Source organism: Motacilla alba, chromosome 1A, assembly GCF_015832195.1.
Source record: "Motacilla alba alba isolate MOTALB_02 chromosome 1A, Motacilla_alba_V1.0_pri, whole genome shotgun sequence".
NCBI lineage: Eukaryota > Metazoa > Chordata > Aves > Passeriformes > Motacillidae > Motacilla > Motacilla alba.
Window position 1 is genome coordinate 13,801,144 of NC_052031.1, and position 72,089 is coordinate 13,873,232.

The window sequence follows — 72,089 nt, forward strand, 5'->3', positions numbered from 1 at the left end:
CAAGATACAAGGCTTGAAAAATGGATTAAGGTTAGACTGGGGCACATTAACAGACCACTGCTTTGTAATCACAGGGGCCTGGCAACACTTTGTTTTGGTTGAACAGACTCAATGTTTTCACAGCAGATTACAGGATAGACTTGAACCTGCTCAGCTGAGGCAGAAATGGCAGGGAGGCACCCCCACCAGAGGGAGATTAGTTGCCATGGTCTGAATGACCTTTCTGTGACTTACAGATATATCTCCACCCAAAGCCATTTCACCCAGAGATTATCCTCTTAAATTGCTGGGGTATGTCATCCTTCTGACACATCCAACAACGAGCTGCAATTCCTTATGCTTAAAAGAGGGTGGCATCTTTTGGAATAGGGAAAACTTCCTTGAGAGGGAAGAGCACAGCAGCCTTGTTCTTTACCAGGAAGCTGAGGAAAGCATGTCCCAAAGGCTGAAGAAAACAGCTCATTTCTTCTCCTGTTTGCAGGAAAGGGAATTAAGCTTGAGGCTGAAGATCTTCCCTTTACCTTACAAGAGATAAGGTTCAGAGTCCATGCAGTTTGTTTGACAAATGTATTACTTACACTAATATATTGATGATAAGAGTACTCAGACATCATAAAACAAGTTTCCTACAAGAGATGACGTGGAAGCTTTAAATAGCTACATTAATAACCAAAATTAATGACAAAGAAGTAAAAATGTCCAGCCCTCAGAGCCTTCCAAGCATCCTTTATCTACCCACCTGAATTTCTTAAGTACTGTAATTATATGAAGATTCTGAAGCCATTTTCAGCAATTTATAATTACCTGGCTATATGCAGTGTGATTACTTGACATGAGCATTGGATCAACTACCAAGAATCAGATCCTCAGATCTAACAAGTTATCAATGAAGCATAAATACATATACTAAAAATTAGAGTAGGCTCTTGTAAATTTATGTAGTGATCCTGTGAAATATCTTGGATTGATTTCTATATAAACTAAACTGCGGGGGGAAAAAAGGAGTTATACAACCCAAATTTACTGAGTTGTTTTTTTTTTCTCAATGGTAAACAAACAATAAATTTGCCCTTGAACTGAGAAGAGTTGTGTAAGAGGGAAGTAAAAACCTTGCTAGAGGCATGATGGCTCCTTATCTGTCCTTAAAAGACCTCTACTCCAGCCAGAAGCAGGAGAGAATATTGCCATTCTGGTGCCAGGAAACCTCACCATAACTTGAAAATTCTAGAAATTCTGTTCAAAAAGCAATTAGGAGTACTCATGCAAAGACTAGTAAGGAAATTATATGGAACAAAATATGTTACTTGAGAAGACTCCTGCTGACTTCACTCCCATATCTTCTGGATTGCTCTGGATTGTATTACACCAGACATCAGGCTACCTTTCAACAAAATATGGTGCCACAGTAAAATACTTTTTGGAAATACTCTATTGCTAAGTGCTTTTCAGCCCTTTTGATTAATTAAAACCAAATGTTGTTCTGTGAAGGGTGTTTTAAAATCATTACCAAGATCAGCTGTGCTGTCAGTACAACAGGAAAACCCCCCAAGAACATAACATCCATGGTTAGCAACTGTGATTTCAGTAAGCATGACTTTACAAAGCATCTTTAATCTCATTATTTCCTTATCACCTGGTAATTTAGAAGGCATGTGGTTCTCCACATAAAGCCCCTATTCATCAGGTTTAAGAGGATGATCTCTCACTCAGATGTTTACAAATTTGATGGAGATGGGCACCTACAGGACCCTGATGGGACTCAGGCAGAGATTCAATCACCATCACACCAAAGCACCCTCACAGTCCCTGCCTCAAGCAGCTCAGCTCAGTTACAATTTTAATTGTTACAGTAGGATTGGGGGGCATAAATAAGGCACTTGTACAAAGGCTGCCAGGAGTGAGGAAATCAGCACTGCTGGAGCTCCCGGGTTCTAACTCCGTGCAAAGGAGGCAGAGGAGCCTGCCTGGCACTTGGGCTGTGTGTGCTCTCTGTAAATCATGGAACAGAACCCTTCCATTCAAGCATTATTGTGGGCTACAAGAGCCCCTTTCTACAGCAAGGGCTGAAGGGAGCAGCAACAAATGGTGATAGGATTACAGGAGGTGCCTTACCCACCCTTACTGACACATTCCCGCTGGGACTCTGCCTGCTGCAACTTAGCCATGCAGGAATTAAAGTGTAACTTCTAGTCACAAAAATCCTGTCCAAAGGACTCTCTGAGCCCTCTCTCATCAGCTACAGAGCTGACATTATTTTTCACAGTGCTGCAGTGAACTGAAGGATGCAACACTGATGGTTAATTTGCCTTTAGACAAGCATTCTAGTGACTTCAAAGTCAAAATAATGAAACTTTATTTGAGAAAGGATTAGGTCATATATAGAGGATAATTTCTCATCTCAAATTCAAAACCAAGTGCTTCACTTTTCAACACAGACAAAAATGATGAAATACAGATGTACTCACACAGACACACACACACAAAAAAGGGAAAAAACCCCCAAAAACCAAACCAAATCCCCAAAACCACACACACACGCCCTAAACAAGAAAAAGAGCTCAGTTTGCTTTCTCTTCTCTAGAATTGAGCTGGTTGTAAATTTAAGCCCAGCTGTCTGTGAGGCAGCTGAGCAGCTCTCCTTAAAGGAATGCAATGCCAGCACAGCCCTGCTCTGGCCTGTGTTTGGCAACAAAGAGCACAGGATGGCATCTGATGCCCAACAGCAGAACTTTAAGACACAGTCAGATGGCTATGATTTTCACTGCCAGAACTAAACTTTATTTCCATGTGTATTACATACTGGTATTTGATGCCAAGTACATTAAAATTACTTTAACAGAGGATTTAAGTGAGGAATATTTATTCTTCACTAAACAAGAAGGAATGTAAAAACCTATAAGAAAAGAACTGTTTAAGCTTTGTTTTGATTTTGGCAAATCAAACAGTTAAGTACTCTTCTGTTCTCTCCTCAGATCTTTCAAAGTACCAAAAAAGTATCTTTTTTTTTTATAATCATGCAGCCGAAGGAAAAAAATAGTCTTACAAAATCCATTTCTTACACTAAATATGGTTACAAATCAGAGTATTAAACACAAAATTCCCAATTCCTATTTTTAAGTACAAATACTGTATTATATTATGAAATGGGGATAATTAAAATATATCAATGACTACAAATCTAGTAATTTAAAGCAAACAAACATGCTGTTTGCTTTCATGTGGAAGAATTAGGATATTGTATGGTTCAAGCACTGCAGTAATTTCTGTCAACTCCTTGATGCCCAGAATGTCAAACTGCCAAACACAAAGAGACAAGTGTTCAGGTCTGAATAGCACCAGGTGTTTTTCTTTTTTCCCCTCCCCTTTTAAAGTTATTAACATTTAATAAAATGAGTGACATTACAACTTTCTGAAAGTGACATGCACAAGTAGAGAATTTGCTTTGAGTTTCCAACTAATAAGCTGAAAAGTTTTAGACAATACTGAACAATTATAATGTATTTCATGGTACACATGAAAACAGTGCTTCCACAGTATATCCTCAGTTCTCAAGTACAAAAATATCAGTTATGGGTAGTCAATAGTTATCAAAATTTTTATTGGTACAGAATGAAAGCAGCATTTACTTTATTGTTTTTTAAACCATACATCATAAAATTCCCTAGTACACACGTGGAGGAGTGAAATAGGCTCTGTACTATTTACCTGCTACTGATCCTAAGGCCAGATTCAAAATCTTTATGGGCCAAAACCAAACCATATAATTAATAGCTAAGGGAAGGCAGTTCCTTAGCGTGAAAGGTCAGCATTTAGAGTTTTACTAAAACACTATTCTTGAAACAATACATCACTTAAATGTATAATTACATACACTACAAGTGAAAAACAGGTTTTTATTAACAAGAACTATTGAGACTGGGCATAAACCTCTTAACCACAAACCCTGGAAACATTATGGATGCCTCGATGCGGCCCTTTTTGGTGAGAGAGTAACAACAATGAAGTATGGCTTTTCAGTCTTCCTTTAAAAGCACGTTTTATAAAATTTTGTAGGCTTAAATTAGCTTAGGCTTTAACATTTTCCAGTAACATCATCTACTAATTAGAAGCATTAATTACATCAGTACATTAAGCAATTGGCTGATAGCTGATTGCCAGCAGAACAGGAACTGTTTGCTTTTTGCTGTTGTTTTTTGTCTTTAAGTAAGGGAGGTACTTTTCTAGTGAGAGCCATCCTACAGTACTATCAAATATTTCAGAGGTTACTACATAGCTTCTCAAATAAAATCCTCAACAGTTTCATTTTCCAGCAGATACTTACATCAAGCATATGCAGAGAGCAAATACAATCAAGTGCAGACAATTCAAAAGTATCTCTCAAAACGCATTGTTTTACAGTTATCCTCTGCAAAATAAAAGCCCCATCTCACCCCAAAGGGATGGGGCAAGAAGGGGAAACAGGTCTGCCATTCATGTAGGAGTTTGGCTAGCATACTTTTATTAAAGTTGTAACAAAAATAGTTAAACATTTTTACAATTTAACATCCAATCTGATAAAAGGCAAAGCAATGAAAAAAATACAAAAAAGTAAAAAAGTGCACTACCCAGTCCAGTATTTTGCTTTAAATTCATGTCACTTACAGTATATGAAAAATAAACCCAGAAGTGTAATTACTTTAAAATACACCGCTTCCGTTTTTCAGTATTTTACACATATATTCTATAGTGGAAGAGGAGATCTCTTAAAAACTTTACTCTTAAAATATTGAGGTGCATATACCAAGTGGGATAGACTTGGCAAGTTAAGTTGCAGTAGAGAATCCTTTCAAATTTGGCATTTCACTTACACACCTTACTGTGCCAGCAAGGTCAGTAAAACCTAAACCTTCTAGAAAGAACAGTAATTTTGTTTAATGCAGATTTACTAATACAGACAACTACAAGAAATGGTGAGGTCAGCAACTCTATGGGATCTTAAGGAGATACGAGTCCTGATTTAGTTGTCAAATGGAACAATGTCACAACAAACTTTTAAGGCCATGTTTTATTTGCTGATTAATGGACAAAAGGCAATGGATTCCCCCCCACTGAATATTTTCTTGAAATTCTGTGCTCATAAAAATTATGAAAAGTTGGAAAGACTTAATTATTGAAACTTTAAATATATTTTACACAATCTGTTTGTACAAAAATACAAGTTAAATATAAACATAAAGCAATCATGATAATTTTATGTAAATCCATTTTGTGATATTCTGTTATATATAAAAAAGTTTCGCAGCTCTGTCTCATTTGTGGAAAGATCAATACCAGATTGAATCACTACTGGCAAAGGGCCCTAAAAAGCACACTTCAGCATTAAATATGTTTTACAAGGTAAGTACCATTTCCTGATTTCATCTTCTAAAGACTGGCAAATATACGGCAGTATGTCCATAAACCAACAAATAATTTGGCTACAATGTCATAAAACACAAACACACAAATTTGTACAATAAACCAGCAGCTATGCAGTACGAACTAGTTACACACACATACACAGACATGGAATGGAACTTAGTGAGATGCCGTCTGTAATTCACTGTTCTTCAGCCTGGCATTTTGTCTGACTTCATCAAATGAATAGGACTTTGTTACCTTTCCATTCTTAAATACAGTGTGAAGCAGGTCCTGCAAGAAACACCACTGTGTTAGCAAGAGCGATTTGGCAAACACGGGTTACACAAACTCTAAAGCAAGCACAAAAAATCCAGCCTGATAAAGCTGGAAATTTAGACTGTCAAGATACTAAATCTTTACAACTTTTTCTGACACCTTTCACTAATGTTTACAGGGAAGAAAGGGCTTGGGTCATCCTGTGCACAGACAGCAGCTTTGTGCTGACCAGTCCCTTGAGTGTGGTATCTACACCTGGCCAAAGCAAAATACACACTAAATATACCTTGCTAGAGCAGTTTGTAAGAAACATGACACACAACCAGTCAAATACAATTCAATTATAGAGGTTTAAATGAAGTATTTTTTTCCTCTAGAAAAAAAAAAAATCCTTCTTCACGGTGCCTTTTATTCATATATTTTGTAAAACAGCATATCAGGACAGGCATCAGGACAGGCTTGCACACAGCACACTGGAAGGGCAATGAGCCCAGCTGGCAAGAAAAGTCAGCACAGCATTCCTGTCCTGACTGACTGAGCACTCCCTGCATTTGCTGACCTACTGCAAGGACCTGTGGCTTTAGAGAAATGGGCCCACAAAAAGGTACATTTCCCTGTCATTTCCAGGGAGCCTCAGAACTGGTACCACACCAATGACCCTCCCTAATTTCCTGGGACCAAAAACTTTTAATCAATAATTTCACCTGACAAAAATGAAGGGACTAATATTGCCTAATTTCAGATCCAAAGTCTTGTAGCTTATGTTGAAGATATTTCTCACCATTAGGTACTTCCCTCTACATATATATGAATGTTCATAATTAACATAAGTACAGGATTATGTGCATAGAAAATGTTTCAAATTTATATAAGATCTTTGTGTCCAGGGCATAATATCTTCAGTGTGTGTAACTCAAGATTTTTTATCTTGAAATTTCTCAGAGATCTAAGTTTTAGGCTTACAGTTATGTACCCTCTGCCCAGTAGTACAAAAACAGCTGCTGTATATCAGAAAATTTTCAACTTCTAAAAGCAGAAGTGCAATTTGACAACTTATTTTCAGTCCTCAACTTGGGAAGAGACTCAGCATGCAGTTTAATGATTCCTTGTTCGATGCTGAAACACAAGACATCAAGAAAGCCTGAGATTGGCATAAAGTTTGTGCTTATTTCATGGAAATGGCATTCCATTTTGCAATTGCAAAGAATTCACAGGGAAACTGAATTCCTGGTTTAAATGTACATCTTTAAGAACTGTGGAATAACTCTGTGTACAGAGCATTAACTCCTGAATGAACTATTTTAAAAATATATCTCAGTGGGGAAGCGGAAACACATTTCAGTTACAGCTGTAACTAAAGTTACACTCTTGCTAAAGCAGTTACAGCTGTTCCACCTCCAGCTAGGGTCACTACTCAAATTGTGCAATATTGGCCAAACAAAACTACCTGGCCAGTATATACTCTGCAACACTGAGACTTTAGTTTTGAGAAAAAGGGGTAATGTTCTCGTGTTTCTGAAGAGAAAAACGAGAAAGATTTGCAATTGTAAAGCCTGAACATTCTACTGTCACTCTAACATTCTGCTGCTACCAAGTTTGGTACTGAGGCCATTTTTGAGACAATAAGATGGGAGTTGAACAAAATGACAGATCAAAAATAAATTCTGAAATTAAGTTATAACCTGCCTTTTTTGTCTATTTTTGCATGAAGAATGATGCAATAGATTTTGAAAATTCATACCTGTCCATACTCTTCAAGATCTCCCTTGCCCTCCTCAAGTGTCACATACTCTCCAGCCGGTGTCCTGTGCAATGACAGCCGTCCTTTCTTGGACCTTTTGTTGGGATCGGCTACAGGATCTTTGAAGACATTTATCTAAAATGAAGAGGATTTTTTTAGGAGGAAAGGGCCTTGTGGGACCTAAAGCAGATGGTGGTAACGTAACAGGAAATGTCAAATAGGTTTTCAAATGGGGAGGCCTCTCCAGAAAGCAGAGGGGTAGAAGCTGTACAGAGACATACCCCAAGGCCGTTGGTCACCACGTAACTACATTTGAAGGAACAGTTTAAGAGGTCTCTGGTTAGTTTCTGCAACAAAGCTCCACCAGATCCAAAGGCAATGTTCTCAATACTCCATTTATTCTTCTTCATTCCCTCCACAATCTAATAAAGAAAAGAAAATTATGATGGAGCATGCTTTTAGGCGACGCTATTTTCCTATAAAAATATACTACTTAAGCAAGATGCTTTTACAGACAATTAAGCCAACTAACATTCAGTTTCCAGGAGATGTATGCAATAATTTGATCAATACTTGGGACCCTGTTTGCATTTCTATTTACAGCTCCAGTGTGGAACTGGAAAGCTTTTGCTGTAACACAATTTCCAGGCCAGCACGTATACTTTCCAAACACAGGTGGCACAGTGCTGCAATGCCCAGAGAAACAGAGCTCTACAGAAAATCAAAGACTTCATGGGAGTACTTCAGAGCCTTCCAATTTCTCAGAATTATGGAAAGATCTGGCAGCAGAGTCTGTATCCTGAGACAGCGCAGCCATCCTGCTCTACTCCAGAAAGTTATTACCCTCCCTAAACAATGACTTGAACAGAGCAATTCTCCCAAAATCTCATTGAACTTGCTGATCTTACTCCAGACAAAGATGGGAAATGAAAATACATAAAACTGCTCACAGAGTTTGCTTTGCCACCTTCTCCAGCAGGTACAGATCAATGTGAACTGTGCAGCTACCAGGAGTGGAGGTAAAAGTGACTGTATCATTTCCCTCCACCCTGATTCTACCCTGACCAATGTGACATCCTCTAGCCTGGAGCAATGGGTGCTCATTTAGTCATGCTCATAAAGGGCCAAGATTTGTTTCCCTGACCTGTTGCTCTTATGACAGCCTGAAATGATGGCTACAGCCCCTCCTGACAGAACAGGAGGTCAAACTCTCTTCTAACATTTTTACTATCAAAAGCAGGTGAGAAAACCAAAGTGGGTGAGATGGCAAAGTACCATCCATCCAGAAAAACAGGAAGGCAAGAAGCAGAATGGAAAAACAATCTATGGGGAAAAAAGCAGAGTTTCAAAAATCAGCATAGTCAGAAATCTGGTAATATTTTGGGCAATCTTAGTGCCCTGCATCAAGAAGAAATGCCAGAGTAACACTGAACAGGACTGTTTCAGGAGCTACTGATGTCAAGCTGCTTTTTTAAGGGACAGCTAAAGCTTGTAAGAGGGGAGAAAAAAATGGAAAACACAATTCCAATTTCAGACTGTAACAAACTGGTAGAGTAAACAAAAGAGGACACTAGTAATGTAGTTTATGCACTTAGTCACAGGCAGACTATCTTCACGGATAGTCTCAGTCTGAATGCCTGACAGAGGCCAGTCAACAGGACACGTGGGCAGCAGAGCCATCACCTTCTCAGGCATGCTGGGAACACCTTCCCACTACACTCCTGTCAAAACTCCCCAGGAGAAATCTTATCAGTGAGTTTCCATCATTCCAGTGGTACCAACTTACTCAGCCTCACTCAGCAAGTCAAGCAAAAGTAAATCTCAAGCTCTACCACCATGACTTCTACCTGAGAGAACCCTTTGAAAGCTTTGTATCCTGAACAAATGCCCTCTTAAAAACGTGACAGTCCTGTGGATTTTAGCAGTAGATATCATACACTCTCAGTGAACAAGAGCAAAAGTTATCTTTATTTTCAGGCAATTAGACTCTCCTGGAAGCAGTCAGGAGAGGTACTCAGGGAAGATAAACAACTGAAATTAATTAAATTCTCCTTTAAGTACCTCAAAAGTAACTAAAGCTGACAAAGGAAGGGTAAGAAATGGTATTTTGCATACCTTCTACTTGAGAACAATGCCCAGTGGAGCCATAAGAAATGAGATTTAACTGGGCCTGGATACAGACTCTACTTATCTGTGCTGTCTTTTAAAGAGTAAATACAGGTAAACTCCACGTGGCCTCTGGTTCTGTGCAGACCCCGAGCAAGCCTGAAGCTATGGGAACTGCTGGCCAAGCACGAGCCAGTGTGCTCTGCTCACCTCACTGAGCAGCTGCAAAGGCCAGGAATGACACTGAACTCACCTGAACACACCTGCAAGGTAACAACTGCCTGCTGTAAACAACATCCTACACCAAGGCACGCCCTGCTGAGGCCTCAAGTTAATGGATGGCTGCAGGTTAACAGATGTTAGTGCAAGCACAGCAGAGCTGGGCCATGGCTGCTTAACCCTCGTGCCTGGGCGAGAAGAAAGGTGAACCCCCTTCCAGCTCGTGTTCCTGCTCTCATTTACAGATGGCTTGCTCATCTCACGCTACAGGCACAACTCCTCACTTACTCTGGGTGAAGAACTGGCTTCTGGCTTTCCACTCTCTCAAGGGACTTCCTTTCTCAGACTGAACTTTGTCTGGTGAGGAGGGCAAGGGAAATCCAGACTAAGCTGAAAGACCACAGCCGAGGCCCAGGTATTACTATTACTTCCTCAGGTATGGAGAAGAGATGGCAAACAGCAGTGGTTAAAGGGAAGAAGAAAAGGGAGAGATCTGAAACAACTGAAGCCTCTCCCAAAGGAAAACAATACAGAAGAATTTTTTGCTTCATACTTTCAAACCTATACAGGGAGAACAAACCAGGCGTCAAAGTTTTCACCATCTTCCTCTGGCCATTATGAGCATGATTAATACATGAACTGTGACTCCAGATTAGAGGATTAATCTTGTATAAAAATTTAAAGACATCTGGAAATTGAATGTTCAAAGAAAATCCTTTGAAAGTGTGGAGTTAGCAGATTGGAATGATTTTTAAAAGTGAAAATGCAAAGAAAGTCAAAAAAGTTTCCTTACCTGTTCTACCAGCATCCCCTATTAAAACAAAGAATTTTAAAATCCAGTTTATACTCTTGAGTTGTTTTCTATATTGTTGTTTCAGCTACTTTGGATAGCTAAACCAGACTATTGGTCATTACCCATTTTAGCCTTTCCTACTGTACCCATTACCTTTCATCTGATCTGTAACAATAAATCATGCCTAGAATTGAAAGCTGATACAGAATACTTGGAATAAAAATTTGCACAGACTACAAGAGGGGGGGGAAAAGATGGCCACAGTGATACATTTGTATTTGTTCATGTAAGCTCCTTTTGGAAAAGAATTAATTATACTTCAGTGTTGGTTTGGTTTTGGTGGGTTGTTTTATTTTGGGTTTTGGTTGTTGTTTTAGGGATTTTTTTAAATGTTATGCTATTATACAATCTTCTAAAAGTCAGCATGGTAAAACCTGGGGTTTGCTGATATAAAAGGATGAAGAGATTCAAGATATTTAAATAAAACTAAAATTAGGTTGCAAAATCATGGTCATTTTGCTCCAATCTAATTTGCTGCTGTCAAATGGAAAAGTGTCACTTTCCTTCCTGCCCATTTCTCCCAGCTCAAAACAAGTTTGTTTTCTTCTGTATAGTGCTGGCGAGTATTAGCCCCTTTCTGGGATACAATTTAATTCACTAAACCATAAAAGTGATCCCCTTTTGGCTGAGCTAGTTTGCTGCTACACATGGGTTCTAAATTCTTTTAACAGCTAGTGGTTCAATGACAGGAGGCACAGCAAGATTTGAGTCAGAAAGAAATGAGAAGATGCCACTGGGCAGCAGTGACCTGTCTGCTCTGTATGTCTTGGGGAACTGGATCTTCTGCTCTCTTTCATTACATGTTACAGGTAGGTGTTTCATAATCCATTACAGCTTCATAAAGCAAATATATAAACAGGCAGATCACCCGAACCAAGGATTGCTAATTCTCCTCTCATTCTCTCCCATTAGCTGTTGCAATTGTTTTACTGCTCTATTTAGAACTTGGAGAGTAGAGCATTTTTCACTCTAGTGCAGAGATTTTTAAATACTTGCTTTAATGTTTAATTAGAATTGATGCTCTATGACATCCTTGAATTTTGGTTAGTATAACTTAGAAAAAGCAACCAGAGTTCCTTACAAAAAAAAAATAGTCCAGTTTCTGTCCTCTCACAACTCATGAAAATCTAAACCATAACATACTTGCCTAACACAGGCATGAGCCCTGCTAGATTGCTGCTCAGAACTAGCAGAAATGTTTCTTCTGTGTGGGTTTTGCTGTCTTTAACAGAGTGTCTTCCCTGCTATCTAACGATTAGGCTCTGTTCCCAGCTACTGGAACCTCTCATGCTTGTGTTATGTTAAGCACATTAGCATAGCTGTACATTCTCAAAAAGCCACATGGGACAAAAAAATAGAATAGAATTTACTTTAAAGGCTGTTGGAGGGGGAAAAAAACTGCAGAGCATGACTGCACTACAGTTGGTCTATCAGATTACAATCTCAGTATTAACTGCTCTCTAGGGATCTGAGTGACAAATCTGAGCTCTGTCATTGAGGTTCACATTATGTGCCCATGTTAGACATGCAGATGGTTTCAGACTAACTAAAACCCCAAACTGATACCTCCCTTAATTTTGAGAAGCAGCAAAAGTCAGCTTTTTTGAGAAGAACCTAATGATGGGTCAAGTCTAGAAAGCTCAGACAAGTGTCAAAAATTAAAGTAAAATTAATCTTAATTCAACTTATTTCTGGTTTTGAACTCTAATACAGCTGAAGATGAAAGACAAACCAGACCAAGTCCAATCCTCTTCCCTTTGCCATCTGTAGTTGCTGCAGTCTACACCTTTACAGCCATATTGTATTACCTAGTACCTAGCTCTAGTCAATAGTGGTGAATTTATGACTTATTTCAAGCATGCAGAATTTACTAAATAATTTATGTCTCAGTAAAATGGCAATTTTGACTCAGATTATAGCCTAATCTTTTACACATACTTTCAGGCTTTTCAACGAATCCTTAGTCCACCAGTTGCTCGATCAAGGAACTTGCTTTCCTTACCCTAGGTTTTAAAAAATCTCCTTCAAAGCTACACCTTCAATACGTGAGGACAAGCAGACTTCAGAAGGTACATAACTAATGAGGCAAACCAGTTAATTACTACTGCTGCAGCACAGTGATCATGCAGTGTGCCTCAGAATCAATGAGATGACCAAACACTGCCAGATTTTGATCTCAATGAGACTTGACAAGCATGATGAAAGCAAACAAAAGGAGAGACAGTGGGAAGAGAAGGCTTGCAACAGGGGGATCAGAAAATGCCTTTTAGGGTTTTTTATGCATCTTAATAATTTCCTGTGGAGTATTAATGAATTTGTTTTATGCATAATGATATCACTGCCAGTGTCTGGAATGAAGGGCAGAGGTGGGGTCAGCGGTCTGCTGCAACATCTCACTAGTTGTAACAGAGTCCAGATTAAATATCAACCTTATCAGTGTCACCCTGACACATGAACAGGATCTCCTACCTCTTGCAACGTGTTGATATCCACACCATCCCCTTGAATAACTCTGAGATACGGTGGCAACAATTTATAGCCTTTTGAATTCTCTGTAATGGGAAACCTCTTCCCCAAGATCTCCAAGACCTATTGAAAAGGGAAAGAAGACAGTTCAAAATTAAAATAAAAACCTGCCATTCCAATAAAGAAACAATTTCCACATTTGAGTCATGCTTTTTCTAAAAAAATTAAATAAGTCCATAAATATACCCACATAAACATGCTGTAAATCTATCCACACACAAAAAAAAAAGCATGCCAGCCATTGTGGTGGAAGCCCTTAAAGCAGTCACAGACAATATGGTCTTCAAGAAGTTGCACCCAAGAGCTAATCAGAACCATGCTTCCACCCTTTCTCCCTTTGCTTGAAGTGACTTTTTGTTATTAAATGTGTCAGCTGAAGATCCTGCTCTTCTTTTGACCTCCCTTAAGATGGTGGATGAGGCTTTCAAGTTTTTTATGATTTTGTAAACCACAAATATTTTAAATGAAACACTTCAGCTAAGAGATTTTCTTATCAACTCTGAGAAAGATGACTCCGAGTTCCTATTTGTGATATGCCACTTATCCCAAAGGAAAAAAAAAAAGTGTTAAACCTGTCTAATTTGATAGAGTACCAATAACTTACATTGCTCCTACCTTCTGACTTGGACAGTGCTGACAGTTACTCAAATTCAGAGGTATCAACAGCTTTTATTATGAAACTGAAACAATCATTATGCTTTCTAAAGAGCAATAAGGCAAGAAGCATTTTTCAATGTGGAGTCAGTGCCACTGACTTAAATGCACATCTTATAAAAGAGAGAAGAGGGCTACACATGTATTTACAGCACAAAATCATGAATTACATTAACATGGGATGCCAAGAGAGCTAAACTTAGTAGTAAGAATTGTTATTGACCTGGCATTTACTAGCACTGAAATGGTTTCCCATTTCATTTGTTAAGTGATAAAAGTTTCTCTTTATGAAAGCATTCCAACATCACTACATCAGCAAAACTGGTAACTTGCAAAACCTTCAAGAACGATATGCAAGAATGGGATTGATGAAAAATATGAAACTATTTGGACTGCAAAAGAGTTTCCATACATATACTGAAGTGAAATAAACATTTACATTCTTTATAGGTCCAAATTAGCCAGCATCAAATATATACAATGCATACCAAGTTAGAGCCTTATATGTTTGCTAGCCAGTCATTACAAAAAAACAAACAATTGCCCTTCCAATCTTGTATACAAATGGCTTCAAGAAAGGATTACCTTTAGAACAGTGTCAAGGGGATTCCCAGAATCTGGTCTAATAATAAGTGGTGCCTCTGGACTTCGGGCTTCAATTATATGCCTTAGGTCATCACCCCATATTTTTTCACAAGCATTGTAAATGTCGTAGCTGTCACTAACCACAGATACAGGCACTGAAGAAAACTGTGTTACTATGTGTTCAAAAGCATCTTTTTCATGATCTTTCCCCCAAGCTGTTATGGTACTGCAAAAGCAATTGAAAAATTCATATTAGACTTGCATTTACATGTCATCCGCTATTTCCTACCAGCAACAGTTCAAGACAATGATAAGCAGTATGATTACATGACAGCAGAAACTATGTGCTTATCAGCTCTGTGCTGCACAGATTATAAATGCACTATATACTTAATAAACAGACTTAGTTCGGACAGTTAGGGAACTACAGATGCAAGAACATCTGCTCTGACAACTTCATGCTACAAAATGGAAAGTCGAGAACAAAGCACCTCACTATGAGCTAGAAAAACCTAAAGCACAAAACGGAGTTTATTTTCTTTTTTAATAGTGATATATGATGAATATTCTCACTTATACAAACAGTCCTCCAGAGGAACCTCAGAACATTACCCTTGGTACAAGGCCACAGGCGAGCACATAAACCAGAGCTGCTGAGAGCAGGAGTAAATTACTAATGCAGTTGATCTGCAGTAGCTGCTCAGACCAGCTGACATAAACAATTTTAGTAACTTGTGTGCAAAGACCTAAAAACGCTCTCGTGCACAACATAAGAGTCAGTGGGCATTGAATTTTTACCTTAAAATTCCAGCATTATCCGCTGTGTGGCCAAGTCCCAGATCATGGTAGCAGGCAGACAAACAAACTTTATTTCACAGAGGTTGGTGCAGTCTCAGAAGAGCCCTACTGACACGCCAGGGTCACAACACCACCTTGTACTGGAGGTTGTGGAATAGTAAAACAATTCTGCAAAAATGTGGGTCTCTTGTATGAGACCTTTTTTGTGAATGAACTTGGTGACTGCAGTCTGCATTTGGTGGTGCAAACTTTAGGAAGGGCAGTTTAAGCTCTCTGCTGTAATGCCACCACTTTAATGTGCTGTGCAAAAGACACTTGATCTTGACTCCATGTGCTTCTTTTCGCTTTCATTACAAAAAAAAATTTACAGTAGTTTTGATCATCAGAAATTTCAGACAAAAACTGTCACATCTATTGGTCAGGCAGGAGTTCTAGAGTGGCACTACAGCAATGGTACAGAAGTTCTATGATGCAGTGCTGCTTTAAAGATGACCACTACCCTGCAAGGGCTATTCATGTAAGCCTTTCTTGCAATCCTAAGTGAGTAACAACTATTTAAAATCAATAGTAAATATTTAACTGGGTTTTGTGCTCACTGTGAAACACACAGCCAACCTTGTTTTATATTCTCATTTCGGTGTGTAGACACGCAACTGAAATTCAAGGATTTGCATTCACTCCCAACCTTGTACAGGATATGGATTTGAAAAAAGGTAAGAGCTCTCTCTCTCAAATGTTTGAGATCAGTTTCCTTACACTTAAAAACTCATTCACCATTCTTAGTGATACAGCAAGGATTTACCAGTACAAGTTATACTGAAGGGAAGCTTGAGAGCAATTGAGTCTTCTGCAGGGAGAACATGAACAGTGAGAGTCCAGAACTGCAACTCACAGAGCTTGTCAATTTATGATTTTATACTTAAAACAAAATTTGAAGTTCATAATTTGAATCCTCAATACCTACAGACTATAAAACTTCAAGCTTATTCTAAAAACACACTGATAAGAAGGTTATAGCTAAAAACATTTAAAATACATTTATAGCTAAGAACAAACATGCTACTTATATGCCCCTAGAACATACAGAGACATCAGAAAAGAATTGCAGCTTCAACAGCTGGATCAGTCATGGCTAATACTGTATGTATTTCTGGATACAAAGAGGGGTAAGAAAAGAATTACATTTTGTTAAGCTATTCTTAGAAAGGCTTAGACTAGTATCTTACCTGTGTTCAGCAGCTGGAACAGAATATCCTGGAACTGGATCTTTTGTACCATAGTACTTTTTAATTAATGCAATTCCTGCTACAGTGTCTGTTCCTTTGAAGTTCACCAAGTGAGCTGAAGCTCCTATTCCTGCAGTCTGAAGAAGATGCAACTGTCAGTCTCCATGCCAAATACAGAAGCCTCCAGTCACCACCCAGCACTAGTTTGTAACAGCAAGACTCTGACTCAATTCCCACTTCACCACTATTCCCTTCATTCACTTACACTGGGAAGACAGAGAAAACTTCTCCCAGTCTTGTGCTCACAGTTCAGACATTGTACCCACTCCCCTGCCAGACCTCCCCCTCCACACTTAGTCCAAACACAGGGCTCTGTGCATTCACAATTTCAGGGCAGAACAGGGCCACAGAGGTTAACAGACACATCTACAACTCTTCACAGTTAGGAACAATCAGACTTTTCAAATTGCAAGACAAGCAGTTTTACCTCTTGTGAAGAAACTCCTCTGTAGCCAAAGTCATGCAGTTTATATTCCAGTCCTTCCAAGCTGCCTGAAGTCTCCAGCAAATATTTGGCCAAAATCTTTTTCTGCTCTCTAGAGTTTGTAGCCACTGTGATTGGGTACCATGACTGCACAAGAATAGTCTAAAACAAAATCCATCATAATATTAGGTGCATATTTGTTAAGAGCTTGACAATGCCCACTTGGCATTTAATCAGGAACGAAAAGGTCTATTTATTTTCATTCCCTGTTCAGAAAGTACTGGTGCCTCCAACAGCTTGCTTTAGGGCCTAAGTAATTAGCCTTTATAAGGTAGGCAAGGTATTGACCTTCTCAGGAGTTATCACTAGTAAACTACTGACACACAGCTCCCCCATCCTCCTTTTTTATGGATAAAAGTAATGCTGTGAATTTCCTGTACAATTATTATGATCCCTTGCCAGGTGGGGAGAAAAAGTCTGTATAAGATGACTACAGAAAAGAATTAAAGCAGAAAATGCAATTTGCTAGAAATTTCCCATAAAGCAATATAGAACTTAACCTTTAATTTAAGTGCACTAATATTTACCTAGAAAAAAACATGTTAAATTTTCAAAACTCACCTCAATCCAATTTGTGAGCCAGTAGCACTCTGGATCTGTGTTTTCTACTGTGAAAAGAACATTTCCCCTGGGAATTACAGAGCCCTCAGGAACAGCCTTTATTTCTATGGGAAGATGGCCATCATATTTCTGTGTAAGAAACAGTAATGTTCTTAGACAACAGGAAAGATGAGGACCTACAGCTCTTTTATTTAACTGCAATGGATAAAAGGCTATGAGTAAATAAAAGCTTTCTTCTTAATTTCTTTCAACTCTAAAAATTAACCCACCAGTCCAAATAAATGAAAAAACCCATACTTATCAAAAAAAGGACAAAAATCATGTAATTTAAAACCCAGTCTCTTTATCAAAACAAATGAATGGTTATCAGTGGTATTCCTTGAGCAAACTGAGCCAGGAAAGCTGAAACATTCTATAAAATATGTAAGTTCTACCCATGGAACAAGAACTATTTACTACTCATTTTCTTCCATGCTTTCACATGCAGTAAGCTAAAAAGGTTTAGCTACTATCCAGATGGTTTTGCTTAGTACAGATGTATGCTTTGTTCATTTATTACAGCAGGATCCACTTACTAACTATTTTAGAGAATATTTTCATTTCAATCACTGACTCAACATGAAGTCTTATATTGGAATGTCATTCTTTTGTCAGTCTTTTATCCTCAAAGGACTAAACATTTTGTAAAATATGCCCTTTGAAAAAGAGTAACCTGCAAATAGCAACTCTAGAAGACTAATTATAACTTTGTCAAAGAGCTCTGCAAGCTGCACTGGCAATACTGAAAATGTTTTGGATGAGGATATATTTTGACAGAAAGCTTCCCATGAGATATCCTGTTAAAGGCAACAAAAATTGCATCAATACAGAGAAATTACAGATTCATAAACAGCACCAAAACATATTCTCCAGCACTCAACAGACATCAGAAATCTCTTCTACCTTACAGTTTAAAGGTTTATGCAAAAATGTAATAAGCTGAAGCAAACTGTGTTTATATACCACACAGGGTCTAGTTGCCAGATTTGAAGATATATGGATTAACAAAAGACAACAAAGCCTTCAAAAAGGCTCAAAATAATTTATTAATGATTCAATGAAGGCAAAAGTATAGTTAAGTGAAAAAAAAAAAAAAAAGAAAAAAGATCTTGAAGTTGCTGTAGGTGTTGATTTTGCCCATGGAAAAAATTATATGATCATGCCATGGCTCTGTATTACAGCCCTTAGCAAAAATTTTGGATAGACTTGACTTGTACAATTCAGGACTCCCATCTGTCACTCATCACCAATTCCTGCCAACTTCCAGCCTCTACACCAGCCCATTGTTCTCCAGGAAATCCTTTTCTTTCTTCCAGCCCTTCACCCTATCAGTATTTACCCATTCATTTACTCTCAAGCACAAACTGATAGGTGTACATTTCCAATTCATCCTGGCACTTCACTCTCCACTTTCCTACCACACCTGAGGCAACTGAGCTGGGGAGAAGCAGCGGCAGGTGTGTGAACACGCTCTGGAATTCAGGGAGCAGAAGCAGGGCCTCTGTGCACAAAGGGCACACAAAGACTCAGAGTTCATACACTCCCAGTTTGAGAGCCACCAGCATATGAGAGCAAGACATGAAAATCATGTTTGGGTTTTTATTTATTTATATATATATATATATATATATATATATATATATATATATATACATATATATATATATATATATATATACACACATACACAATTGTAATAAGAAAACCTGACAAAGGAATAAACAGACACAGAAGGTATGCAGGAATGCTTATTTGGACTAGAACAAAAGTTGAATGGGCTTAGTCCAGCCACATTACAACTAAGTGAAGACAGACATGCAAAATTAAAAGTGTATTAACTCTGTTTATCCAAAGAGGGATCGAGCTTACTTTAACACAGATGAATATAGTTCACAATGTATAATGTAGCTTAAACACAAATATGGATTGAATTCACATTTGTAGTTATTTGAACTGGATGCAAGCCCTCTACAAACCTCTCCACAACTCTCTCTTAGAAAGCTGTGAGCTTATTTACCTCGCTGCCACTTGCAATATTTAGTCGAAACTCACTCTTCTCTTGCACACCTATGGTCCACCCCAGTGGCAGGATGATATCCAGATACATTAACAAAGAGATGCCACCATAAAAGTGCATACAATTAGGGTATCCAGGGAAATATAAATGCAGAGGACTAAAAAAAAGGGCTTTCAAATGCCAAAAATATTCACTGACCAAAACCCACAATGTAACTAAGCATTTAATTACTCTGCAGAGATTAGTACAGCTCTGATGAATGCTATTAGTGTGAATCTGCTGCTTTTACAGAGAAGAGATGCTTGCAATTACTCGAAGCCTAACACCTTTTTAAACAAAAGGAGAAAAGGATAATTGTGAAAAGCCTAAAGTTGAAAGGTTTTGTGTGTCAGAAGTGCTCAAGCCTTGTATTTTATAACAAAATTCAACATTCATATCTCTGAAAAATTTATAAAACAACTGAACAAAACGTGTATTTTTTCCAACTATTTATACACCCAAGAAGTTGCAATGCTTTCTGCATTAGAGTAAACACTGAAATGATTAGTTAGAGAAATGTAAATGATGCAGGCAACCACTGAGTGCTGTATCCCACATGGAGAGCTGCCAACAAGCCCCCACTCACTCACAGGAGCTGGCTGACGGCAGCCATAAATCCTTATTACCTGCAAAGCCACACCTGGCATCTGAAAGGATGAAAATTACTTTTCTCTAAGGAATTACAATTATATGATTATTCTCTGACAGCTGCTACTCCCTGTACACTAAACATGAAAAGCTAAATTTATCTAGTCTTTACTATCAAGATTAAAAGGAGACACTGACATATTTATTCTACAGTTTATTCAGAAATCCTTCACAATGATCTCCAAACTTTTTTGCGTAATTTTTTTTACCTCTAGAATATAGTTCCATCCCTTTTCATTGAAGACATCATCTTGAAAATGCTCCCTATATACTTCTTTGGCTTCCTTGATTTTCTCTTTGGTCACCACTTTACCTGGAGTTTCAGAAACAGATTAAAGCTTAGAAAGTCGCAATATTCATCAACTGATAAAACAAATAACAAAAAGGTTCAGGCACAGCAAAGTTACTTTGCCTTCAACAAAGATATTTTAAAAATGTCAAATGCAGAATGTTTAAACCAAACTTTAATTTATTATACAGATTAGAATGCTCAAGAAACCATGAGGGTAAAATACACCTGTGGTTTGCAGATGACTCAGGAAAATTTTGAGATTGTTACTCTTTTATGACGGTCAAAAACCAGTCAAGAGGTTTCACAGCAGTGCTTTTTGCAGAGGAATGTGTTGATTGTGCAAGTTGGCACATGCAGCAAGGACATATCTAGCACAAGGGTTAAGCTATGCCATTGCAGGGAGAATCCCCATGGAGAGACTTTGCAACCAACCTTTGACTGACCACTTGTGATAGGAACCAGCAGACTAGCCACATTATTGGAATAAGCATGCTACTGCTGTAGGGCCAGTCATCTACCTTAGAGAACAACCCTCAGACTGCTCAAGACAAAAGAAACAAAATCATCAAGTGTCTTGATGATAATGGAATTTCAATTTTTGGTGGAATTGGCAGAGATGTTTATTGGACCAAGACAAAAACACAAGATGTATGACTAAAGCTTTCCTTTAAAGCTTGGCAGAAGGCAACATGCACTCAGGTCAGAACAGGTGATATTTGTACATGAGGCAAAAAAGATCTTAAATAGCACCAAGGAATTTTCAGATGTTACTCTTAAAATTATCAGTATAAAAATCACTGTCACATGTAGCTGCCATACTCCATGATCTAAGCTGAGGGCCATTCAGAATTTAGGGAAAATTAAAATTTATTTTAAGGAAATTTAAAACCATTATTGGTTTACACAGTAAACAAACCAGCAAATACAGAACTGAAGGTAATGCTCAAAATGCAAAATGTATTTTCCATCAAATCTTCTCTCTGCTTGTGACTCTATGCACAGCTTTGGTCTCTTTCCATTCATTTCAATTTTGCCCGCTGAAGTTGCAACATGAACACCTTTTCATTTCTAATACACCACTGGCATAAATAAAGGTAGTAGAGAGGTGTCTGGATTAAGAAGTTAATACCAATTTATGAGGGTGGACAACTTTTTTCACAATCACATAAATAAGATATTATGCGTGTCACTACTTGTGGTGTATCAGGATAACCTGGAATTGTTTCAACTATAAGACAAGCTTGAGAAAAAGTTAGATATTTAATTAGAGAAAAGGTTTTACTGGAATTTGAGACAGTTACCTTTTAAATATTTATTCAGAATGTACTGCAAGCCATAAAAAACTGTTTCTTCATATTTCACTTTCTTTAATTTGGAATTTTCAGTCTTCTTTTCACGACATTCAAAGTAGGAATACACTTTGCTTGTGTTCGGTGGATATTGCTTGTAATGTGTAACCTACATCAAGAAAAATCTCAGTAAGAACTCAAAACATCACTCCTAAGCACAAGAGAAATCATATTTGTACATTAAAGCTTAAGAGTAACTCCCAGCTCTTCTGGACTGTGGTTATTTATCCATTCACATTCTACACAAGTATTTACAGAATGTCCAGGTTTTTAACCTTTTTCAATTTCCATTTCAAAAGACTGTCTTCCCTCTGTTATTCCTTGCTTCTTTATCAGCAGAGGGGGGTTAACCTCCCCCTCCCCGATGACCTGGCTTTGATTAAGTGGGAAAGACACTGGCTAGGATTTTAGGAGCAGCACTGAACATCAACGTGCCAGGGCAGTTTTTGATCTGCCGCACTTTGGCCAAGCCTAATAGCTACAGGAAGCACAAAATTCCATGTCACTTCCAAGCACCTGCTTGTATTTGACTTCAGTTTGGAAGGCTACCATCCCACAGCTCAGACAAAAGCCACCCAGACTGAAGAAGGCAGTGGCACTGGCCTTTACCCGAGTGTCCCATTCCCTGTGGGCAGAGTGGGTCTCTCAAACTGCTTACAGCAAAGCCAGTTTACAAACCTCTTACTGTCAGTGATGCTGCTAAAATCTACCTGAGGTTTGTACCACCTTACAAAGTTTGCTAGATGGGCTTTATTCAAAATTTGAAGAAGTTCACATAAAGGAAGCATGAGAAGTTGCTGCCTGTGTGTATTACATGGAAACTGCTCATAAAACACATCATGCTAAGCTGAATTCAACTATTACAGCTTTTCAGAGCTCCTCATAGTAAATATAGCCAGAAACTTACTTTAAGTAATAAAAGCATTTGAAACAACTACACTCTAAACACCTAAAACCTTAAACCTGCAAAATTTCATCTCCTAATGTGTAAAAAGCAAACTCCATGCAAAATCCTTAATTCCATACTGAACAAAAAGAATACACAGCGACAGAAACTAGGCACTATCAATGTTTAAATTACAGAACACACAAATCAAGGTAAAGTATCCCCAAAGTTGAAAATATCAAGAGTTTTCTTAAATTATGATGGGAAGTCTGTGAACAAGTCTATATATTCCATAGGATTTATAAAAACTGTTCTGACAACTGAGAAAGCAGCACTGTACAACAGAACAAAATTCAAATGGTTGGAAACTCCTGCCTGAATTTTTTTCAAACTCTCATATTTACAGGTTAGAGTATGAATTCCTTACACATTTCTTGCTGTTACTTACTCAAAATAACCTTAAAAAATTCTGTTTCTAATACCACAAGGAATTGGAAAAGGGATAGTTTTACTGTTTCTCCCTTCTTATCCTGATTTTTTAAACATAGCCAACATTCTCAAAGAAAAATATTTGAAGGTTGCTTTACCTGTACTCCTAAAACTGTATGTTAAAGGATTTTAAAATAACAGTTTCCCTTCTCCTCTCAAATGTCATTTAAATTTCGTGTTTCACTCAGATTGGACAATGCACTACTCAACTGAATTTTTTTGGTTTTCCTACACCAGCACAAGGCTGTTTTGGTTGTGCTTCCAGTGCTGCAAGGAAACATTAAGAAAGGTCAATTTAAAGACCATTCTATTGTCTTTGCTTGCATGAGGTTTACAAGGCCAATCAAATAAAACCCAAGCTTGTCATTGCACGTTTTCTGCCCTGACTTCAAACAAAGCATGGCACCACAGGCATTTAATGGAACACAAACCTATTCTGTTACAATTCCACAGCCACCCAAAAGCAGAATGCCTAAAAGTAGCAATGTTAGACCCAAAGACAAAGCCTGGCTTTCAGATTTAGTTCTAGCTATTAATAAATGTCTGGCTTCACAAATTATAACATGGCCCTTTTCTAGTTCTGTGCAGAACTTCCAAGAAGTACACCACACTACCAGCTTAAAGGAAACTCTGCATGATATCATCACACTTAAAGGAAAACAAAATCCCTGCACAAAAGAAAACACACACACACACACCATCCTCTCTTCTTTACTATGGAGCAGACAAAAATAGGCTCTGTTTGACACATCTTTCTAACTAGTGGGTATATGAACACACACATATATGTATACAAACCCTCTACAAGAATTTGTATTAAATGCACTCTAAGAAAAAGATCCTGCAACAAATCCTTAGAATGCTCATGCACTGTAAAGACACCGAGAGTGGGAACTCCTCCCTTCCCACTGGTGCCACCAAGATAAGTTACAGCAACCTCATGAAAAAATTCACTCAGTTTTACAACTGGTACTGGACTTTTGAGTTTGTGATTTCAGAGTAAAGGCTCAACACAGAGCTCAGCAGCTGCAAGTGCACACAGCACATGTCCCAGGACCTATTCTCCAAATGAATATCTCAATTCCTTGTGGCAAGCTCGAGAGCAAACCAAAGCAGTGCTGCTGTACTCATCACAACAGCTCAAACAATGAAAACTACACCTCCACCTGAGATAGGATACTCAGGTTTCCTTTAAAAAGTTTATACAACTCACCAACTATGGGCAAGTTACTGAAGCCAACACCTACACTGTAATGAAAATTTGTGTGATCTTCCGCTCACATCTCGAAAACATACTTGACTTTGACAGTTCAAAGGCATCTCCTCCTGCTGTATGTTTTTGTGTCAAAATGGTTACAGGCCCAAATTAACTTAGGGTGCACAGTGCACCCACTGAGTAGATGTCACCTTTTCTTTTTGCATTTAAGTACATTCTTTTAGGGACTTATTCCAGCTCTGCTTTGAAGCATGATCACAAAACACAGTGCTCTGGCTGCAAACCAGAACTTGAGAGCTGAAATCAGGCTGAAATGCTAATATATTATATTTATCCTTTATACTGCATACCTGGGGACACAGCTCCTCCTGACTACCTTGCTGACAGTTTCAACCTAAAAAACTCCCACTCAAGTTTCTCAAACATTGCATCACAGGTTTAGCTATCTTTTCTGACATAAGATTAGATCTTAACCTGAAAATACATACTAGCTAGTGTCCAGAAGATAGTTACTTCTAAGGATTAAAACATATATGAAAGTTTCATGCTGGATAGAAATATAATCTTATTGATTAAGTTGCTGTAAGTACTCAAAGGAGATAAGGAACTAACTTTGCATGTCACACATGTAGTTTTCATTATATTCTTCACACATTAAAATCCATTTCAACAGTGAAAATACACATCCCTGGCAATTAAAATATTTACATCTGAGCAAAACTTACAGCTGTAATTTTAAAGATACTTATTTTGGCATTCCACAAAGCTGTTAGTTTTACCTAAAAAGCTGAGACACCCTTTTAAATATTACTCAATATTTAAAGGCACAATCACAATCTTAAAAACACCACACTTCCCAACCACTGGCTACTTGAAAGGGGTTTATAAAAAAAGATGTGGACACACTTTTTAGCACGGCCTGCAGCAACAGGACAAGGAAGGATGGTTTTAAACTAAAGGAGAGTAGATTCAGACTAGATATAATAAATTTTTTGTGATGAAATTAGTGAAACACTGGAGCAGGTTGTCCAGAGAGTTGATAGATGATCCATCCTGGAAACTCTCAAGATCAGGTTGGATGGGGCTTTGAGCAAATTGGTCTAGTTGAAGATGTCCCTGCAAAGGGGCTGGACTAGATGGCCTTTGAAGGTCCCTTTCAAGCCAAACTATTCTTTGATTCCATGTTGTATAGGTGTGTAAGAAGCATAACACCTACAACCCCTGCTGAGTTATCTGGCCCTCAAAGACAGGCCACCATACTTATCAGGAATATCTGCCCACAAAATGTCACAGCAGCTGACTGTATTAGCTGTCATTTCTGGGCTTCTACATGGGGAAATAACACCCATCTGCATGGTGGTGGTCAGGAGGTTTGGCATTAGTGAAATGCCTGGTGGTAAAAAAAAAAAGTGTGGAAAAAAGGTCAAGGTCTAGGAGTGGGAACAGTTCACAGAAGACAAAGAACGCAATTGAAAACAAAACAAACCAACCAACAAGAAAAAACCTGACACAACACTATAAGGCACTTGGACAATGAAAACTATGCTTCAAAAAATGCCTGATCTTTCCTTGCTGTCTAATGAATCTTTCTGTATCCTAAAGGAGAGTAGAAAGAACAACCAGAGGCAATGTACAATATTTGATATTAAATTTTATATGACTTAAGAGATTAGGGCAGTATTGATAACTCTATGCTTTCTGTTAGGGGATGACAGAAGCAGGACTTGTACAGACGAGCTCTTGATAAGTAGGAGTGACTATAAAGTCAGTAGGAAATCTCTTCAGGAAGGGAAAAAACCCTAACCAACAAACAGAAAAGCAAACAAAAGCCTCTGCTGGGATTAAGAGACCCTTACAAGAAAACAACTCTCCCAAGTATCTTCAAAGGCCTTTTGATGTTTAGTTCAAAGGCTGTGGTTTAGGATTTGTCTATAAAACATATGACAAACAGCCCTAGCACTACTACCTACAAGATTATGTACTATGACTGAAATAGAGCACTTTTATTCCAGTTGTGATAGCTCCTTATTTAATTTAATGCAAATGAATGTATATTCTGAACAAAGAATACTTTCAATAAGGACTACATCTATTTAAGCAAATCAAGTTTTCTGAGGGAAAAAACCATGAACCACAAATTGCATTTAGATCATCAAAAAACCACCCCAAACATTAGGAGTTAAATTTTAAGAAAAAGAATTAATGGGTATTCATCATAAAACAGGGATGACTGAGGTAAATGCTGCATTTTTCTAAGCTAGATCAGAAGATATTTGACATAAAAATATAAATGTTCTTATAATCAACAAGCTTTGTTGTACAGGATATTGCAACAAACTTACTTTAAAAGGTTATTTTATAAGCCGATGTAATTCAACCATTTGAAAACACGGGAGAAACAGAGAGGATGTGAGAAGTCAGGTGGGGCCAAAATCTCCATTGGTGGCAATTCCTGATGCTCCCCTAGGTCAGATGCCAACACAAACCCTCAAGAAAGATGCTTCCAAGCCCTGTCTACAGTGGAGAAAGCAAACCCCCAAACATTTACCCAGCAGGATCTTGCCTGCACTGTAATTCTCATGTGATAAGATGATACCAGTTCAAGTAAAACAGTATTGGAACTTTCTGGAGCTATTTTGAAAAAATCCTTAGTGCTAAATGGGTACAGAACAACCTGGCCACCAAACCCATGGTGCCACACAGTCACAACCAGGGAGACTCACGGGGACAGGTGGCCTGGACTCGGGGCCACTTGGCCGGGACACCGCAGGTCTGCAGCACACGGGCCAAAGCACAGGCTTGGTCACTGTACTGCAAGAGACATGTGGGGGATCCTCACCCCCAGCATGCCTTACTGAGTTAGACAATTTTAGTGCAGTGGTACTGCTGGTATTTACACCAGGGAGACTTCTGCAAAGCACCCCAAGACCTCCTTGCATTGTGGTATTCCCTATTATTTACAAACATTATGGAAAAAGGCCATGGGATGAAATACTGTTTTACCTAAATCTTTAGATTTAGTCAACAGAGCAACTAAAAGCAAAGTTTGCCAACAACCTACAAGGAAAACAACATTATTAGCAACAACAAGGAGATGAACCAGGACTTAGGAGCAAAGGGACTGCTCTATCAGATATACCTCACTGAGATTATTAACAGCAGTGATAAGGCATTGCGACCCTCTTCAGGAAGAAACCCAACACAACTGTGACTAACACTTATATTCAACAGGGATGCTTTGGTAGCATTCAAGCAATCACAGGAGAAATGCACAACCAAGACAGTGGAAATGAAAACCAAACCAAAAGCCAGTACAGTTAAATGATAAATTTATTTGAACAAGAGAGGGAATGCCAGAAGACTCAATCTTTAATGGGCATCCAACAACAGCAGGCAAAGTGCAAGACATTCTTAAGTGAGTTAAAAAAATAATCTAAGAGTCAAGTAGAGTCAAGTAATCAAGTATTTTGATTATATGAGCTTCAGATTACCATAGGGGAAAAAAAAAAAGCCCTAGAGAGACCCCAGGCCCCTTATTAGAATGCATAAGATTGAGACAATGTTCAAGAACCAAAGTGAGAATATTGGGAGATATCGGCTTTTTTGAGATGAGAGAGATAAGTTAATGGAGGTTATGACTGAATGATGACCTTGCAATTTCTCCACTTCTAATGTCTCCATATTTGAGTTCATCCCATCATTTCTTATATGTGTATTGAAAAATAAGAGGACCAGAGGTAAGAAAAAAGAAGTTAAGAGACCAGTCAGTACTATGAAAAATAAGGAAAGCACATGCAAGCCACTGAATTCCTATGGAAGCCGTACATTACCAGCAGAGATGCTATTCATGACCAGGTCCACATTCATTTAAAACACAAGTGTAAGCACTAGAACTGAGTGTGTTCTAAATTTCTCAGACAAAACACGGAGCTTAAAAACAGCTACATTTTGCAGTTGATTACCACTAAAGACTTTCATGGTTTTTGTTGTGGTTTACCCCAACTGGCAACCAAGCCCCAAATGCCACTCACTCACTCGTCCCAGTGGGACAGGGGAGAGAATCCAAAGGGTCAAAGTGGAAAACTCATGGGTTGGGATACAGACAGTTTAACAGGGAAAGCAAAACTTCTCTGCATGTAAGCAAAGCAGAACAGGGAATTCATTCATCACTTCCCACAGGCAGGCAGGTGTTCAGGCATTCCCAGGAAAGCAGGGCTCCAGCCCGTGCAGCAGTTACTGGGGAAGACAAATGCCACTACTTCAAATGTTCCCCCCCTTTACTCCTTCTTCCCCCAGCTTTATACACTAAGCGTGATGTCATGTGGTATGGAATATCCCTTGGGTCACCTGGGGTCAGCTGTCCTGGAGTCCCCTCCCAGCTTCTTGTGCACCCTCAGCTTCCTGGCTGGTGGGATGGTGTATAGGGCAGAAAAGGCCTTGACTCTGTGCAGGCACTACTCAGCAAAATCAAAAATATCCCTGAATTATAAGAATTGTTTTCAGCACAAATCAAAAACATAGCCTCATACCAGCTACTAGGAAGAAAATAACTCTACCTCAGTCAAGCCAGCAGTTTTACATCCAAAATCATCACAAAAGAGATGACAAAATGCCTCATGTTTGTTTACTGTCTACACATTTGTCACTAGGGCACTGTACTACCACACATGCTGTGGTAAGTTTCCTGTTCCTTAATGAAAAAGGAAAAACATTTACCTTTTCAACAATGAAAGCTGCAGTGGGTCTAGAAGAGCTTCTCCCCATTAATTTAAAAATTGTCTGAATACTGTACAGTTGCAGTGCTCCTTTTGAGCAATGGTGTCTTGGGGTTTGTAACAGGACCATGTGACTGCAAATCAAAACTTGGAAAAAAACAAACCTAGAGAGTGTGAAGACTGTGTCTTACAAGGAGTGTCGAGCCAGACGCTTCCGATGCTTTCCACTGGCAGAGTTACAGGAGATAACACACTCACACTCCCACCACAAGATTTTAATCAAGAAAAAAAAAATATGGGCTCCTGTAAAGAATATTTTGCAGTCATTAAGTACTAGTCAAATCCAGTAGGCTAAAGAGTACTCATGTTTCTTCCTCACATACCTCTAGTCTTCTAAATAAAGAACATACAGGCTGTCAGAGCCTAGAATAAACACACACTCACGTGAAGTGCCTCTGAACTCAGTGCTCTCCTACATCCACACAGAGTAAAAAGTCATCTGAAGTGACAAATGCTTAAAATTCAACATGTAAGGCATACAGAATAAAAACATACATTTTGGGTTTCCTTGAAGCAACCAGAAAGAAATTAATTCTGAAACAGATCTCATTTACAGTCTAGATAGCAAGTCAGCTCCTCCTGAAAGGTAATTGCATGGCAGCTTATTATAACTATCAGCTTAATTACGAAACATGCCAAGCAACAGTAACAGATCTCATTGGCAAAAGCAAAATAAGCTATTATTACTCCAGCAAACAAGGTTCAGTCAATAGCCTTTCCCCACTTGCAGCTCATGGTCCATCCAACCCAGGCCTGGTCCGTGCCAGTCCCAGCTGTATTCCCACTGAACAGCACAGCTCTGCCAAGCTGATCCTCTCAACACAGTTTCAGACAACCTCAACTCTGTTTATTTCTGCACAGGCAAGAAATATTCCAAACATAGGCTAAACAGAGCACTGGGAATCAGAGAGAAAGAAAATGCAGAGGAGGTGTGTCAGCGATGTCAGACAAATGAGGCACAGAGGGGCATGGACCCTTTCACTGGGGAAAGGCAGAGAGTGAACAGAACCCCTCAGTCACAGAGGGGCAGGACTGCTCCAGAGCACTGTATAATGTGTAAATAGCTAGCTGTATAGTGTATATATAGCTAGCTGTATAGATGGAGCTATATAAATTGTGTCTTGCTGTAGACACAAGACTAAGACATCATGCCACACGAACAGTGATTTTCAAGGAGCCAGCTGATACCCCCTCACTTGCAGCTTCCTATCAACAAGGATTCTGACTTCAAATACTTCCCCTTTTCAGTAATACCAAGTCACCAGCAGAAAACTTCACTAATAGAAATGCCATTGCTCTAGTGTAAATAAAGACATTGAGGTTCCCCAGATAACGCTGCATCGATGAATCTCTTGAGAGTCTCATGATCAGAAGAATTAAAAAGACTGCTGTTACTTATCAGCGTGTTGCACACACACTGTACCAAATGCCCATGCCCAGACTCTGAGGGGATGGTATAGAATTCCCAGCATACAGGAGGAATTACACGTTTGGGGGATTTGTAAAAGCTTAAGAATACAGAACAAAGTACACAGGAAGAAGAAGCTAAGTGATGTAAAAACATTTATCTTGTTATTGGGTTTAGAAATAAACTGTATAATTTGAAGCCCAGCCTCAAAATCCTGGAGCACTTGTACAATTGAGTAAGCTCCATTCTACAACACAAGCTCAGTACTGGAACCAGTGCATATTCACCAACTGGGAACTACTCCTGCATATTCACTTTACCAGCAATCAGCGTGATATTCAGCAGTTTTTCAAAAACACTTGAAAGATATTGAAACTGAATATTAAATAACCTCTACTGTTTAAGAGGAAATGTCCTATGATGCACATGCAGACAGGAAAACCGCTTAGAAGGAGGGGAGGCTGCATAGGCTCTCAACAGACAAATCTTTGCCTACCCAATTACTTTGTTTCTGAATTGTTTAGGCACTAAACTAGTAATGAGTTATTTTTCACCCCAAATTTCCAACTGCAGCAACAGAGAACTGGGACACTGGAGCTAGTACTCAAACTAACAAGTTGTGACCGACATGACTCTGAGATGCCACAACTTTTTTTTTCTGATGGACAACTGCCTAAGCTAGGGGTTGTACCACTCACTACGGTCTGCATGTATTTTTTTCTTTTACAGGTGTTTATTACTATGTGATTTTTGTCACCAACATTAGCTTGTATGGACTAGCATCTCCTGCAAATAGATCACCATGTAAACTTCTGAGCTGACCCATGTTTTTTCTCAGTCTAAATGTTATGTACAGACAGTTCTACATACACAAACAGATGCTACAGTTGTGGATACAGCAGAACCACCTAAACAAAATAAAAAGAAAAAGAAAAGAAAAAATTCCCCAATCAACTCTCACTGTTGTTTTAATTGCTAATAAGAGTGTTTGGTAACTCCTGTAAAAAGCTTGACATTGCAAACTACCAGATATTTTAGTGCAATTTTACTGAAAGTGCTCTCACTAAGTGTGTTTCATTGATTAGGAAACAACAGTATCATCCAGGGAGAAGATAAGTGATGTTTGCTCATATTACCTAACAAGATAAAAGCAGCTACTTGTTTAAGCACTGTTCAGAGACACTGAACAATCCTAAGATCTGGAAAAAAGCATATGGAAAGACAGACAATTTGAATAGCCCTAACAAAGCAATTGAGGGGTGTAACTGCTCTAAATATATTAGAAACTGCCCCTAAGCTGCCTCAGAAAACCTCATCTAAATTCAGTTTTAAACTGAGAAAAAAACCCAAAAAAAACACCTCAGGCCTTTATTTGACCTCTTTAAGATTTCTACCACTCCTGGAATGTTACCAAGTCATCTATACTATGAAACAGCAAACAAAACAGAAGCAAACTGGTTTTATGTCACTCCAGTGTGCTGTACTACCACCAATCCTTGAGCACACCCAGAGCATGTAAAAAAAGTAGTGTGCAAATTACATTTGAAGCAGATACTGTTTTAACCCAATCCTGCACTATTTAATGTGATTAGTTTCAGACATGGAAAAAAGTGTATCTTCCATATTTGAATAAGGTAGATAACAAACACTTAAACCTGGTTCATAAAGAGCACTGTAGTCAGATTACACCCAGAACGGAAGCAGTTTTGCAAGCCCGCAGTCGCAGCATCAGGATGCCCTGACTGAGCTGCTCCAAGATTTATCAGCATCTCCACACCTTCCAAAACTCCTTCCCACAAACAGCAACAACAGCTGTTAACTCTCTTTATGTCTTGATGTAACGTACAGTAATAATAACAATAATGAAAATAATAGTAGTAATATCACCACAAGCCAGCAGCTACTGAGGTTTGTACTTTGGTAGCTACTCAGTAACAAGACCTGGTCACAACATAGCTTTTGCTTTTAAGATTCCTCTATCCAGAAGTACCCTCATCCCGGACACTCATCCCAGCATCCCAACGTTCAAAGAGGCAAAACGCAATAAATGCTTTACAACGATAACCAGGACCGTTACTGTAGTTTTGTTTAGGCCGAGAACAACCCCGTCGACATTGCAATGCAGCTCCTGAAGGAAACAAGTGAGCCTTCCAGCCTAGGAGAGGCCGGGCACATGTGTCCAGCGGGCGGGGGGAGTCACACGGGGCTGTGCCCAGGACCTGGAGGCTGAGCGCTTCCAGGAGCGCCGCGCAGGGGCAGCTCTCCAGCCCGGGCACATCGCCGCGGGCCACGGCAGGGGCAGCTCTCCGGCCCGGGCACATCGCCGCGGGCTGCCGGGTCAGACAGCACCGGGTCGGGGCGCGGACAGGGCGCCTGCACTTTGTCACTGCCGCCAGCCCCGCTATTTCCAAGAAACGGAGGGAGGGCCGTGCAGAGCGCCTCTCCCCTCTGAACCTTGCCTAGCGAACGTGACACCGCAGTGGCGGCAAGCTGAGCGCGGGGCTAGAGCACACGCATCTCGCACCAGCCGCTTCCCGGGGCGCGCTGCATCGCGCGCCACCGCCGGCAGCGAGCGGCGGAGTGGAGCCGGGCGGGAGGGACGCGGCGCGGGAGAAGCACGGAGCGGCTGCCCCGCGGCAGCGACACGCGCGCCCTCTCCGAGCCCGGCCGGGGCGGGGGGCGGGCAGCCCGGCGGGGCCGGACGATGCTCGGGGCCGGGCGGCCCCCGCCTCCCGCCATGGCCGCCCCTCCAGCCCAGAGGCAGCGGGATGGCGGCGCCCGACCCGCCCGCTTTCACTTTCTTTTCTGGCCCCGCCGCTGCCCCCCGGCTGCGCGGCCCCCGGCACCGCGCGGGGAGCTGCCGGGGCTGGCGGGGGCAAAAGGGGCATCCCGGCCAGGCCTGCGCCGTCCCCCCCGCTCCGCCCGGGTGAGGCCGGGCACCCTCACTGGCGCCCCGGGGGATCTCCCGGCCCCGGCCAGGCGGGCAGGGGGCCGGGGGCGGCGGGACCGGCCCGGCTCGGCGTCCCGCGGATGGCGCGCACCGGCGGGTCCGGTATCCGCAGAGGTGACCCCCTCTCTCCCGCCCGGCTGTCCGTGCCCACCTTGTAGGAGTCGGTGGCGAGGAGGATGTTGAACTCAGCTCCCGCCGCAGCGCACTCCATGTCGCCGAGCCCCGGGAGGCGCCGCCGCCCGCACGCACAGAACCGGGCTCCGCCGCCACCGCTGGCGTTTTGAGCGGGGGGAGAACGGAGAGAGGGGGCGGGGCGGAAACACGGGATCGCGGCCGGGCCGGGCGCGCGCGGGGACGCTGATTGGTCGAGCCGCTCAGCCACCGGGGGCGGTTCCCTAGCGTCACGAGGAGGGGGGTGGGGCCGGGGCTCCGCCGGGGCTCTGATTGGTCCCGCCGCTGGCCGGTGCAGGGGGAGGGGCGGGCGGGGAGCGTCCCGCGCCGCACGTTCTCTTTCATTGGGATTTGGGCGGGGCCGGCCCGCTGACGTCACCGCGGGACCGGCGAGCGCCCTCTGGCTGCGGCCGGCGGCGCGCGCGGCTGGGCGGGCGGGGGCGGGGGCGGCGGCGCGTGCGCGGAGCGGCCCCGGTTTCGGTTCTCGGCAGCCGCTGTTCCGGGAAAGGGAAGCGGCACCGGCACCGACCCGGGCACGCGGGGGGACCCCCGCCCGCATCCGCACCCGCTCCCGGCCGGGCCGAGCGCCAGGCAGCCACTGCGCCCTCCCGTCCCTTTTACCAGGGCCTAGGGCTGATGGCCGGGTGGGAAAAGACTTCCCGGCCTTCCCGAGCACCCAGGTCTCCATCCACCCCCACTGCCAGCGTTCGGCCCCGCTGCCTCAGTGGAGGGGCATGGCACTTTTTGACAGATAATACTTCCGAGCACTCTTTGCAGTTGCTGTTGATCAGGGATTACATATAAAGTTACACCTGCTTTCCAAAAGCTTTATTTTATACTCATTACAGCTGTAACTGGTGTTCTCGTTCGAGGACATGCTTGAGGTTTGCGAACCGTGTTTATCTGGTGTTCGCTCAGAGGAGGAACAGGAGGCTCGGGTGGCTTTATGTCCCCTCAGGGCCCTGTGGCCTGCTGGGGTCGGGTCCCTCTCCCGGGGACTGGGAGAGGAGTGCGCGGCCTCAGTCTGCCCCTGGGCAGGTCCAGGTCGGGCATTGGGGAGAATTTCTTCACGGAAAGGGCCATTCCACATGGGAACGGGCTGCCCGGGGACGTGCTGGAGTCACCGTCCCTGGAGGAGCTCGAGGCCAGGCTGGATGTGGCACTCAGTGCCAGGCTCTGGTTGGCACGGTGGTGCTCACTCAGAGGTTGGGCTTGATATCTCAAAGGTCTTTTCCAACCTAATGGATTCTGTCAATCCTTGAATTGTTCTGAGATAGTATTCTTGGTAGTATTAGAACTTGGTAGTATAGAACACTTGTAGTAGTATATAACACTATATAACAGTAGTATAGAACACTATATTACACTATAGAACACTATATTACACTATATAACACTCGGTAGTATATTACACTATATTACACTATACTCGGTAGTATATTGCACTATAACACTCGGTAATATATAACACTATATACTTGGTAGTTTAGAACACTCTCTGTATTTGCTGCTTCAAAGCAGCAAATACAGTTCCTGTCACAGCCACGGCTTGTCCACAACCGGAAGATTGTTGTCTTGCTCTCTGCTAATCAGGCATGTGGTAAATTAACTATTAACATTGCTGCTCTAGTGCATTTAAAAAAAAAAAAAAAAAGAAAGCTGCTCGGTTAGCCTTTTCTGTAAAACCACTGGTGAATTAAAACGGGTTGTTTGATCATAAACAAATCCAAAAATTGTATAACTACTGTTTACTAATATGATTCAGACACATTGGGTTTCACCAGTCAGATTTTGATAGAAATAAGAATGTCCAAAAAAATTGCAAAGGGTAAGGTTAGGAATGAGATCTAGGTATTTCTGTCATCATAGATCCTGGTGTATCCATAACATCCGTGTGAGCCACATTAATTTGATTACCCTTGTGAGTCCCTGTTGACCTCAGCATGCTCTTGTTTTATGCCATTCAATGAGAGAAAAGCACCAGTTTTATATATATAAATATATATATACCTTGCCCAGAGAGGCGGTGGGGTTTCCCTTGCTGGAGATATTCAGGAAGCATCCAGTCACAATCCTCTGCCATGTGCTCTAGGCTGACCCTGCCTGAGCAGGGAGGTTGGACCAGACACCACTGTGGTCCCTTCCAGCTGTACCCATTCTGTGATTCTGAGAAACTACTTTCATTAGTTTTCTCAGGAGGGAAAGGGTTTCCCCAGATCAGGAAAAGGTCTGTGAAGAAGTTGGAAACATTAACAGACTCCATATATCAGGAGTTTCGTGTACACTTCCCTCTGCCATCTTGAGTGCTGTTTTTCACCAAAATCTGCAATTAGCAATGGTAATTGCTGTTGTTGCTATTAGCCACCATGAACTTGCAACTAATTCTTGTCTTAGACGTTCTGCTTGCTTTTGTTCAGTCTCATGGACACAAAGTTATCTTCTTACCATAACTTCCATGTCAGAGCAAAAAGTTTTAATTTCCATTTTCTTTCTCAGGTTTCTCTGTAGCTCTTCCCTTTTTTATCTCTGCTTGTTTGTTGCTGCATAGACAGCCCAGTGTGCTGTCTTCCGCTGGCAAGACTGATCTAAAAGTGCTTGCTAGTTTAGAGAGCTGCTCTACCTTTTTCACATCCCCCTTAAATAAAAGAAATATTTTTCTGAAATTGTCTGGACTTAACTCTCCCTTAGTTCCTTCTGAGGATTCCTTTTGTGGAGTGTCCCATCAATGTGACAACACGATCGTGTGATAATTTGAAAATATCTTTATATGCAAATCTCCCATGTTTTGTCACAAAATTTTCTGCTGTGGTGTCACATCAGGACTTTGCCCCTTAACACATCCTTTAACTGTGTTATCTGTCCTTATCTTTTTCATGGTGAAATCTCTCTGCTGCAAGGGACAAAGCCCTTTTTTTTTCTTAATTCTGCTTTAATATAAAGCTGATTAGTAAAAAGCAAAAGTTATTTTATCAGATCAGTCTTTTATCTAAACCTTAGCAAGAAATTGGAAAAGTTAGAAAAATACTATGGGTTTTTTGTTTTTTGTTTTTAAATGGCATTTCTCACTACAGAACTCTGCTGATATATCTTCAAGCCTTCAATAGACTAATTAATGATGATTTGCTCTGACAGAATTTTTGTCACCATCTTGTTCCCCCTCCTGCTGGCTCTTTCTGGCACCTTACATTGTGCCAGGTCTTGAACAATGGTTTAATTTAGCTCATATGAACATATCTTAAGCTGGATCTATAATGAAATATTGTAAAGTTAGGTAATTTCAGAGTATTATTAGAAAATGGTACTATGCTAAACAGAACTATGCTAAATCACTATTGGCTGGTGAGGAGAACATATTTTAAGTTTGGAAAAAATTAAATACAACTCTTGCAGCTGTAGATGGTGGGAGTATTGTCACAATATTGAAAGAGAAATAATCCTGGGAAACTCACACACTTGATTTCTGTGCTGTATCTGTCCTCTGTTATCTGTAAAACTGGCTTTGGACTGTTCAATTGGCTTGTCAAAATCAGGATTTGTAACGTATATGGGGCTTAACTTCTCCCTCCAGAAGGAGCCACACCAAGAAATAATGTTCTTCAATTCAAATGTGTGCTCAGCTAAATTGTTTCTGATACCACTTGCCTAAGACAGAGGTGAGGTTCTTCAACAGTTGTCTTCCAACATTTTCTTTTGGCATGTGAGAGATTTCTAGAGGTACTTGTTTAGATATTTTTAATAAACAAAGCTCTAAGGGTAGCTTTAATAAATTCATATTAATCCAGGGACATATTTTGTTCCCCAGGGATTTTGGATAATAAATGATGCTCTGTGTAGCAGAATTGTGCACTCAGCATTTTATGTATATAAAGCCCATAATGTGGTGCTGTATTGGGAGGAGAGCTATCTGTAAATATGTCCTCAGGTTGATGTCTTAGGAAGTATGCAAGGACAGTCAAATTAGGATGGATATTACACTATATTCTTTCTTCAATCACTGCTGCAAAGCTTGATATTTATTTATTCTATCTGTGAGAGTCCTGTCACCACTGCATGGAGGATGGACATAGTCCTGTCCATCACTGGACTGGAAGTGACTGCAAGTGACTGGAATTTCTGCACACACCATGATTACGTACAGGGCATGAAAATTCATCTCTAGTGTTTCTGGTTGTTTTGGTTGTTACTTCTGAGCCTGAACAAATCCCCTGTGCTCCTTTTATCTGGGTGATAATTCCAAGGCATATTGACAGATTGAATGTCAACATTGTTTCTTAATGCTGTTGTTTTTCTTTTCAGATATGCTGGCAAAAGGCCAGAATTTTAAAGTGCTTCTTTGTGCTTTAGTTACTTGTGGTAGTGTTTAAACTTACAATTTTTGCAGCAGGTTCCTTGGTGCCTGATGGCCAGGCTGGTGCAGCTGGAGTTTATCAGATATCTGTCACTTGCCACCTTGCTGCATACAGTTCTTTGCTGTGAAGCTGTAAGGAAAACAGACTGGAACCTGTAGTCTCTCTTCCTCCAAGGCTAAACTCCTTTTATCCTTCCTAAAGCTTCCCATCCTACACCATTCTGCAACATCTAGTTGTGTTCTTGTAGTGTGGTTACCTGGCTGGGACTCCAGAATAAATCAGTGCATAATTGGTTAAAATCATCTAAGCAGATTTCAATGTGCTTGAGAATTTAATTCTCATTGCTAAACCATGTCCATCAATAGTCCTGTTAAATAGTATCCCAATCGCAAGGAACCACAGAGAATTTTTTCCACAGAAAGTGGAAAAAATTTTATTTTCCACAGAAGTGAATAAATATTTCTGTCCTTCACATGTTTGTCCATTTTTTTGCTTCTGAGCGTGACTCACTGCAAGTCAGCTTTTTTTAATAAGTTCTTAAGAAATATATCTGGCCACTAGGTCAGTTCTCTGGAAGCCAATGCCTATGTTTCTGCTGGCACTTGGATTGGTAGACTTCCAGACATGCTGTGAGACTTCTTGCCTTGACTTCTGGAGGAGGCAAATTTTAGATTATGGGGATGGCTTTGTATCAGACCACACAAATGTTTATTTCTTGGTATGCCTTGCATAACCAGTACTGAGGTGTTTGCACGTTCTTCAAAGACTAACAGTAGTTCAGTCACTTCATTGCTCAGAGTATTGTAAAGCTGAGATAGCTTGAAATTGCTGTCACACAGATGGGCGAAATGCCACAGGACATGCTGAAAATTACTGTTACAAATATGCCTTGCTGGTTCTGAATTGGCACTGTGGATCCAGCAGTTTACAGTTTTGGGTGTACTGAGGTGCCCTCTGCCAAGAGACACTCAGGTGGACCTGCGGTCTCTTTTTTTCCATGCTGGGGTCTCCTCAGGAGCTGGGTGACAAGTAAATGTTGCTCATGGGTATTTGAGTGCATCTGTAGCATCAGCTTGGATCAAGAGGCACCATCCTGAGCAGGAGCTTGCTGAATCCAGTGTGGCTTTATAAAGTTAACAGTGCAAGTCTTGCATTTCTGGCTTTTCTTGGGTTTTGTGCTGTGGCTCAGATATACAGTCGCATGGAGTTGGCTTGGGTTAATAAAGCTGGTTCTTTATATCGCAGGTCATATAAAAATGGCAAAACCACTTCCTGAACTGACACCAGCCACTGTGCTATGTGGTTTGTGCAGCACTGTACCTGAGCCAATGAACTTTGTAATTGTAACCTCTGAGCTATACTGAGTGTGTCCCTGAGACAATGTGCAACTAAAATAAGCCTCTGCAACTGGTCAAATGATGGTTGTGGAGTGTGGGATGCAGTGCAGGAAGGGAGCTGACAGGAATATTAGACTCAATCAACTGTACTTTGTCCACACACCAAGATTCCCAAACACCCAAACAGCTGGGTTTCTTTTCCTTTTTGAATCAAATCAGCACAAAGTATTTTCTCTGCCTCCCAAACCAGCTGTTCTCCACTTCATTACTGTGGTGAGTATCAGCTTGGTCAAATAAAGTACAGTTCATAAGAATTAATGCCTCTGGCTTTTATAGGAAAAATAATGAAATATTTCCAATACATTTATTTCGGAATTCAGATGTACTTCTAAATTGTTTCTTCAGCAGTGCTTGGCCAATGCAGAATTTGTGATGTTCTGTCACAGTGTGAAGATTTTACTACTGTTTATCTAGAGTTAAGTTTATCATTCAATCAATGTTTACTGCTCTGGAGTAAATGCTGAATCCTCTGGTGCTGAGACCATTTCTACTTATGTATTTATCACCTGATGTGTGGGCTGATTCCAACCAGAGCCCCTGCACTAACACAGTTACAACAGCAGCCACAGTGTCTGCAGGGCATAATTGAGCTTTATGTGACGGAGGGATCAGAGCCCTGGAGCTGAACTGATTGACTTTTGTTTTGCATTTCGCAATTCACAGTGTGTATGAGACACGTGGGACAGATACACAGTTGTGTGCCCAGGTGAAAATACAAGGTTTCGACACTTCTGCAGCACATGTAAAGTTCAACCAAGCTGCCACAGTTATGTCTGAGGATCAAATGCCACCTGTCTAGTTTATAAATACAGAAGATGACTTTCTAATGATTCAGGTCTCCATTTTCATTCTAGCGAGCTGAAGGTTCTATTTTCTTCATTTGATTTGGGCCTTCTGTGAAGGAAAACAAAACAAAACAAAACAAAACAAGATCAACGAAAAACCAGAACTCCCTAGAAACACCAATTACCCAGAGCTTCTTTTTTTGATGAGTAGCATCAAAATGATGGATGGATGCATGGATGATGCATGGATGATTATACATCTTTACTGATTGCCCAGTTTCTGTAATATTCATACTGGCTTTGCAGAAGAACACCTGAAGCAAAGCAAGATAAATCAACACATTTGTAAAAAGCAGTAGAGGGACAGACAGTGGGCATTTTGCTACACCCATCAGTTAGAGGAGTTACAGTTTCACACTTTATGACATCAGCCACTGTCCTCACATGAACTTCAGCCTTGCACTGTGTTTTTCTCTGGGCTTGTGTTAACATGCTCAAACACTTTCTAGTTCAGCCTGATCCTGTAAAATGCAGTGGTATTCTAGTTAGCAGCTACTGACTTCAGTACACTCAGGATCTTGTGCACTGTGTCTTTAAAGAGAAGGGGGAAAAGAAGCTGAATAATTTATTTATGCTCACTTTAAGAATTGTATAGAGGGTAAGCTCTACTATACAAACAGTGTTCTGGCCAAAAAATATCACAAGGTTATAAAATTTGTTGCACTACAATTTTAAGGAAATGTGATTCTTTTTCCCTCTGGCATCCTTTTTGAAAAGGAACTATGAGGTTTATCAGGGAAATACCTTGCTTCTCCTGTTCCTGGGGAGAGTGAATATAAATTGATAGGGATTGGACAGAGCCCCAGGCATTGTCCATTCTCATAACAGTGCATCACACATTACAGTTTGACTGGGAGGCAAATCGAGACCATTTCTGTCTGCAAGGGTGTTTGTAACGTGGCTGGGGCTGTGATGCTGCATAAGGATGCAGTGCTGTTCTGCTAAGTCATCCCAGCTGCAGGTGAGGAATCCCAGCACACAGATGCAGGATCATTTCTGCTCCTTCAGAGCTGCTGCATGTAAATTGTTGCTGGACTGAGCCATTCCTTGGGCTCCTTCTGTGCAGAGGTTTAAATACAATTGTCTAGGAGAATACCTTTAAAAACAGGGACATCCTCATGGAAATTTATAGTTGTGTATTTTGTTGCTTCTTAAGGTAAAAATGTAGGGAAAAGATTTGTCTTTAGAATATTAGCCTAAGCTGATAACAGGCAAAAACTGCTTTGGGTGCTAAAATTTAGGATGTTGGCAGTCTGTTGAATTGAGCAGGATTAAAATTGGCACGTTTGGTGAGTAATTGCAAAAATGATGAAGTTGTGTCTAAGTAAACTAATTTTCAGAGCTGGAGGTCTTTCTCTTTGAAGTCTCAAACATAAATAATCTCTGAAAAAAAGTTGCTGGGCTTTTGTAAAGTGGTCTTACACAATATTTGCACTGCACAGGTCACTGTGATTCCCGAGATCTCTGTGGACTGATTTACAGGAAATGCAGAGTCACTGGAGCAGTGGACACTCTCCTAGAGCACTGCCCTGCAATCCCTATAATGTAGATGTGCTGTAGGTTTCTTCTTGGCCTTCTTGCAGACCCAGTCCACCCTCAGGGCTCCCCACAGAGCACAGCCTGGCTGGCAGCAGCCTCAGGAGCCGGGGCGCAGGGTGGGAGTCCCTGCACCGCCTTTTGCTCTGGAGCTGCTCCTTAAACACGTGGGCAATTTTCTGCTCCCGCTGTCCACACGGGGAAAGATTGCAGCTGCATTTTGTGAAGAGCTTAATCCCATTAGTGTGCAAGGAGCATGGCCTAGAAATGAGCTCTGGATGTAAGCAAAGGGATGGGCTGAGGAGAGGCAGGCACTGGAGCAGTGGGGCTGCGGGCACACACAGAAGCACCAACAGGCATCCAGGGCTCCCTGGGCTAAACAAGGCACCTGCTAAGCTGCAGAGTTTTCTATGGATGGTACATTTGGATTTAGCTCTTTTTCTTTCTATTAAATTCTACTCTATGTTGGAATGCATGAAATAGAAGCCTCTCTGGGTCCCTCAGAGAGAGAAACGAATGCAGGGTTTGAATTAGAACCTCTAGAGAAGCTGAACTCTATTAAGCCACACAGATATGAAATAGAAGGGTAAGATTTAGTTTTAAGTAAGTAGAAATATATCTTAAGGGCCTTAAGAGACTGTTAGCTAGTAAAAGGCCCTAAAGCCTAGTTTAAAGGTCAGTAGTGTTATAGATACATATTATAATATTTTTTTTGCAAATATTAAAATGCATTTTATATGTGTAGTGTAAAAGTAACTTTGTTATAAAGATACAGTTTTTATTTCTGTTGTTAATTAAGCTTAGACATAGTAGTGAAATAGCTGATATAAGTGTGCTTGTGTTAAAATGCCTGCTTGGATGGGATAACATCCAATGAACACATGAAGAAGATACCCGCTGATATGCCAACTATCAGCACTCGCTGTCTGAAGACTGTGGACCAAGGCCCAAAATTTGGAGATTATAAGAATGGACTAAAACCACAGCCAAGGAATCTGCATGCTTTAAAAAGGTGGACCCAAGGAGGAGCCATGCTAAACAATTCTTGGAACAAGTAAACCAGTTTGGGGAAAAAGTTTACTATGCATAAGAGTATGAATATGCAATAGGCTGATGTAAGGGAAAAGGTATTTAAGGGGTATCCCCGAAGATAACAGCGTGCTCTTGGCTGAGTGCCCAGATACACCCAGCCATATTAACCTTTGCTCCATGCTCCTTCTCTCCTGTTGTCCTTTAATAAACTATTTACATTTTCACAGGAGAGTGAACATGTTTTTCCTAGCAGTGTTACCTTTCACAAAATTAGTTCCAGACATAATGAAAACATAGCTAGAACCATTTGTGTAAATAGATAAAATGAAATGTGTAGATTTTGTGTAAGAACTGACATTACTTTCACACATTAGACTCAAGCCAGGATAGGTTTAGGAAGAATGTTTTAGAATTGTGTTTTTAGCTGATTGGATGATTTATGGATAAAATCCATAAATTGGGGTGCAGAAAAAAAAGAAGGAGAAGGAAGAAGAAAAAGGTGTGGGAGCTGCTGCTGCTGCTTCTGCTCAGGACCTTATGCCTGAAAACTTTTAGCATGGACTTTAATACTCTGAACTCCTTGCCTTTAAGACTGATGTATTCATGCAATAAACAACTTTACTACAACCAACAACTGCTCTTGTCTCTTTGAAGATCCAAGGCCCACGAAAAATTCAACAACCTTACTCACATTTTTCCTAATTTCTATTTAGTGCTTTTTAATTAAACATGAAATGGAAACTGGGAATTGGAGCCTACTGTGGCAGGATGAGACAGGAATGAACTTTATACCTCAATTTCAATACAGATCAGGCTGATGCATAAATTTTAAAAAAACCCACATTATCTTAAATTCTGAGGCTGAGGAGTAGAAGGAAGAGCTGCCTGTGCCTATTAGGGAGAGAGAGGGCAGGCATTCTGTGTGACAGCTTGTGCTGCATCAGGAATCGACGTGGGGTCCCAGTTTGAGCTATTTGATTTGGATGGCACCTACCTAACAGATACCTGTAGGCTCTGGCTTTGCCCTTTCACTGCAGTGACATTTGGAGAGTTTGCCAATGTGATAAGTTGCAGTGAACTGAATTACATCATGGCCCCTGCACACAGCTTTTCCTCTTTTCCCCCACTGATTTGCCAAGCTCTCTGGCTTCAGTTCCTGACTGTAGTCTAATTTCTTCCTTAGTGTTCTCAAGAAATGAAGCAAGTATTGGAACACACCCCTGAAATTCACAGTTGTTTTTAGCTTGTCCTTTCTCTGGACTGTTAGCAAGGTATCTTTTATATTTCTCTCTCTGAAATTTGATCCTGAGATCTCAAAGACAGTGGAAACAGAAGTGAGATTTTAGATGGCTTATTTTTAGAGGTATGATTTTTGTGTTGAAACAGTACTGAAATTGGGATAAAACAATGGTCATATCTAAGTATTACTTCTTAAACAGGAATATAGATAATCTTCAAGGAAAAAAAAAAGAGCTGGCATTTATCTTATCATGTAGCAATTAATAATCATTCCACAAATATTTGGGGAAATATGTGGGCCAGTGAACTCTCTGAGATAAATAGGTTGTGTCAAATCCTTGGTGTCAGATAAAATGTGAACTTTTCCACAGCCCTTGATAATTTTACAATATTGAACCAGTGCTTTCCTTACATTTTCATTTTCCATTCACTTTGTCTTTCTGTTTAATGCATCTATTTTACTGTTGCTGGCAGAAGTTTCTTTCTTCTTGCTGGGGAATCAGAAGTTATCTGATTTATTTTTCCTGTACAGATACCTCCTCCAATGTTTACATAGTAATGTGTTCTCTCTCTATAAACTGATCATAGTAGTGAAAATTAATACATATTTCTGTTAAGAGGATTTACTTCTGTGTCCCTTTATTAGTGTCTATGTATTACCCAGTCACCTAACCTATATTGTCACAAAGATCTCCTATTTTATTCCAATTAAAGGATTTAAATTTAGAAGACTTTTGAGATTTAAAGAACAACTAACTGATAAATGTTGTGCAATATTTACTAATCCCAAAGGTCTTCTTTACAGAGAGAATGAAAATCCAACACTGGAAATTTGAGGGGGAAATGTCTGACTGTGTAGTTAAAGGAACAGTCTTCTATTTGATGCTGAAATACTAAAGAGCCAAAACTTTTCCTCACAAAGAGAAATATTCAGAGGACAGTGAGGGTCAACTAAGTAGCATGGAGCAATGGAGAAGAGTGGGAGTGAAATTAAAGACTGAAAATGTCCAGAAGACAACAGCAGGAAATGTATATGTAGAAGAAATAGTCAGACATCTCTGTGCAAATGGTGCTGGAGTCATCTTCTGTGCCCTTCTTGTGAGTCATGGCTACAGGCAGGTTCTATGGGGTTCCACTGGATCAGGAAATCCACAGAGGAATTGTGTCCTAATTCTTGCATTGAGCCATACCATGGCACAGTGGTGTTCTGGCTGTGTTACCCCCTTCAGCATCTCTTCTATCACATCAGCTGCCCTGGAGCTGGGATTATTTAATGTGATGTGCAAGGCACAGTTAGGGCAAGGAGGACAGCTATGAATTTCCTTATATCCACATCACTCTGAGAGCTCCAGATGCAGCCTGGAAGTGGTGTGGCTCCAGATTCAGACTTGGGAATCAGAGGATATTCCTTGATAGAATGGTAGTCTCTAAAAACATAATGGTATTTTTAGCTGGTAAGAGAAGAGATGCACCAAGGGAAAAAGATAAGCTGAAGTCTTGGCAAATCCTGATTTGATTTCTTTTTCAACCATTTCCTGTTGAATCTCAGGCCACTTAAACCATGTGATAATTCATAGGGCTGCCCAGGTTGGAACAGCCCTTGAAAGAGCTCTAGCTTGAGTCTGGCCTGCTGCTCAAAGCAGATCAGTGAAGATTTTCAGACAGTATTTTTCAGGACTTTGTTGTGTTGGATCTTGAAAATTTCCAAGAACATAGGTTCTCCAGTGTCTCTAGAGAATTTGTTCCTGTGCTTAATTATCCTCCTCGTGATTTCTCCCCACCCTTATATTCAGCTGCAGCCTTCCTCAGGCACTGGAAGGCTGCTCTTAGATGCTCCCTAAACTCTTCTTCAGGAACACAGGGCATCTGGGATCTGATCATCCTGGATGAGTCTAGATTTGTCAGGAGGCACTTGCCTCAATCCTCTTCCAAGAAGAAGACAGTTCTCCTTTGCTCCTTCTCTAGGCACAGCAGCCCAGGAAACCTTGCTGGTAAAGAATGAGGCAAAAGAAGTGTGTTTGAAAAGCCATGGTGGTCAGGCAAACTCCCTGGTGACTGGAAAAAGGGAAACATTCCTCTTGATTTTTAAAAAGGGAAGAAAACAAGACCCAAGGAGCTACAGGCTGGTGAGCCTCATCTTTGTGCCCGGGAAGATCCTGGAGCAGATCCTCATGGAAGCAATGTTAGGCACATACAAGACAAGGAGACAGCCAGCATGGCTGCACCAAGGGCAAACCATGCCTGACTCATGTGGTGGATCTGGAATCTTTGGAGACAATGGGTGCAGGATTTTAAGGCTCCTCACTCTGTGTCAGAGCACTAAATAAAGCTGGGTCACCAATAGCTTTGAGGTTACCTGGAATCCTGAGCATGCTCTAACCAAAAAAAAAAAAAAAAAAGTTGGAAACAAACAAGTTGAGGTTTTATTTTAGTTTCTCTTTCCAATAAGAAACTCTTTAAAGTCTATATGTATTCATGAGATGTGTTATTTTTAGCTACTCACTCTTTCCTACTTGTTAAGTCAGAAAATTCCCCAAACACTTGCTCAGATGATGCGGCATTTCTGCTCGGATCATGCAAGTGTTGGGAACCCAGCCACCAGTGGTTCCTGCCATCACAACCAGAGATTATGGAAGATCCTGCATGCTATGCCAACAGTGAAGAAAGCTGTCTAGAGTGTGGTACATGAATCCCTTGTTCCTTTTTAATGCACAGAGAGAACCTCTTCATGACTCTTTATTTATGACTCTCCAAGTGAGCTGAGTGAAAGATCCATCAGAGGAGCAAATGTAGATTGCATCTGCAGGTGTCCCCCTGGAAGGGCACTGCAAGCCATGTAAATTCCTTTCAGCAATTTCTGCAGTCACTATTTCCTCTAATTGTTGACTTCAGGTGAAAGTAATTCAGAGCAGTTCTGGTTCAGGAGGTGAGCTCACGATGGTGGGACAAGTCTGTACAAGCAACACAAGTCCATACAACAATGTGAACCCCCTCTCTACATAGATATTCCTGTGTACTTTTTGAGTCTGTAATTTTGTCATAAGGAGGCAAGAAATGCCATGATGTACCAAGATGTACAATACTGTTGTGAATATTTCTGCAAATGCTGCTGTGATTTATTAAAGTATAGAAGACTTTTGTGAAATTTCTGGTCTTCAGCTGAGTTATTTAGAAAAACACAGTGAATTCCTGCTTAGATTTAATATGCTTAATTATGAGTGCCTAGGGAAAACCTGGATTTCATTTAGCATTTTCTGAGCAACACCTGTCAGTTAACACAGAAGCAGCACAATTGAAGTGCTTTAATCTTCTGCTGCTCCAGTCTGCATGACTGTGCTTGGCAGTCAGCGGCAATGATGTAAGTAAAGATGCCTTAATTTTTATGCTGGAGTAGAAGCTTTTACCCACTTCATACAGGTTGATTATTTACAACTCAGCTGTGTGAATTAAGAAGAGTCAAATTATGTGGGCCTTGTTTCATTCCTTGTTATGTTGATTTAAAATGGATATAAACATAGCAAACTCAATGGTGGCTACTGCAATGTGAAACAGGTGTAATGATTACAGAAACAGGCATATTTAGGCTGAAATGTTCTTCTCTTCTGGTTTAAGTAAAATAGATAATCAGGTGTGAACTCTGATTCAACAGAAGAGACTTCATTAGCACAACTTCAAAATGCCTTTTTTTTTCTGATCCATGTCCAGTTCAGTTAAATCATAACAATCAAATCCTTCAAAGATAAATAAAGACCTGTATCAGCAATAAAATTCTTTTAAAACATTGGATAAAATCAGATTTTCAAATAATGAATAAAACTGCTGTATGTTATATTATTGTGACTGAATATCAAATCAATATCAAGCCTGTCATGTTTAATCTGATTAAGCTCACCAGGACTGGGTCTCTCAGTATTAAAACCACTATCAGGAGGAGCAGTATAATCTTATCTTCTATGGACTAGACAGTGGACAAGATGAAATGTGCATTCTGTTATTCAATTGACTGTATTTTTACTTTACAAGTATCAATCACTGATTATTTATGTCATTATCATAAGGTCTTGCATTACAAAGTGAAAAGTGTGAAAATCACTATATTGTCATGTACAAATATGCAGAAGGCCAGAAGATAAGGGACTGAAATGGGTGTCTGAAACACTGATAGCTGGATGGCTGTGGAGCCAAGTCACCAGGGCTTGTTGTTGGTAATAATAACATGCTGTGAGAAAGAACAGGATGTGGCTGGAGAAAGGGGCCGTGAGAAGGTAGTGCAGCACTTTTGAGGGACAAATATCCTCATTCTGATTCCTGGGGATAAGCACAACTCAGTCCAGTGCAAGCACAGGAATAAGATCAAGAAGTGGGCATGGACTGGTGGGGGGGAAACAAGACCACCCAAGACCCCCAAATCCTCTGACCCATTTCCAGAAGGGTCTGAAAGAATGGGCTGTACATGACAATGAATTTGCATAGAAAGCAATAATCTGTCTTCAGAATGGGGAAAATTATCCATAAAAGGTACCCCCCAAGCCCCAAGTTCTCCCAGGACCCTGGACACCCCGCAGGTGCATCAATACTGGAGCCAGGAGTAGTGATCTCTTTCTTCCTTTCTTTCTTTTCTTTCTTTCTCTCTCTTCCTCTTTAATTCATCTCTTGCTTTCTCTCTTCCCTATCATCTTACCCCTTCATACAAAACCCACTGCTGTGTACTTATGTGAGAGGCCAGGGGCTAACATAGCAATTTCCATGTAAAATGTGAGATTTACTAATAAAACTTTTTGAGTTTTTGCAGACCCTTTGACTTTTGTTGTTCCTGTCAACCATGGGCATTTATGGATCTTGGGTACTACCTTCCTCTTAAGGGTGGGACGTCACAAAATTGTTGGAAGATTTTGCTAAAGCCCTCAATGTAGTTAGGTTTTGAAAACATATTTTTCTTTAATGAGGGTTGGTTACATAGAGTCCTTGGTAAATGCCTATGTACTTCACACATATTTTTTAATAGGTTATTATTCCTAGAACTGAGATTTTACATTTTAATATCTTCTATTGTAGCCAGATCAGAATTCCAGAGAGATTTGAGATGAGAAGAATTTCTACTCTGTAAGTTTTTTCATTGTGTTTTTACTATCTTACAGAGCCTTACAGTTTTGTTGGGTTTTTTTGCTTGTTTTTTTAAAGTAAGAATATTAATCCAGCATTCTGAATAAATTTCCCATCTTTTAATCTTAATTGGAACAAAGGTCTTCAGATAATTTTCCACATGTAGTCAAACACTACTGTGTGGCTTTGAAAAGTCACTTTAATTCAGGCAGAAATTCCAACCATATGAGAAATTTTGATCAATAAGATGGTAATCAAAAAGAATATGTTTTGTACTTCTGTGTCTGCCTACCCTCCTAAGATCTTACAGCCCTTTCAACATTGAAGGAATGAAGCATATAAAAGGTATTGAGTAGCTATTATTTCAGTTTAATAAATTGGGAAGTAAAGGCATACAAATTTGTAACTTTCTTTTAAATGTCCTCTGGTTTTTTTCAGTCAACAGGTTTGTCCAAGGCTCTGGATTCAGAACACTTATAGCCTTTAATTTTGTTTAGCCCTTGAATCTTCAAGTCCATGTAGTCATCTGGCAGAGTTACCATATTTTGTGGAGCCTTTGTCGCAGTGTGTACCTCATTCTGTGACCCTCCACTTGGTGTTTCTCCCTGACCTGTGTCATAGCTCAGACCAGGCCCCCACTCAGCAGTTTGCTGCCAGGGCCCATTGTCATGGGCACTGCATTTTGCTGCTATTTTCTATTATTCTTTCAGGGTGTTTTTGCCATTCTTTTTGCTATCCTTATTCCTGTTCCTTATCCAGTTTAAGTTTAGGGCATTACTTTTTGTTCTTCCTTATTCTCAAAGACAGATGTCCCAGACTTCATCCTCCTATAGAAGGAAGATGTGGGATTTAGAATTGACATGGTTTGCGTGAGGCTGTGCTGAAAGAGGGAGGTCAGGTTTTGCTGCAGTAGTGCTTGAAGGGAGTGCTTGTGAGCAGCATGTTTGTTCATGATTTAGGATACTAAGTCCATGGCTAAGGACTTGTCAGAAATTATCTCAAAATAATCTAGATAAAAGCTTTGATCATGAGTTCATCCTGGTGCCACAGGTAGTTTGACCTTCATGCAAGGCCTGTCATGGTAGAGGGAACCTTGGACTTGGGCTTGGTGTTCCCATCCAAGGTCAAGAACAGTGCTCTAGGTGAAGTCCATCCAATGGAATCAGGGAACATATTTCTTCCTGCCATCAGCTCCCTGTCCTCATGCCATGGTCCTTGGCTCCCCAGAAGCCCAGCAGTGGTGACTGTTTTGCCTTGTATAGTTGCTTCAACCCTAAGAGAAGGGAGAAGGGGCATGCGTGCAACACACTGTGAGCATAAGCATTTTCCAAAGCTGTCCCAGCCACTGTTCCTGCTGTAGAGCAATTACAGGCAGTGGAGTGGGCTAGATTTGTTAAAGAGGTGCTTCCCTTGTTTGACATCAGCTTGAGAAGACTCCTGCACAGAAACCAGCTGCATCACATCAGATATTCTGGCTAAGACCATGCTGCAATAATTGTGTTGATTGTGCACATTGGGATTGCAGTTCTGCAGAAAAGAGCTTGCTCTGAACAGCATCCACTTTCACTTCCTGTCCCTCGTGTGCTTGGCATCATGTTGTTACTGTCAGTGTTATTGCCACTGCATTTATTCTCTGTACATGGGAAAAACAGTACAGGACTGTCTTCCACACGCCCCCCTTTTTCCTTTTCCAGAACCTTCTGGGATATGGTGTCTCTTCTCTGTCTTCCAGTAACCTTGCTGGGCCATGTTGGCATTCTGAAGAGTCCAAGCAATCATCAGCAGCACCTTTCTAATGGTGTGCTGAGAGAAGGGAGAAAGGCTGGAAGAAACAGGTAAAACAAAGCAAGACAGGAGCCTCTTAATTCTACACATGAATGAGTTATAGCATGCACAGACAATTGTAAGTCAGCATGAGAACCGTGTATGCTGGAGATAACTTCCACTAAAAGCCATTAGAACTTACCCTTCCTGTCCCTACCTAAACACAGAATCCATGCTGTGGCACCAGGCCCACTGGGAATGGGGCACAAACTGCAACAGCAATGAGAACTCCACAAAATGTTTATCATTTTAGAATAATTCAGGTTAGAATGGACCTCAGGAGGCCTCAGATTCATCTGTGGGAACAGATTGTGTCCCTCAGGGTTGTATCCAGTTGGGTCTTGAAATCCTCAGAGTATGGAGGCTCCACAACTTCTCTGGACAATCTGTTCTAATGCTTGATTGTTGGGAATTTCTTCATGGTGAAGAAAATGTTATCAATGTCCAGACTGGTACACCTTTTAAAATTTCAATTTGAGCCCATTATCTTTTGCTCTTCTGCCATGGATCATTTAGACCCTTCTCTTCTCCAGGGTATAGAATCTCAGCCTCTCTAAATGGACCATGTGCAGCATGGTCCTCAGCAGCTCCTTGATCCTCCTGAACCTACTGCTCATTAGACAATGAGTAAAATCTGCACCAGACCTTTTACAAACCTGCCTTGTAACAGGAGTACAATCAATCTGGACTCCTCGTACTCCTCAGGTACTAAAGGGAAATATTTACATAAGGCTGGACACTCAATCTCTTAAAGATTTGTTGAGGATGATGGAGATAAGGGCTCCATCTGCACTAGTGGTAATTATTCTTTTATAGCAGGATATTTCTTGCATGCAGCCATGAAAATGCTTAGTTTCCTCTGTGAATGCAGGGGTTCAGATCCCTTGAAGCTGTGGTATGACAGCCTTGTCAGCTGGCAGCCCACAGCTCCCAGCTTCTTAACTCACTCTGGAAAAATGCAGTCTCAGACTAATTAAACAGACAGCTGCAGCCCTTCACAAGTTGCACTCACACATTGCCCTTTGCTGCTTCCAAGGCTTTCCAGAGGAATATAGTAACTCACATGGACTTTAGCCTAGTCTGTAGGCACACAGTGAAATTAAACAACCCTTCAGTTTCCAGGTTTTACACAAATAATGATGTGCAATGAAAATGTGACTGGGGACTTTAAAGCCAAAAGAAGGTTTAAGGAAAATAAGAAAAAAAGGGAGTGCACAGGGAATGAAGAAAACAGTCTCTATTTAAAATTATCTTGTGCCATTTTATCTATCAACATTTGCACAGGAATGCTGAATCAGATTAGATTTTATGCAACTACTCCCAAAATAGTTGGATATATTCCAGGTATTTATTATGTGCTGAAACTCCTGCCAGCCAAGAATGTATTGTCAGAGATCACCTTCTTACATCCTGAAGGAATTTCCATTACCCTGGCCCTGGGACAAGTTGTGCAGCAAAACTTAGTTGTTAAATATCTGAATGCTGCTTTCATCTGGTGTCTGAGAGGGGCAGTTAAGAGTTGAGCATCTTTAAAGGAATTTGAGGAAACAGACATTCATCACTTGGCAGACTATATCTCAGTTTAATGTATCCAACAGACAAAAGGTACACATGGTGTGACAGTAGTTACCCTGGGGTAAACATCAATTACCTGTGAGTCCCTCTGAGAAATCTTTGTGGTGTGATTGCAGAAGTTTGTAACTGGAGTAGTGTGATCCATACACTATATGTATAAAATATATTTTAAATACAGACTTTTAAAAAATAAACATATATTTATTCACCTGCCTGTACCTGAAATAAATTACACATAGGAATTCAGTGGAGCTACTAGTGCCATAAGAGTAGAAAAGAGTGCAGCATGTGGCAGGTTAACTGACCTCTGTATTTCATTTCTCCTTGATGAGGGGGCACATCTTGTGCTAATGATGACGTTTTCACAGTCTGCAGCATCTAATATTACAGTACAATGTATCTATGACTCAAACCTCTGGTACAGTACATAACTTTGGCTTTGGATGAAACATTTGCCAATGTTTCACTTTCACATTGATATTTATTCTTTTGTCCTGGGATGTATCACTCAGACATCCTGTGTGTGTGATTAAGGGGATCTTTGGCCATCACATCTGCTGACAGCAGAACTGACTGCTTTAGCAATTGTGTAATGGTACAATTTTATTTCTACTTTTGATTTACTCAAAGTAGGATTAGGGATCAGCATTAAAACTAAGTACCTGGCTACTGCAAACAGTATTCCCTGAGAAGCTGCCATGGTTTCCTTCATTTAAAGCATATTCTGAAAAAAAAAAAAAGTTTAGATTTCACAGTGCACTTTTTCTGGACAGCAATATCTGAGGCTTTTTGAGGGCTTTATAACTGCTACCAGAGTTGACATCATTCTTTATAAATTTAGATAAATACAAAAAAAAAGCTGTCAGAAATTATTTAGATCAATGAAGTGATTTAATTATAGCAGTCATTGTACCTTCATATACAACAGCATTGGTGTGAAAAACAGTCAGGTGTGAGAACTCTCAAGTCAGCCAGCAGCAGGAAGAAGAATGGAATCCCCTCAAATGTCCCAGGCTGCCCCTACTCACTTCAACCTCTCTTAATCCTTACCCAAAATGGACACAGCTGGAGCAGGCCTCAGCAGCTCTTACACAATACAAGGAGACTGTTTTCCCAGCTCAGAGTGTAACTACACAGAGAAGTTGCTTGAGACACTTTATGTAAGCTTCAGTGGCCCCAGGTTTCTGTCTAAAGAGGGTGGCAGCTACATCAGTCTGACTGTGGGCAGGGGTTTGATGTCTATTCTGCATTTTTGGCAGATTCCCTGTTACACACACACACACACACACACACACACAGAGGCACACAGACACACAGACACACACAGACACACACACACATGGCAACACCAGCACTGAAACTCATCCTAAAGTAAGAATGCTCCTCCACAGGCATCAGGCTGGCAGGTTTCCTCCTTTGCAATGCTCCCTGAGAGATGGACAGACACACAGCCTCTTTTCAGATCCCCTTCATTTGTCAGCATAAACAAGAAAATTATCTCTGATAATATTTGGCTCTACTTCTAAGATGGTTACTGCAGTTTCTAATTGAAGTGAGCCCGCCGCTGCTCGGCAGGTAACCCTCATGTCCACGCTTTTGGGGAAATGCTGGGCTGCTGAGCTGTGCATCTTCCAGATGGAGTGCTAGAGAGGTGTTTTAGTAACCTTTTCTCACGCAGGCCAATGTTGCAGAGATACTCATTGAGAGAATGTTTGTTTAAAGTAAATTTTGCTGTCCTGTGCCAACAGGAGTGCCCCCACTGAAGTGGCTGTACTAGTGCTTGGCTGCAAGCCATGCCACTGTCCAGGTGACCATCCATCCTTGTCACCATATTGCTTCACTGGGCGGGTGTCACCAGGCTTCACATGTCACTAATTTGCAGCGTTGGCCTCTCTGGGTTGAGCCCATGCCTTGCTGCTTGCCAAAAATGATTCCAGCCTGCCCTGAAGCAAGTGGAAACCATATGGTGAAAAAGCACACCTGTGAGTGAGCTGTGCCACAGCAGGGGACACAGGGGGGAAAGCAACAAAGGCCATGGTGTGCAGAGTGGGGGAAGCCAAGGCTCAGGGTGTCACAAAGGGCAGCGCAGTAGAAGGAGCTATGTGGGCAGCAGAAATGTCACATGCTCTGCTTCCACCTTCTCACACCACCCATCCCATTGCCAGGGAGTTTTGATGGAACAGTTGTGACTGCAGAAAAAATAAAGAAGTTGAAACTGGGAAGGAGGAAGGGTGGAGTTTCATATTAAATGCCTCGCTGTTTGTGCTCCTTTTTCTCTTAATATCCAAATCAGGTATCAGAAGCTTGTGTGGTCTGGGAATAAATTAAATAAAAGATCTCAATTCTGGACTGTTTTGTCTGTGACAACTACATACAAAACTGGTTTAAATATCTTAACTGTGTACAAAACACTGTCCTACATGAGTAATTTTTTGCATCTGCAGGAACAGTTTGTACTGACTAGTTTCAAATGTCATATCTATGTACAACTTGATCCCTTCTGCAACCTCTAAAGCAGCAGAATCTCATTAGAATGCCAGGGACAATGCACCCACGATGTTAATCATCACATAAACATTTATGTGGAAACCCAAGGCACCAGGAATATTTCTCTGTCTGCTCTGGGGTGCCCTGACCCCCAGGGGAACACTAACTTTGACCCTCATTCATGGAGAAAGTTTCCTAGACTTCAAGAGAGACTAGAATCCACTGAAGTGTGAAGTAGATTGTAGTGTAGGTGTATCACTTAGGTACGAAATTTAGGTTTGGAGATTTTTAGTATGTTGTGGGTGGAAGCAAGATAGAGGGCACAAGGTGTCATCCTGACTTTCTTCTTCATGCTTCTTCTTCCTCCTTCATGAGTTTGGGTAGCGTTTTGTAATTGGGTGGGAAAATCCGCATTGCGGGCTTTTAGAGATCAGTTATTGAGTTAAAAGGGGAGATAATCCATGTGTCAGTTCTTAATTGGATAGCTTAGCTCTGAAAGACCTTGTAACAAAAAATTGTTAGCCATTTTTGCAGTGCTTTTCCAGTGTGCTGAGCCTAATGTGAACAATGCACAAAACTTTAAATAAAATAACAATAAACTAAAAGCTAAAGACCAAAAAAAATCCAACGTGTCTCTCTTTCCTGACACAAAACTGCTCCAAGAAGCCCAGCCTAAGTCCCAGAAGTCAGGGAATCAGCAACAAGTACCCCAACACATTCAGATGTACAAAGGAGATGAGCTGCAGCAGGAGCTACCCCAGGGAATATGTTGAACTGTCAACAATTCCCATCTGGTGAGAAGTCCTGAGTGTCAATTATTTAATTATGGATGTGTTGAAGAGTTCAGACCTGTTTTCAAGGCAATCTCTTGTCTCAAACCAGCTTTGCTATCTCATCTGTGCTGATGACAAGCTGGGATGTTCCTGGACCACCCAGGGTGTTCATTAATTCAGTGCACAGGGTGTGCAGAGGGGCACAGCCCTGACACCCATCTTGCCACACTTGTAGCTATGGGACAGACTTGGGTTTCATACTTAGAACTTACTCTGACAGCTCCTGCCACTTCAAGATGTTGTCCTGGTTGTAGGATTTGGAAATCTCTGTTCTTGAATTACTGATTGAAAGGATTTATTCAAATTGAACACACTTCCAATTCATTCTGGATCATACAACTTCTCCTGAAAATTTGTAATATTTTCCAAAGTATTAAAGCTTTTAAGCTGTTAAGCTTTTATTTATCCAAACCTATGAATCTGTTATCCTATTTTAAGGGAATCATTAGCCTCTGTCACATTTGTAGCAAGACAGACTTACAATGAGTTGTAATTAGGTGTGAATTATTATGGCAACCATTACATTAACTTTAGGCTTTTATTCATCTAAGTATTAGTAGATGTCACTGTTTATATGTTTTTATGCACTGGAGCAAAATCAGCCAAAGCTGAAAGGGAAAGCAAGGTGGCCTTACAAAGCCTCTGGATATCACAATCTGTTAATTTCTTTTGCAAAGGTAAATGGGTATTGCCTCGTGGCTCTCCATGTTCCTAGAGACACTTTGTCTTTCCAAAGTGCTCTTTTGCCCCATCCTCAAGAATTGTGCGGGCCTGCCCCAGACCTGCCACATGGGACACTGAGCTGCTGAGGTCCTCCAAACTCTGCTAGACCATAGTGCTCAGAATCAGTAGTTTTAATACAGACTTTGAGAAAGACTCTGGATTTGCCAATAGTTGCTTCAGGGAAGTTTCTGTTATCACAGTACCTTGTGCAATCTCCCTTTCCCCTGATAAGGAGGAAAAGACTGCCCAAGGGATGCATCTCCGTGATGGTGTCCACAGCAGGTTTAGCCTATGTTTTACCAAATAAGCAGCTCTCCAATTGATGCAGGAGGGCTGAATTGGATGATAATGTGACAGGGCATGTTTTAATACAGAAAAGAGAAGCACAGCCACTCCCAGCAACCCCAGCAGTAGAGCTGCAGCAGCTCAGAGGTGCCTTGAAGGGGTGACCTGCTAGCCAGTGGGTCAGAGCTGCTGCAATCCACATCGGTCCCTCAAGTTTGGGAGGGAGAAAGAGGAAACCATATTGCTGAGAAAAGGGGTTTGAAACACTAAGAGAAGTATTTGGTAATAGCCTGAGGTCAGGACATCTGGGGTTTTCACTTCTGGTTTGGGTTTCTAGGAACGAAGGACTGTAACGCCCTCTGTGTGTGAGGGAATAGTGCCCAGCTGAGTGTGGCTTCACTCCCAGCTGAACTCCTATGAAATACTGATGGATAAATGATGTCCACTCTAATAGCTGGCTGGGAGAATGGAGTGCAGCACTGTTTAGTTTCAACCAGCAATAACCCTGAGCAAATCAGTACCATCTGCTCTCAGCTCGGAGCTTTCCTGATCAGCATAAAATAAAACAAATGCTAAAGTTTCAGAAAATAACAGCTACCCCCAGAGTTGACAGGCTAGCACCATATGTCAGTCTTCCCTTCTAGCAATGCCCCTAGAGCTAGCCCATCATTACTCAGAAGTGACAAGGTCTGGATCTCAGGCCTGAAATGTTCTCACCCACAGCTTTGGTGCTCCAGCAAAAACAGAACAAGAATTTTGCCATGCTATTAAGTTATGTTTGGCCTTGCTAACCTCTGGTGACAAATGGCTCCACCTGAATATTATGCTGCCAGCCTCTTTGCATCTATATGAAAAATAGTTATAACATGTCTTAAGGACCTGTCAGGAAAAGAGCTACAGCATTTTTATGCTGGATAACTCCCTGAGGAAGCAGGATGAAATGGAACCACCTCAAAGCTTACAGCAGGAAAAAGCATTAGAGACAGCAGTCCAGTGGGAGATGGGTCCCAGAAGGGCCCAGGGACCCACAGCAAACAAAGAGACTTTGTCACACAGCCATGCCTGCTGAGGGGTGATGAGCCTGTGGAACTGAATCAGGAGCAGGAACAATGAAATGGCATGGAAGAAACTAATTTCTTATTTTTCAAATGTAGTAACACCCTCTCCCTTACAAGTAAACAGGAGTCAGAGCCAGCCCATGCTGCAGGACACAGAAACTGTGGTGGCAGTGTTGTGTCGAGACCTGGGTGTGGTCAGTGGCCATGGGCAGCATGGAGCTCAGCGTGGGCTGCCCTGCCCTGACAGGAGGCAGGATCATGGGAGCAGCTGGGCACCACAGGAACTCAGTGGTGTTTTGTGGCTGCTGGTTAGACTGACCATGAGCTGTGTCCTCTCCTGGAGCCCTGGGAAATCACAGTCAGAGTTGAGAGTCCATAAGGGTTACACACAAGTTTTAGGGCCTTTGGGCCCAAAGATAGGAATAAATTAAATATGTTTTAATTCATCAAGCCAGAGACACTTCATACTTGCCCTTTACAACAACTCACGGTTTCTCAGCACCCTGTGGAGGTTCAAGCTCCACCTGCTCTCTTAGGTAGTTTGAACATAAAATGGGGTGTCTCTTCTTAATACCTGTCCTTGCACAAAAGCAAGCTCAAGGCTTGTTCCCTGACTCTCCCAGAATCTGTCTGCAGGCTGATACTGCTCCTGGCACCAGCTAGGAAACAGAGGGATGTGAGCTGCCATCTCCACATGTGTTTCTGGCTGGCTACAGCCTGCCCTGGCTGCATGGACCACGTGCCCACAGATGTCCCAGCCCACGCAGCCTTTCCCACATTGTCATTCCTGGTACCTTCACCAAGCCAAGGTGAAATGGTGAGGATGAGGCATGTTCCAGCTGGGAAGGGAGGAGGAATCTGGAGAGTAAAAGAGTGTTTAATGAGTGCTTAAGCAGCAACCCTGCTCAGACACAGTGAGCTGTGTTCAAAGAGAGTATGACATGCTTGTTATTGCAGAATAAATATAATGCAAAGAGGGATTTTCCCACCAGTAGTCCAATTTTATATTTTTTTCCTGCACTGTAGGCAGACAGCTTTTAAGTGAGAATGAATATTTGTCTCCATGTGATATGGGAAAAAAGTTGATTTAATCGTAATATAATCCCAGTTCCTTGTCAGGGATGGGTTTCAAGCACAGGCACTGGGTTTAGCTGCATGGAGTTTCTGAGTGCCGCCTGAGATTCAATAAATCCCCCCAAACTGAGCTCAGCTCATCAGCAGGAATCCAGCTGGGTTTTACTTCACGTCATGAGAGATGCCCTTTTAAAGTACCCCTTCTCTAAGATGAACTTCTCATTCAGCATTCTACTATTTCAGTGATCTGAACCCTAAAGTTACATATAACCTTGACATGTCTGACACCCAGAACCTGTTCCCATCTGCCAGAGTCTGCCAGCTGGATCTGGGGTTGTGTGATAGATGGGAAAGGTGCAGAGGCAGAGATGGCAGAAGCAGGAGCAGCGGCAGTGGTTTGACAGATGATGTGAGGAAAATCACTGCCCTGCAGCTGTGCAGGATTCTCTTCTATGGGAATGAAGGTGCTTATCCCAAAGCAATCCTGTATGTAAAACCTGGGTATGGAACTTTACTTGTTGAGTTTTTGGGAGAGCATTCAGACTACCTTGACTCAATCCTGCAATAAAGTTGCAAAGAATAAAGTCATACCATATCCACTGCACTTTACTGAAGATACTCTTGTGTGTTTCTTGTTTCTGAGAGTTTGTAGACGATGCTTAATATTTTCCTGATGCTGAGGCGACATTTATGATAGTAGAAAAACCCCCGTTCTCTGGCCTGGATCCCTCCTGGCATGGTTCAGCTTGTCCAGACAGCTGAACTCTCCACTTGCCAAATCAGAGGCAGCATCCAAACAGCCTGCAAGGACCCAGGCTCCTGCCAGCCCATGCTTTGCCTGGGCACATTGCAGCCTGCCCAGACCTCACCCATGCAGGGATCTGATGATTTAGTTGTTGATCATGAGCTGGTGCTCAGGCCCCAGTTCTGGCTCCATTTTGCTCTGGGCTTTAGACCAAAGACCCAGGTGTTGCATGGAGAAGGCTGCTCTGGTTTGAAGGGAGGTGGTGTGAGTGGTGGGATGCTGTGGGGTGGGCTGTCCCCTCTGTGCTGTGCTGTGCTGTGCTGGCTGCAGCATGGCACCTACTGCCCAGCTGTCTGACAGGCAGGGGAAAGCTGCCTTTGGAGCACCATCACTGCCCCTAAGGTACAGCAGGGATGGCAGAGGTTTCCTGGCATTAATGTATGCACAGAGAAAATGATTTATGTTAGGAATGGTTTTCCAGGGAGGAAGAGGAAGGATGTGCTGAAGCTGAGAGCTTTCTCAATAAAGACAGAATTGCCCTGAACTGAACTTCTGGATTTTTACAGGAATTTGGGGCATCCTAAGAGAACATGTGGGCATGATGGGGGCAGTATCCCAGCTCAAGTGACTGCACAGACATGCTCCTTCAGCTGGGCAGAGCAGGCACCAAGGGAGCAGCCACAGACTCCAGTGGCTGGGAGGGAGGAAGGAGAAAGAGAAAGCTGTGCAAGGCACTAGATTTGCAAGGTATTGAAGGTATCTGTAAAGGAGTCTGGAGCAGGACAGGATGGTATGAGGCAGTGTCAGGTTTCAGGAGAGGCAAAAGAAAAGGGTAGATCAAAGGTAATTACTATTTCATCCCCCAGCAAAGCTGTATGATGCTTCCGTTCCTTATCTCTGACTCAAGACCTACTTCTCCCCTCCTGTCCTGCCGTACTGCTGTCTCCCATTTTTGACTCTTCCTCCTCTTCCTCCTCCCCTCACCCAGTCGCTGTGCACTGCCTCTGTACGTGTTGAGCATTTACTGAATGTGCCAGGCAGGGGCAGCCTGGGGATACATTGCCAAGAGTGGGGTCTGTAGCCTTCACTAGAACCCACCCAAGCCTTCTTTCATTGTTGGCTGATCATGGTCAGTGTGTGTGCCATGGCATGACAGCAGGGCCCTGGAAGAGGATCCACAGAACTGGAAGGTCACTGTGCCTGTGCAATGGTCCCCAGCTGGGATTTCCCAGAGTGCCTTCATGTTTGCAGAGACAAGTGTTTGGCAACTTGTGCTGAGCGTGAAAAGGAGCAGGCAGGAGTCAGTTGCAAGGTCTTGACACTTTGGATGTCCTGTGGTGTCATTTGGGAGAGAAGTGGTGGGAATCCGTGGTATAACCATGTGCTTCAGACCTCCACTGGGTTTGAGCAAAGCAGATTTTTTGAAATGACATAAGATAAAGAGCAATGTCAAAACAAATGGGAAGTGTTGAGCATCTTGCAAAGCACTTCCACCAGTGTCATCACCCTGAGTTCCTTTAGCAGCTGCAGGTACCCAGTCCTTGCTCTCCCAGCTTCTCAGAAAGACCTTACTGATTTTAGAGGTACATGGACAGAAGCCTGCCAAGAGGGTCTTTTTGCCTCATTTTGCAAAGCCAGCTTTCAAAATTACTGGTAAACACCTTTTAGAGTGTGCAGGAGATGTGATTAGCACTCCAGCCAGGCAGAGGCTCAGATGAGGGAAGGAAAGCCTTGGGGCCAAGGGGAGTCTATGAATGAACATATTTCCCAAACATCAAGTTTTGTTTTATCACAGAAAGATTGTGAATTGACATACTTCCCCTCCCAGCACGGAGATGTCTCAAAGGCACGCAAAGGGTTTGTGGCAGAAAGTGTTTCTGCTTGGCCATCTGGGCTCCAGTGCCTGAGAGGGGATTTGGCTAACCCTGAGCATGATGCCATCTGCCAGAGCCATCCATTTCTCCTTTGCTATCTGTGTAATACTCCTTTTATGTACCCACAGCAAATGGCAGACCACCTGTGTGTTTTATCTTTTAAAAAGCACCCCCAACTTGTCAGGCTCTGAAATGCAGGATTAGTTGAGAAAAGTTTTCTTCTGGGCACAGTGTTATTTTTTTTTAATGACTGAAGCTGAAGTCATACACAGACCTACACCTGTTTTTAAATTGTTCTGAGGGCATTGATAGCTCATGCAAGAGCACATGTGACTGACCGTGTATTTTTTTATAAGCTCAGTGTTTGTTTTAATGCAGTGCTAGAAACCCACTGTGGGGTTTAGGGTGCCATTGTGCTAGGTGCTGGATGGATGTGATGAGGGAAAGCCGTTTTACATTGAAATACAGCTTGAAATCCAAGGACTGTCTGTAGCTAGGAGTGCCAGTGATTATTTCCACTTGGTTCAAATGATTTTGCCTCTCTTTTGAGAGTATCTCTCTTTATATTGCAGTGCCAGTCTCGTCTCAGATTTTCCAGGCTCCAGAGGGAGACGAAGTGTGCTATTTGTCAGGCTGAAGGGAACATGAACTGCATTTCAGCCAAAAGGGCTATTCGAGGAAATGACACCACCAATACACTCTGCTGCAGAACAGGCAAACTCACATTGCTACTTGAAATTAAGAGTGAGGCATCTCAAATCATCCAAATTCCTAAGATGGAAGAAACAACCAAGTCCTGGTTTCTTGCACATGTTTTGCTTGGATCTGTGAGTGAGGACTTTTTTAGAGTGTTTCCTCTAGAGCTAGACAGAGTTTTGTTTGAAAAAAAATTATCAGTGCTTTCAGACATAAATCTGACATTTGTCAGAGCTATTTACTGATTCACTTGCTGTGATCAATGGGATAGCAAATGATGAATGTTTAATGGAGAGCACTCCACAACTGGTCAAGGTGACTGCAAAATATTTAATGTTCTATTGCAATCAAAGTGTTTGGGAACATCCCTTCTTTTGCCCTTGTGTTTGTTTTTTCTCCCATCCCTTGGGGTGTATGTCATGGGAGTCTCTGTCTGGGCCTTGACCATGGCTTTGGCAGCTCTGATTGTGGTACAGCTGCTCCAGTTATGGGCTTGAATGCCAGCAGAATACATACAAATTTGGGGTATTTTTGAAGGGAAGGAGGGAAACTAATGATAGCTGCAATTATAATTTGGTGTTCCTAATAACTGGTGCAAAACCATTTTATTCTGTGTCTCTTTAAATGGTAGTAATTGCACCTGTACACATGGGCTATTTGTGTTTATTAAATCACCTTATCAGAAGAGCAGCTTAAGCAAACTTCAGCCGTATGAGCAGAACCATCAGGGTCATGATGAGGCTGTCTTTGGGGGAATACTTCAACCATTCAGAGAGGTCTGCCAAGGAAATTTCACGGCTCTGGAATTGTTTGCCAGCAGCTCATCTGCCTACTCCTTTTATTTGTCTTTCTCTCCACAGTCCATTTCTCCCTACTACCACTTTGTGTCTCTGCCTGCCCAGTGCTTTCCAGAAGTCAGACAACTTCATGGTGAGGGAAGGCCCTGTGCCTGCAAGGGAATGGCTCCACTGAGCAAGCCCCAGTGAGCAGTTAGGATATTGTGCAGTCAAGGAGCTGGATTGCCTCTGCCTGCTGAGGAGATGTTATGATATAATTCCCTTTGCCTTGCTACTTACTTATTAAGCTGTGTTTTGAATCCTGTGGCTTAGACCAGAGACAATATTTTCTAGAGACTGTTGACTTAGCAAGTAAAGAGAAGGTTGGCAAGCTACCAGGTGAAGTTGAACATAAAGGTGATTTTCATTCTCCAAAGGCTGCTGAGCTCACTGCTGATAAGGTGCCAAGTGCTTCCTAGCTTATAGATATGAACTCCAAATTCACAGGCCTCCTGAGGAATTTAGGAGCCACTGTTAAGCCTGTTAAATCCCTCTGATGTTTCTAACAACAGCTTAGATTTTATCACTAATAAAAAGACCCTCACAGTTCCTCTGGATTTTGTCCATCTTATCTCAATAGCTGAAAGAGAGCTTGGCTAAAAGGATAAAGATTTTTTTTTCATTCTATCAATGTATTACGCTTCAGTCCGAAATCAGAAAGTGCTCTGAGGTGCTTTAGAGTGCCTGCTCTGGAGTGATTCAGGGAGTTACTGTTCTGGCACTGTGGAACTCCTGTCCCAGAGCAGGGACAGCAGTTTGGTGTTACAAGCTCATCTCCACCAGTTGGTTTAACCTGCATGAGGAAAGTGCCCTGTTCGTGGGGCAAAGAGAAAGTTGTGGGAAAGATTGTCTCAAACCTACTGTAAAATTAATTTGAAAGGGGTGTGTGCATTGCATTCTGAGCAGGATTTGACCAACATAAAACACAGAAGCAGCCATAACTGATCAAGATGAATCTCAAGAATGGTTTTTCAAACGACACACTGTGATCAGATCAATTCATAAAAAATGGAAGCAGAATCTTGGGGACTACAGGAGAGTTTTAATCTTGGGATTTACAGATATTTCCTAGTATTTCTTCCCTAGTTAGAAAGGGGAAAACAGTCATAAAGGACAGTAGAAAACCACACTTTCTTTTGGGAATTTGTTTTGCTTTTATTTTTAGAAGTCTGACCGACCTCAAATGTTTTAAGCAAAGTGTTTCCATGAATATTTTAGGAGCACTGCTTTTTGCTACTGTCAAATCCAGCTGTGCTTCAGGAACTGCAGAGTCATAGGCACCTCTTGCTCTAAAGGAGAGAGCAGGATTTCATTCCTAGCCTGAGGAACTCAGCAAACAGGCTGGATAACTTATTCTAGCAGCAGTTGGGTAAACAACCTAGGTGATACAGATTACCACATGCAGGAATGACACGAGGTAGGGCTCTACTAGAGTGTTTGCTGGATTCCAGTGTTTCCAAGTCTGTTACATTTACATGTGGATTATACACTTTTTTACCCAAGCAATGTATTCACATGCACACACGTGTATTTTGAGACACACAACTGCTGCCAGCTGTGCTTCTTCTATGTGATAAGGATATTTACTTTATTAGTCTCTGTGCTCCTGGGAGAAGCAACCCGTCTGAGAGCTGGTGTTGTTACAGGTTGAATACATGAATTTTTTGTTGATGTCAAGGCAGTAGGGAAATTTTTCCAAATTTTCTTTCCTCTGCTGACCTGTCAGCTGGATACCTATTGCAACCATAATACCTTCCTCAGATACCATCCTTGAAAGCTGTGCTGTAGCAGTTTTACCATCAAGTTATTTACACACAATTGCTAGTATTGAACAGATGAACTTTAAAGGACTATCAGGATGCCTATAAAAGCACATGCACTGAAATTCAGTTGATTTTGTAAGCTCTCTTGGGAAATCTTTTATGATTAATGTAAACCCAGCTCACTTCTGATAAAGCCTTTCCAGCCTTTTGGTCCTAAGGAGATCACCCAGACCTTCAATGCTGCAGAAAGGGTACCGTCAGTGCTACTTGTAGTTTGAGCTGCTGGATGTAGATGTTTGAACCTGCAAAATCCAATTATGAGACCAAAGAAGTAGGGTGGCAATTGCATCATGATGGCTCATGGCAGTCTGGGTTGACCACTGGATACTGTAGTTGTACAAAAACAGTTTTGCACAGTTTTCAACAGCAAACCCGTTTAGAAAATGCTTCATTTTTAACTGATGTTGCTTTGAAGATGATTATGAACACTCTCTTCAATCCCTGCCACTGTCCCAGGTGAAATCTGTCCCCCAGCATGAAGAGAGCTTTTACCTACAGCAGTAGCAAAAGTTGTATGAAGGTGTGTGCGTGCAGAAGCAGTTCAAGATCCAATTCCCATGAGAGCTCAAGGACTCACTTGCATTAAGCCAGTTTTGGAACAAAGGCCCTGCAAAACTCCCATGAAGACTACAAGCACAGGATTGTTTTACTTTATGCACCTAAGTAGCCTCTTAAAGCCAGAAGAATTGCACAGGCTTAAGATCACCATATACACACATGATCTGCTGATCTAGGGCCATACAGGAGCTGGGAACTTGATTATGTATTCATACTTGATATAAACATTCAGGAAATCAGACACCTTCTGATCAAGGTCATTTTTCCTGGAGTAGAAGTGTGTCATACAATCTCTTCCCTGACCTTACAAAGCTCAGTATGGCTCAGTACCAAAGCAGTCTCGCTTCTGACCCTGGTCTTGACAGCTTCTTGAATGTGGCCCCTGATTTCTAATTCTCAGAAGAGAAATGCTTCAGAGTGCTTTTAAATCAATTTTTGCTATTTTTCTGTTCATGCACACTGAAATGGCTGAGTCCAAAGCCATTTACTACAGGCATGCATATATCCCTCATTATATTTTCAAATAAATGTCATTCCAAAGTATGCATATGGAAAAACTGGAGAATAATGCATAAGCAATAATCATTACATAATGATTTAATCCAGTAATACATCATCGATTGTAGCACATGTAGCAAAGTGCTTGGGTTTTCAATTAATATAACCGAGATAAAATACCTCAGAGCAGTGCTCTTGACATTTGATCAGTGCCATGTTTTGAGTTTCTGGAGAAGCCTTAAAGGTTAGTGCTATATTTCATTCTTCCAAGCTCTGCATTCGAAAGCTCAGTCCCACGAAACATCACCTGGTGCCAAGGAAAGGCAGTCATTTTAAAAATCACATTCTGATATAAGCTGTGCAGAAGTCTCAGTCAGAACCTTCTTTGCAGACAAAATCATTGTCTTCAAGAATGGCTTAAATCAGATGAAGGATTTTTGAAGACAGGTGCAGGAGAGGAGAGGAGAGGAGAGGAGAGGAGAGGAGAGGAGAGGAGAGGAGAGGAGAGGAGAGGAGAGGAGAGGAGAGGAGAGGAGAGGAGAGGAGAGGAGAGGAGAGGAGAGGAGAGGAGAGGAGTGGAAATTTATAAGCCCTGGATTAGAACCTGGCCACCAAAAGAGCAAATGGAAAGAAATCCAACCAGGCAGGGCAGAAGGTGAGGTAAAAGGTCATAAAGATCATTTTCAACCCACAATAACACAGGCTGAGAAGTAAAGAAACAAAACCAAAACCAAAACAAAATAAACAAAATATACACACACACAAAACTCCCCAACAAACAAAAACCAAAACAATAAAGAAAAACAAACCCAAAAAACCCAAGGAGCTTTAGCATCCCCTGGAGGGATCTCGTGGGCTGAGTCAAAATATCTGGAGGAGACAGGGGCTGGAGGGATAATAGCTGTGGAAGACTTATGGATGAAGGGATACCTGGTTTAAAGCAGTTACTGGGCATTGGGCCAGTGAGGAAACCCTCCTGTGGACCTTGTGTGCACTGTCAGCATCAACCTGGCTGCAGAGGGAAGGATGATGGGATAGCTGTGAGGGGTGTGCTCCTTCTCCACACCCTGAGCTGGCCTGGGAAGAGAGCCTTGAGAACAGCACCAAAGTGCAAATAAGCAAACCTGGTCTGCATCCTGGGAGGGGATAAAAAAAGGGGATGGTGGTGAACACCTGCTGCAGCTGTGGGGTGACTCCTGCCCCAAGCTGGAAGAAACATAGGGGAAGCAGAATAGAAATATCACTTTGGTGATACCTTTAACAGGAAGGCTGAGTCCCTGGCACTAGAACTGAGCAGAGTCTTGTGAAATGACAGTGGGAGGATGTGTATGCAAGCATCATTTCTGGTGAAATACTGGGGCAAAGGGTTCACTAAGAGCTGAAGTCTGAGCTGCTGAGAACTGATGGCAAGCCATGTGCTGGCTGGAAACAACAAACTGTCCTACAGGCCACTGTTGTGACTCCTTTGATGACACAGTCCTTGTCCTAAAATGCTGTCCTTCATGGATTAGAAGAGAAAAATACATATGTAGAAATACTAAAAATACCTCTGCCTCCCTCACGCCTGCCTGACAAAAGGACATCTCCAGCAGGTGCACCTACGCAGCAGGCACAGGTCTTGCAGAGAAGACTCTGTGTTTGCAGTGTTCTTCCTCACACAGCAAGAGACAGTTAAAAATAGCTTGCACTACACAAACCTCTTAAAGCAAGTCAAGGAGGACTTACCAAACCATCTCAGGTGCCTTTTTAAAACATGCAATTGTGGATGCCTTGGTTTTCTGTCTTTAAACAAGTCAAGAAGTGATTGGAGGACATAATTTGTAGTGTGGCCATAAGATACAAAACAAAGCATCAGATGGCCCCCAAACCCATGATTTTTAACTCTGCTTCTAAGGTGGGTTCTGATGAAAGAGTAGAGATTTTTTATTTTGTAAGGTAAGACTACCAACTTGATTGCCATCATGTAGTCAATAAATAAAGACAGGGTTCTGAGGCAGTTCACATGTAATATATGTTGGGATTTTTTCAAACATAGCATAAAAGCCTTTGAAGAATAACTCCTGGATTTCATAGAATTGCATTGCAGAAGTAATTCTTGCACCTTGCTAAAGAAATCCAAAACAAGGAATGGAATGGAATGAACATATATATTTATGAAGATTTAATAGTCTGAGCTGGGAAAGGAAATACTGCTGTATTTGAACATAGAGCCATAATGAAAGAATAAAAAAGCAAGAAGCCTGTAGAAGCAGCTCACTGAACCAGACTTTTAATGTCTGTGCCCTTTGAAAGAAGAGTTTCAAGCAATACTGATGACATCTGGTTTGTTCTCATTCCTGAACCTTCTTGCCTGTAACAGCAGAGAATAATCAGAAATTCCTTGTGCTCTTGGCTGCTTGCTTTTAAATTAGCATTCCAAGTCAAAATAGAGTTAAACACAGTCACACAGACTGGCAGATTTTTAGTTTTTTGCTCTTCAGTCTAAAATTCTTCAAAGCCTTAGTCTTCTCAAAGGAATAATTAAAAAGAAAAAGTGAGCTTGAAGTGTTAGCAGAGATAGTCCTTGCAGAGGAGAAAGGTCCCGTGTCTCGACTGCTCGTGCAAATCTAGTCCCAAGGTTAGTTTTTAGTCCCAGGAAACCTTGGGATCTCATCACACCAGAAATGGGTCCATCCAGGTTAAACTGCTGTGCATAGAAAGAACAGGACCAAGCAGCTCACAGGACTGCTGGCAGCTTTGAACTGGGCAGAATGAGAAGCTTTCATGCCTGAGCTATCAGCTGGGTGTCCTTTAGCAGCTCTGGATTCACACCAGGCTGAAGGTGAAATGTGATGGGCATGTGTGCAGTGGCTGTACCCTCACACCTGTAGACTCTCTCCTCATACTAACACATATATATGTGTGTGTATGCATATGAATGTTTGTATAAATACATTGTATTTATTCATAATTACATTGTTTACATGTAATGTATAGTATATGTAGTCTGCAGTGTATATGCCTTTTATGTACAGCTCTCCACACACACACACACACACATACACATATAAGCACAGCATTATTTCATTTTCCAGTTGTACTGGAGTTTCCATGGTCTCATGGGAAGGACACACTAATGCAGCCAGACCTTGTTTGTGCTGTGCTGGACTGCACACAATCTTCTCAAGAAATGCTTGTTTACAATTTGTCAAGTAAATTATTATGTACAAGGCTGCAAGAACCAACAGATGCTGATTTGGCTGCCTTGGGTTGAAGCAGGTGATGATGACACAGCTTTGTCTTACAGCAGCTCCTGACGAGTGAGATGCTTCAAAGATTAGAGCATCACATTGTTTCCAACGAAATGAGATGGGAGCATGATGCAACCCACTCTGACAAGGGATGAAGCAAAGCAGTGGGTGTTCCTTGGCTACTGGCAGTGGGGGCTGCACTGATGGCTGGTGATGGCTGGAGCAGGAGCTCAGCACACACAGCCAGATTTGCCAGCCAGCCCTGGGTGCTGTCGCTGCCTGCTAGATCTGGTCTCTGGTGAGATTCCCATCAAAATTCACAGTTTGCAGAGCTGCTCCAGATGAGTTTATGGCCCTCAGCAGTGAGGTTCCTTTATCCCAACTCCACAGCACAGGTGGCTTCCTGCATATTTACCAGTCACTATCCCTCTGCAATTCCACTACACAGGCTTGGAGATTACAATAGTGTTCACAAAGACAAATAAGGAATAGGATTCTGATTATAGCTGATATGTTTTAAATACACCATAAAAGTCTGTTCTGTTGCTCAGGTACAGGCTGAGAGCCACAGAGCCAGCAGCTGTGACACAGCAAGGTACCACAAGCACTGGATCTCCCCCGGGGGGGATGAGGAGTCCATTGGCTGCCCTACAGTCACTAGCACAAGGTGTGCTCCTGCATAACATCCACCAACATGTTGAACACTGTACAGTATGAAATTCAAATGTTGAATTTCAGATTTGCACAGGTCCGAGCCGTATGATTGCCTCTAACTATCAGGGCAGGAAGAACAATGAAGGTAATTTGCTTGAGTTTTTACCTAATTCCCTCAAATTAGTCCTTGATTCAGTTCTAGTATCTACAGATGAATTTGAGGATATCCTTCAGAGAAACATTGACTGGAAACTTCTCCAGGGATGGCAAATGTATGACAAACATCAGCTTCATTGGTGAAAATATTATTTCTTTCTTAAACCTATCTAACAACTCTAAATACAAAAAGTTGTTGTATCTTTAACATCAAAACCCTTATAGAGGGTCTTGTATACCATTTAAGGAAGAAGATAGGTAGACTTTGGATCTCCTGGTTGTTCAGGCCTTCAGACAGTATAAGGGTGTGCAGAAATGTCTCTGATTTTTTTTCTATCTCTCTTGGAATGTGAAGTTCAGGACTGGACAGCACATTCCAGCTGTACCCATGCCAAGCAGAGGCAGCAAACCTTACAGAGGTCCTGCTCAGTGACGAGCAGGGGACTGCATTCAAGAACAGCACTGACCTCAACATCATATTACAATTTCATTACAACTGATTATCTATCCGTAAGTCCTAATCTCTTCCAGAATTACTCCTCTGCCAGACAGAGCACCTCATTAGGCAAACATGACTTGTGGTTTTTCATTCCTAGATACGTTGTATTTTACCAAACTGGAATACCTATTGTTTGCTTGTGCCAGTATTTTTAACCAATTCCTCCAACATTGTCAAGAACAACTGTTTTCTTCTGGATCTCTCCTGAAAAGACCAAGATCAAGTGTCAAATTTGTCTTTTATCTCAGTCTGAATACAAGTTAAGATTAAGCAAGCTTCCTTACACAAATTTAAGTGTATTTCTCTAACATCATGTTTATCAACAAAACTTCTCAAACTAATCTAAAATTACTTCTAAAATTTAAATGTAATATATTTAATAAACCTAGGTTGCACAACATTAATCTTATTACCTTCCTGTAATTATTTATTAGTGGATCACTCCCTCAGTTGTTCCAATATTGTTGGAGACTGGTTGGTTGATAGGGGACCTGACACACCAAGCATCCAATGAACTGAGCTGAGCTCTCACCCAAAGCTCAGACAAGGCACTGCTGAGATTTGAGAGGTGGCACAACTCACACCACATGTGTCAATATTTCGACCAAGAAAAAAAGTGTGAACTTTTTAAGGTCTGGCAGAGCTTGTCTGAATCAGCAGGGCAGAACCACAAATTCCCTCTGCAGTGGACATCAGGAAGGCATCATGGGCTCATTCTTGCCAACCCACACTGTCCACAACCAGGAATTCTATTCCAGCCCTCATCATCTTGAAATACAGCTTTGTCCTCCTTGCCTTGCAGACCCCCAAACCAAGGATCCCATGGCCTGAGGTTTCCAAAATCACTAGTTACATCCAGTGACCCTAGGGTTTTTTCACTGGCAGCCATTCTGGCTAGACTACTGGTCAGCCTGGTGGTGTGGCCAGCCCCAGCCACCACAGCCACTCCTTGTTTTCTCCTACATCCCATAGCACAGCAGCCTCCACTAAAGCTGTAGGCACAAACAGGCTCCTGGCCTTCCACATGGCCCAGCAAAGAGGCCCCATGTTCCAGCCACATCCTGGTGGCCTCCCCAGCTTGTGAGACCAGATCCATGGCATTGGTCTTGCCCGTTCAAAGCTCTACTGACCAGACTGGGCTGCAGGGGGAGGTCATGGTGGTATCCTCCCTGTGGGCACACTGCTTTGCACCTGCCAATGACTGCAGTCAAATGTGAGAGCTCCAGAACAACTGACACAGTAATTTTGTCTGGCATTGCTTGTTGATGCCCCAAATGGGTGTGGAAATAAAGTAGCAATGGTGGGATGATGTTGATGTCTCCACTGTGTGTGAGAGGAGTGGTTCCACGGTGATGAGAGGCACAGACTGTGGGCTAATGCTCCTGCCTGCTCCCAGGGCAGAGAGAGCAGGGC

At 41.6% G+C, this 72,089-nt stretch overlaps 1 protein-coding gene across 2 annotated transcripts; it reads right to left on the minus strand.

Moving 5' to 3' along the window:
* Positions 1-2,755: 2,755 nt before the first annotated feature.
* Positions 2,756-33,893, minus strand: NAMPT (nicotinamide phosphoribosyltransferase). 2 transcript variants are annotated; one of them, XM_038153821.1, is made up of 12 exons: positions 33,728-33,893; positions 21,805-21,961; positions 20,421-20,524; positions 17,469-17,597; positions 16,851-17,009; positions 16,364-16,500; positions 14,340-14,565; positions 13,044-13,163; positions 10,515-10,532; positions 7,678-7,818; positions 7,397-7,531; positions 2,756-5,670 (listed from the first exon to the last, which is right to left on the minus strand). In XM_038153821.1, exons 1-12 carry the CDS (start codon positions 33,785-33,787, stop codon positions 5,557-5,559), a joined length of 1,500 nt encoding a protein of 499 aa, XP_038009749.1. In that variant the 5' UTR covers positions 33,788-33,893; the 3' UTR covers positions 2,756-5,556. The 2 variants fall into 2 exon arrangements, with proteins under 2 accessions (XP_038009749.1, XP_038009750.1); XM_038153822.1 differs by lacking the exon at positions 10,515-10,532 and having other exon boundaries at positions 33,728-33,892.
* Positions 33,894-72,089: the final 38,196 nt, after the last annotated feature.

Coding starts and splice junctions, on each gene's coding strand:
- NAMPT (XM_038153821.1), bottom strand. CDS start 33,787: ATGGAGTGCGCTGCGGCGGGAGCTGAGTTCAACATCCTCCTCGCCACC. Junction 16,501..16,850: donor GAGGAGTTTCTTCACAAGAG/GTAAAACTGCTT, acceptor CATCTTCTTCAG/ACTGCAGGAATAGGAGCTTC. Junction 13,164..14,339: donor CCCTTGACACTGTTCTAAAG/GTAATCCTTTCT, acceptor CCTTTTCAATAG/GTCTTGGAGATCTTGGGGAA.